Source organism: Phocoena sinus, chromosome 3 (assembly GCF_008692025.1).
Source record: "Phocoena sinus isolate mPhoSin1 chromosome 3, mPhoSin1.pri, whole genome shotgun sequence".
In the NCBI taxonomy this organism is placed as follows: Eukaryota; Metazoa; Chordata; class Mammalia; order Artiodactyla; family Phocoenidae; genus Phocoena; species Phocoena sinus.
Window position 1 is genome coordinate 159,337,232 of NC_045765.1, and position 72,089 is coordinate 159,409,320.

General features: G+C 41.3%; 1 protein-coding gene and 1 pseudogene across 2 annotated transcripts; one reads left to right on the forward strand and one right to left on the reverse strand.

The window, feature by feature from the left end:
* Positions 1–812: 812 nt before the first annotated feature.
* Positions 813–55,329, reverse strand: BASP1 (brain abundant membrane attached signal protein 1). Of its 2 annotated transcripts, none has more exons than XM_032628044.1 (2): positions 55,110–55,329; positions 813–2,403 (listed from the first exon to the last, which is right to left on the reverse strand). In XM_032628044.1, exon 2 carries the CDS (start codon positions 2,392–2,394, stop codon positions 1,708–1,710), a length of 687 nt encoding a protein of 228 aa, XP_032483935.1. In that variant the 5' UTR covers positions 2,395–2,403; positions 55,110–55,329; the 3' UTR covers positions 813–1,707. The 2 variants fall into 2 exon arrangements, with proteins under 2 accessions (XP_032483935.1, XP_032483936.1); XM_032628045.1 differs by lacking the exon at positions 55,110–55,329 and adding an exon at positions 13,712–13,785.
* Positions 53,996–56,485, forward strand: LOC116751138 (annotated as a pseudogene).
* The last annotated feature ends 15,604 nt before the right edge of the window (positions 56,486–72,089 follow it).

Here is a 72,089-nt window from a genome sequence, read left to right on the forward strand (position 1 = left end):
CCTGCAGGTTGGATGTGACTTAAAAGCCATGAGTCATTAGTCAAGGCAAAATCTGAACAGGAATCCGGTCACTGTAAAGGCCAGTTCCATGCTTGCTTTCACTCCACTGCTATCTCATGGCCTGCTCACAACACTCAGGTCCCCTTTCTGGGCTCTATCATGACTACGGTCCATTAACAGATAAAACAATCTTCAGTGGCTTCACAACTTACATACATGTGATGTTTTTATACGACCTTATTAATTCTCTTCTACCCAGCCTTCAAGTTCAAATCCATTTATTGTCTTTAATGTATTTTATTCAAAATACTTGTGACTTTTAAGTAAATTTTAAATTAAACTAAAACACCCACATTTTTTAACAGGGTGTATCTCCATAGACATAGTAAGTCTTCAGTTTACTTTCTTCCAAGATTTACTGACACAGATCCAGCTAATTTTTGTTTGTTTGTTCTTTGCGGTACTCGGGCCTCTCACTGTTTTGGCCTCTCCCGTCGCGGAGCACAGGCTCCGGACGCGCAGGCCCAGCAGCCATGGCTCACGGGTCCAGCCGCTCCGCGGCATGTGGGATCCTCCCAGACCGGGGCACGAACCCGTGTCCCCTGCATCGGCAGGCGGACTCTCAACCACTGCGCCACCAGGGAAGCCCATCCTGCTAATTTTTAAAAAAGATAACACTGAGGATCCTGCTTTATACTTCTATCCAAATATACCCATGAAAATGCCCAATACATTGTTCTGTTCTCTACTGAGGCAATTACAGAGGAGGGGACAGCGTGCTGGTGGGAAAAGAAACCAGTAATCCTCGTGACTTCAGTTTAATTGTTTAACTTTATTACTGTTGCACCATTTATACAATTACATATAATTTCAATGCATCCATTGTACATTTTTTTTGTTTTTTTTATTTTTATTTTTTTCCATTTTCCAATGAGTGGTGTGTTGGTGTCTGTGACACAGAATGGAAGAGAAAACTGGAACTGCAATGAACGCAGACTTTTTTTTTTTTTTCATTTCCACTGACCAATAAACAGAACTACAGGTGCACCCAACCACGGACATGCATTAACTCGTCATGAGAAATCTAGGGAGGCTAAGTAGGATGAGAGAATGTTTGTTACTCCCAAAAAGACCTGGGAAGGAAGAATGGAGAATTGGCATTGAGATACATGTGGACAGGCTACGTGGGCTGTCTGAAAGTTGGCATTCATCCACAACATTAAAAAAATATCAAAATAAGAAAGGCTGTAAATGAAAAAGAACACACAGAAAATACTGCTTTCATAAAGATCTGATTGCCTCGGCACAGGCCCTGCGGGCAGAATCGAACGCATCACTCCCAACTCCCCTTGCAGAAGACAAGATGCTCAGATCTTAGTGGCGGAGTGCATGTAACAGCAGTTCAGGTACAAAACATGTACTGTACTTTCAGACATTGATCTTTCAAATCCAGGACTGATTGGTGGAGTTGACCGAAGGTATATTAGATATTTCCCCACAAAAATACTATTTGGATTCTCCCCCCCCCCCCCTCCCTTGATGGGAACACATCCTTATTCTTGGGCAATACGTATCATTACTTCCAATCTGAAACAAGTTAGTATAGTAGAGAGAGAGACAGAGAGAGAGAGAGAGAGAGAGACAGAGAGAGACAGAGAGACAGGTCGTCGTTAAGCGGTATTCTTTTTTTTCCATAGGCTGTCCTTGTTACTCTTTCACTGCTACGGTTTGATCAGAATTAGCTGCCGGGGTCTCGGCGGGTTTGACCTCGTCTGCGGGGGCTGCGGGGGCCTGGGCCTTGGGCGTGGAACTGGGTGCTTCCGTGGCTGCCGGGGTCTCCTTGGAGGATGGGGCAGCCTCAGTGCTGCTGGGTTTTGAGTCTGAAGCTGGGGCCCCGTCACTTTTCGTCTCCTGCGCGGCAGGCGCTGCGGAAGCCTCAGTCTTTGTGGGTTCCCCACCCTCCTTGCTCTTGTCATCCTTGCTGGGGGCCGCGGGCTCCGCCGCCTCGGGCTCCGAAGCTCTGGGGGCGTCGCCGCCCACAGCGGGGCCCGCGGTGGCCGCCGGCTCCTGCGCAACATCCTTCGGGGGCTCGGGCTTCCCCTCGGCTCCCTCCATCTGCTCAGGCTCTGCCTTCGGGGCGTCTTCCTTGGCCGCCTCTGTGTCTTTCTCGCCTTCCTTGTCTTCGGGCTTGTTGGCAGCGTCCTGGGCATCCTTCTCTGGCTTCTCCTCCTTGCCGTCCTTCACCTCTGCGGTCTCCGCAGCCGCCTGGGTCTCATTCTCCTTCGGGGTTCCCTCCTCTTCCGTCCCGGCTCCTTCTGCCTTCTTGTCTTTGTCCTTGGCCTTCTCATCATTCACATTGTACCCCTTCTTCTTCTTGCTCAGCTTGCCTCCCATCTTGGAGTTCTGTAACGAAACATGACACAAAACGAGAAACAGTTACTCGTGGCTCTAGACCAAATGCCTGTGTCCTCCCAAATTCATAGGCTGAAATCCTAACCCCCAGTGTGACCGTATTAGCAGGAGGGGCCTTTGGGAGTTGTGGGTGGAGACCTCATGGATGGGATCAGAGACCACCACAGAGCTCTCTGGCCCCTTTCCCCACGTGCCCACGCAACCAGAAACCAGCCGTCTACAATCACAAAGCAGGCCCTACCAGACACCAAATCTGCCTGCACCTTGGTCTGGGACTTCCCAGCCTGCAGAAGTGTGAGAAATAAATTTCTGTTGTTTACAAGCCACTCGGTCTATGGTAATTTGTTATAGCAGCCCCAATGGAGGAAGATGCTTGCTCTGTTTACAAAGTAAACAGTTCAGAACACTACTGAACTGTACACTTTAGAATGGAAAACATGGTAAATCTTATGCTACATGTATTTTGCCACAATTAAAAAAAGGAGTCATAAAAAAAAAGTAAAGTGTCTAATCGTAGTAAGCCAAGGACATACCAACCTGAGATCAAAGAATCAGTGATTAAAAGACTAAGCTTGTCAATTGTAAAGAGAAGTGGTGCAGTATTTGTTTCACCTGCTTTCCCATGTCCAGCTCAAACACCAAGTCTTGAACAGAATGTCAGTGACAGCCATTTTAGGTCTATAGTAAAGCTAGTAAAAGGTGTCATAACTTGAAAACACTTTGCAAAGAAACGGCACAGCTGGAAAATCACAAATTTCAAGAAAATAATCTCAAACTACAAACTCCTTTCAAACTCCATCATTCATATATACGTACATATATGCACACACATCTTCAAAGACCAAATGCAAGGAGGATTTAGTCTATCTCATTATTAAGAAGGACCCATTAAAGGAAAACTATCACTCAGAAAATGAAAAGGATGGTGTTGCCAGTTACATTTAGTCTGTTAGTTGTGTCATACTTGTATTCATTGCTTTTCAAGGTATTTTTGGCTTAAAAGAAAACAGTTCCATAGTAATATAAAAGTGTCCTTCATTATCAATTTCTTGATGAGAAGTCAAACTAGATATGCAACTTCAATGGTCATTAACAGCCTATTTCACTCAAAGTTAAGTCTCCAACTTCCTGGAGGTTGACACTTTTATTCTATGAATATATTTGGATCCTGAATTTTTCTCCTCTGGTACTAAAGCATTAAACCAAATCAGTAATCAATTATAAATTTAAAAATAATAAATTCAATCCAGAACCGTTGTCGGAGCTAAACAGGCACTCCATTTCTTTTTGTTCAAGTGTATTTTTATGGCATCATATATCAGTGGGAATCCACCGAAATGGTGCTCTTTAGAGGAAAATCTGTTGCTTTTCCTTGATGAAGCATGGCAGAAATTATATGGCAATATCCTCTTTAGTCCACACAAATAAGTCCAGGAGAGAAAGAGAGAGGACACACGCCTTGCCCTGTGCCCCATGTACCGGTGTACAGGAGACCTCTGGTTCTGTTCTAGTTCAGGGCTGTCTCCTGGCAGAATTATACTGTACTCTTTGACCAATCTTTTTGTTTTTTTTTTTTTAAAGTATTTTCCATTTAGAACAGAAAATTTGCTGCTTATACATTCCATTCCTTGGAATCATGACTCAGGACAGTGATAACCTACATTTATCTTATTTAGAAGCCGGGTGTTAGGTAGAAGAGTGCTATTCTTCAGTCAAAATTTGTCTCACCACTCTATACGTGAATCTCCTGTCCAAAACTGGGGAAGAAAAAAAAAGGAACAAACCGAAGGATGATGAAAATACTGCTCCAATTCTCAAGGAAGGCCTTTATTATGTTATCAAAGTAAGAATTCCTCTTACACATTTCTTTCTAAAAAGAGAGTGGCTTTTGGTCACTAAAAAGAGAGTGGCTTTTCAGACATCCAACAGGCTCTATTTGACTTAATTTTTGGTTATTTCTCCCCCAGAAGTGGGAGCAAACATATATGGTAAAAATACTTTAAATGCACCTTTATCCTGTAAGCAATCACAAAACAATAGATGAAAATCTGAAGAAATAAACTGAAGCAGTATTTTAAATTATAGTTTATAACTCTTTCATTGAATTCTTAATTACCCAGTATGCATGAATGGTGCACATCAAAATGTCAGCTCTGATATTTCAAGATATTTTGGTACATTAGTTTAGAGCTAAGAAAGAGAAAACCCGACAGGCCTGCCTTTATGATCTTCTCCCAATTCTATAATAGAAACCCATACACCAACTTAGAAATTATAGAATAGAAAACAAAGGATAAATGCAGTGTGTGTATGAACAACACGAGTGCCCCTTTCTCACCCACAGGCATGAAATTCTATACAGCTATTCCCAGAGGCTTAAAGTCATGTTGGTTTACAAACCTAAAATCTACTTTACTAAAATTGGGTGTTCTGAAACACAGTTAGGGCCACTTTCTATTCTTTATTTCTGGGTAGGAAATGAATGTACATAATCAAACTCTAAGTAAGAAAGTGTGTCTCCATTCCTGTTTGCCTTTCAACGTTAATAAACACTCCTACTTTTGCAAATTTTCTCATGTTAGTTATAGTGAGGTATCAGAGGGAGGTTTATAGAATCCACTAGAACCCTGGAAAAGCAGGGCAGTCTGGTTATTTCCCTAGACAATGTGGGTGAAAACCTTGCCAACAGCCAGGGATAAATTAAAATTATAACTTAAAATCTATTAACTGTTTCCAGGGGTCCAGCACAATCCTAATTCCAAACACATCACTCAACTATTTTATTTAATCTTCTCAACAGGACCATGAGGTCGTAAGTATACCATTAGTGCCCTCCTTTTACCCATATGGAAATTCTAACTAGCTGAGTTCATGCTGCAGTGTCGTAAGCAAAAGGCCAAGCCAACAACACTAGGTAAGGCAGGAGGGCACTGTCTAGGAGGTTACAGGGAACCCCACCAAGAAGTTGGCAAACGGGCAGAGCTCTTGTCTCAGGAATGGTACCCACCTTGGGTCACAAGGCTGGTGCAGATCTACGATGATTCAAAACTCAAGATGTTGACAAGATAAGAATGAAATTCAGAATTTCAGGTACCCTTTGCCCCTAAACTTTTTATCACCCCATTTGCCAATGGAGATTTGTATCAAATCCTTAAAAAAATAAGGAGAGTGGTGGGCATATTATTTTAATTATTTCTCATTTCTATTACTTCTAATTTTGAAAGAAATGAGTTGGTATAGAAATTCAGAAGCTGGAACTTCTAAGTTTCAAAAAAGGGCAGTTAAACAAACAAAACAAAAACAACACGGCAACTAGTAATCCATGCTGGAAGGCGCTTAAGCCCAAATCTAAGCTACAGTGAAAGGGCTGGGACTACCTTTGCATTTCTCCACATTTGGGACATTCACTAGCCATCGAGTGACACAGCAAGAAAACTCATACCCAAGCTGATGCACTGGAACTAAGCTCTCCATGTTGATACAATAACCAAACAGTAAAGTTGATTTATTAGTTACAGCATCTCAAAGGAAAGCAAACTCCAGAGCTGCCCTTTGAAATTACGGAAGAATTCTAATTTACAAGGGCCAAAACTGTTTGAAGACTGATGGCTTCAAATCGGCACAGAAAACAACTAACAACCAACAGCAAGAGAGAGGAACTTCACTGTGTTTAATCTGTAAAATGTTGGACAGGAATTATTTCATGGAGACTTTGCACATTGCATCATGGTAGATGTTGTTATGAATCCCATCTCCACAGCACACTGGCCCTGAATCCTTGGGCAAGTTACTTAACCTCATTGTCCTTTCATTTCCTGTACGATAGTAAAGGTCAATCTTAGGAAAATTTTACATGAGGCATCAGTACAACATTTGACATTTCATGGGCTTGCAATAAATGTTAGTTCCTTTCCCCATCATTGAGTTTTGCAATTCTTAGATAATTCTGTGCTTCTAAACCCCAAGAGAAAAGTAGAACACAGGTTCCACACCCACAAACACACACAAGTTCTGGAATCAGGAATTAGAAGCACTGCGATTAAAACATTTAAAAAATATTTTTAAATGGCATCAAGAAGATTTTTGGTAATTGTGTTCCAAGCATTCTCCTGCTGGCTGGATATATGTGGAAAAGAAGTTTGTACAGTTATCTGCTGTCACCATACTACCACCATACTGCTAATATTAAAATCAGTCTACTACTTTGATTTGAATCTTTTATGTACTTAAGATTCTCGAGGTTACACAAGTCTTTTAAAAATATAAACAGTCTCTTATACCAAGAAATCATTTTCCAGACAGAAGTAAAAATTATAGATCAGTCAGCAAATCTAACTCCTCCCAATTTGATCTGATACTGGAGTGATCATAGAAGAAATATCATTTCATCTTCCCACTACCTCTCCATCACCTGGTCCAAGGAAACAAGAAAAAAAGTCCCTTTCAGTCATCAGGATGAAAAGAGAGCCCAAATTCTTCAATTAAGACTCATTTACTGACACATTATATACATACGTGAAAGACAAAAAAAAAAAATTGATCTACACTTTATCTTGGCTAATAAGCTAAACGTAGAATGTCTATGAGGGAAAGTAACAGTCAAATGTCACCACCTTTTTTTTTTTTTTTTAATTTTCCACAGATGACATTTTTCTTGTATAAAGTCCCAAATCATTTAATATTTTTTAGGCACTAACAAACAGTGTTCTAAACCTCCCACAGCTGTCTTGTGACTTATTCCCCCCATCTTATGAAAGTGAGCCTCTATCTAGTTAATTAATCCCACTTGGCTATAAACAAATAGTCCAGAAGAATTAAAATTCTGCTTTTTGGTGAAGAGAGAAAGTGACATTCTAGCACTGTTATGTGATCAAAGCAACCTGGGATGGTAGGTGGGAAAACAGGAGAAAGTGAAAGTGAAAGTGTGAAAGTTAGAGAGAAGATCAGTGGCAGTTATGGGGCCCCCAAGCCCAGTTCTCCTTTGCCTACACCTCTCCTCAGGGTCCCAGAAAGAGATGGCATCCATGTGATAAATTCCTAGTTAGACAGGCTAGGTAAGGTGAGGGATTTTTTGTCCTCGGAAATAAGTAAATGAAGTAAATAATAAGTGGCCTAAATATTAGATTTTACTTTTTTCTCCAAAGCAAATACTTGGAGGATTTTGTTGAGTCTTAGAGCTAACAAGTATTTCTTTTCTTGTAAAAGGAAATCCTGTTTACAAGCTAATGTTCAACTACCAAGTTGAATACAAATACAGATCTATAAGAAAAAAATATATGATCCTACATATTGCCACCCTAGCAAAACTAAAATTAAAAAAAATTTTCTTTGGGGGGTTCTGGGCAAGAAATAATTTGAAATGCTATGCTGTAATAAAGATACTTTAATAGACAAGATAATCACCTCTACGGAGCTCTTCAAATTCTTTGTTCCTTTCACTCCAGGAAGCCTGTCAGGGAACACGGAAGATGGTCCTTAGCCATTCAAATCAGCTAAGTTGTGTTTATTTTGTACACACAATCCCAGGACACACTGGGCAAAATCACCTCTGTAGAAGCTGAATTATCATGGGGTTTCACTAAACAACCACCATTCTTGCAAATTCTAATATGATCAACTCAGCCAGTACTTTCCTAATATGCACCTGATTGTTTTTCTCACCTTGAAATAAACCTATCTATCAGCATAGGCTACTGAATTAAAACTTAGTCTTTCATTTTGAGAAAATAAAGGTAGACAGGCAGAGGACAAAATGTCATTTAGAAAAAATTAAATTATAAATATTTTCTGTACGACTCATGTCAAAAACAAGCCACCTAGCACTCACTCAGTATGAAACTTGCTAAACATAGCATGCACATTGAGTGCTGGTCCCAGCTGTCAATAATTTGCTATAAAACTCTGAGCAAGTCACTTCCCCCTCTGGGTCTCAAATTTCCCATTCAGTAAAATGAAGATATTTAGTTTATTCTTTTTCTGAAAAAAAAAAAAAAAAAGTGTATATTATGGATGCTTATAGCACTAAACAATAAGGGATGTGTGAGAAAATGTGCTGTGATCAATGCTATGGTCTGAATGTTTGTGTCTCCCCAGAATTCATATCCTGAAACCTAACCTCCACGGTTATGGTATTAGGAACTGGGACCTTTGGAAGGTGATTAGGTCATGAGGTGGACTCCTCATGAATGGGATTAGTGCCCTTATAAAAGGGACCCCCATAGAGCTTTCTGGCCCCTTACAGTATATGAGGATACAGCAAGAAGATGGCAGTCTACAACACAGAAAAGGGCCTTCACCAGAACCCAACCATACTGGCACCCTGATCTTGAAGTTCTACAGCCTCCAGAATTATGAGAAATAAATTTCTATTGTTTATAAGCCACCAGGGTATAATACTTTTTTAGAGCAGCCCAAATGGATGAAGACAATCAATAAAGTTCTATACTCCTGTTAATTATTACCATAAACACTTACACCATCTTTCACCCTGAAAATCAAATTGACAACCAGTTGGTTTATTGGTATGATTGGATTTCTTTATACATAATTTTAACGTGTGAAGCTTGTTAAAAATCAGAAATAAAAATCTGTAAAACAACATCCAAATGTTTACCAAATACCAGACTTTTTAATGTTTTCAATTACGTTTAGGAAATGTTTTCAGGATACTGTGTCAGTTCTGTAAGTAATGAATGGGAACGGAACTGAACACTGAAGACGTCTTAGATGAAGATACCAGTGCTAGAAAAATTCTGTTTCATTAGCTTTGCTTGTGCAGAACTACTTCATAGCATTGTGTTTATAGAAGATGCTCAGTTGTTTCCACTTTGCTTCCTTTTGATGGGTAACCTACCAACCACTGGTGGTTCTGCTTGGCAAGATTTGCTCTATGCCCAAATTTTCTGTTTCCTATATATAAAAACCAGTTATGAAACATAAACTGGTGCAATGTAGATATTATTTTCTTGCCCTCACCATCTCCACTACCTCACCCAGAATTAGTTGATATTGGGAACAGTGTTTGCAAATCTTTCGGGAACACACGTACAATGTAAATGCAAGGCTTGACTTTTTTCTAAAGCAAGATTTGCCGTTTCATAGGACACTAACACTGAGCACTTAGTCATGTGTGACCTCCCAACAGGGTGTATTTTGTCTGCCAGAAACCAGCTTTCACCTCCTTGCTACTGTTGAGAAAAATTATCTAAGTAGAGGCTGGATTCACTTGCTTCTCAGTAAATGCTAAAATTCTCAAGTTCCTAACTAGAGACTCCTTTGTCCTTCAAAGTTCGCAAAGGATCTTTAAAGTACGAAGGGTAATTTTATTTATACCTAGGTTAATCTTCTCATGGAAAAAAATGGAAAAAAAATATGAAAGTATCTTGAATTTTACAAAGAAAGTGGATTAAATTCCTGAGCAAGAATAAGTGTTAAGATTGTCCGATACCACAAAAATGGTCTCAATTTTGCCAAAGTTGAAGGTTTTAGCTGTGGAGCCATTCCCTTTTCCTTCCTTCGACAAGTCTGAAGAGGTGAACACATAAGCAAACACTATTATCACCAATCATTTATACCATTTACTTTGGAAGGAACCATTTTTGTTTTGTTTTGAATTGAGCCCAGAAAATGGAATATTTCTTCTGAGAAAAAAAAATATTCACTTGTTCATAAAGGCTTGTATCTTTTCATGGATTCTCTTGTATGTTCAGAACCGGATTAAATAGTTTTATCTAAGAAATCACTCATGAATTGCTTATTTCCAAAGTCAAGGGGTAATTCATTTCTACATCGATTGTATTGGAAAGCTACACCAAACAAAACTAGGACACAGAACCATTTTTACAGAGCTGCTAGAAAGCAACATAGAAGATTTTGTTTGGAGTTTATCATACGTTGGGAAAGAGCTCCAGGCCAGCTATAGGTTTTTAATACCAACAGCTTTGCTCTGGGAATATCAGCATGAGGTCACGGTGACTTTTAACACAGTAAGGGCAAAGATGCATTACCCACACATACAAGAGAGAGGGAGAGAGTCTGGAGAAAGAGAAAGTTTCTCGTTTTGAATAGTCTCTCTTCACCCTCCCTATTCTGCTTCTGAATATCTACTCCTCCACTGGAACCAATCTTTTTCTGCATTTTAACTTATAGAAACTGAAGCCAAATATTCGATCCCATAAGCTTCTCTAGCAGGACACCTTCAGAGGCAAGACAAAAAAGTATCCAGCAGTAAAGGATTTAAACCTTGACTCCATTCTGCACTAAAGGTAAAGCAATGGTATTAGGAATAGAAGCCCATTGGAACAGCTTTCCTGTTCCCCAGTGTTAAGAAAGGAGCCAATTAGCAGACTGTGGTGAGTGGACCCATGGAGCTGATCTGGTCCTCACTAGTCTCTATAGAAGACAGTTCTGCCCCTTTCAGTGACTGAGGCTCTCCGGCTACCAAGTGAAAACACACAGCTCAGTCCCTCTCCCCATATATTCCTTTGGTTTCGGTTAAGACAGCTGCCAGTGTTTTAAGACACAGGCACAACCCTACCTACCAGGATAGAATCTAATCAAAATTTTAGCCGTTCTGGAAGTTGTTCTTATGGCTTTCCAATAAAATGTGAGGTTTCTGGGAGCTATCATTTACTGTTTCCTTTCTTTAGTCTTTGAAATAAAATACGTGCGCTAAGTAGTCTGGTTGAGTGCAAGTGAGGGAGAAGGGGGAAGTGTTGGATCAAAAGGAGTTTAGAGTAGGAGAAACAACAAGAGAACTGTCATCACCAACTTTAAAATTTCAGTCCTTTGAGGGAGGTCTAAGTAATAGCACACCATCAGGCATCCTAGAAGAGTCCCTCTAGAGAGCTGCATTATCGAAAGAGCTTTCAAGAACCAATCTGCATTCTGCTAGCAAGCAAAATTATTGGTAATTAAATGTTAGTGTTTACCTCAGCCCATGTACTGAATTTTAGATGTTTTGATGTGCAGATGACCACCGTTTGTGACTGCTGAATTTTCATTTAGGTAGCACTTTGTTGGTTATATCCATTCGTTAAAGCTTCCCACATCTTCAGATAAAAAAATGCAAGCCCCAATTATAGCACTGACTCTCTTCAGAAAATGCAACCTTGCATAATGACACAGTTTCCAGGCATTAACTACCCCCAAACCACGGGGATTACATGCACTGCATTCTTCCTACAATTAGTAGGTATTCCATGACATCTCCCAATTCCATTTCTCATTTGCATACTTCTACATTTTTTCTACTCTGTCAATGAACAATAATGCAATTCTGTGACAATGAAAATCATTGGCATACGTTAACTGGTGTATAAAACAAAACAAGAAAATGACTGATAATAGTATTTCTCCATATGGTCTGAAAGTTACTATATTATGACTTCCAATGCTATTCCTATTTCTATCTTCTCTCTCTACACTAATATCTAGGCATTCTCCATATAGGACAGTTTGAGTCATACAAAGGTCCCATCCATTGCCAAGTTCCTATTTCAAAAATACAAATTTGGATTAATTAACCACATCATCTAGAACCAGGAGACTAAAGTTCTTAAGGATAATGTCAAACAGATTACAAGTCTATAGACTCCAAGTCTATAGCAAAACCCAACATGAATATGCAACAGTATGTGTCAGAGACTGAAGTGTTATTTCTGGTTTGACTGCTGCTTCACGGTGTGATCAAGACAAGAAACAGTCTCCTTTTGATTCTGTTTCCATCTGTGAGGCAGATATATCTTCTTCTGATTATAAGATGGATACAGAATCGAAAAGAGACTGTTTCTTGTCTTGATAACATATGAAAACGAATCAATGTTTCCTGACAAAGTTAAACATGCGACCATAGCACATTAACTGTGTCACTCTGCAAATTCAAGGCTGCAAAGGTTCAACAGGTATAAATACAAGATAATCCATTACTGATTTGTTTAAAGTAACATACAAAGTTAGAACTGACTCATAAGTTGCACCTGCAGACAAACATCACCAGACATGTTGGCTTTACAGTGACTCAGGCTGAAAGAATCCAACTTGTCGGTCAAACCTAGCTGAAGCAAATGTTGGGAAAAGAGAAAGGAAAAAAAAATTTTTTTTTTTTACCTTAAGGAAAGAATTTACAAAGTATGGAGAAACACAACAAATTCAAAATACATTTTCAGTAAGAATACAGCGAAAAAAATCTAAAACATATGGTTGGTTATGTCCAACAATTTCTATTTTCAACAAACAACTGTCCCTTTTCTTTCAAATACCAAAACTTTTATTCTAAAAGAGGAAAATGAAATAAAGATAATGTAGCCTATGTGTATTTTTGGTATTCCCATCAGGATGTACTTTGTCATAATGATTTGCTCTCAGGTTTTCTATTGTTGGAATTACTGTTGTCAGTATCTGATTCAGTGAAAGCTTCCATTCAGCAATTGTAACATCACCAACATTTAGGGTATCAGAATGTCCTCTGGGGAGAGGGACTATAGTAAGAGCTGTCAACCCATGTCGAAATTTCTAACGTCAACCTATTAAATACAAGAGTAAAACTTTAAAGAAAACATTTTCAAGATAATTTATTTCCTTGTCACAATAAATATGTTCAACTTTGTAAAAATGTACTGTAAAATGTGCAGGAACTATTTGAAAAACACACAGATACACATACACTGCTACAACTCAATTTTCGCAAAGAGGTGGTTAGGATCAGTTAGAGCTACACAGTCAGAAAGTCCTCCTATAGAAAAGGAAATTAATCACAAGTGACACTTCCATTATTCTCCTTCATGAAGTTCAGGTCAGCCCTACAGAGCATCCTCAAAGTATCTTTGGGGATCTCTCATCAAAAATTCAAAACACAGAATAGTCTCAAGACCTTCAAATCTTCAGAAATTATTTTAGGAAAAAATCGACTTGATCTTTAGTAGGAAAAGAAAATTTTTTTGAAGTTAAGTAAGATATGAGAGCAAAAAGCCTACTCTAATCTAAGTTAAGACAGAGACAATTAAAATTAGAGTAAGTTAAGCCTCATAAGAGAGCAAAAAATAACAGTTTTCCCAGAAGAGATGACCTTTAGTTGGACTCAGGAGATGAGAAAAGTTTTACAGACAAGGTGGAGTTTGAGAGAGTAGAAATATCAAAAGTACTTATACACGTAGAACTTACTCTGTCTAGAACTGTCTTACTATTTAATCTTTACATATATTAACCCATTAACTGCCTCATCAATCCTACAAGGAAGAAATTATTACTACTTCCACTTTACCATGAGGAAACTAAGGCATGTTGGAGCCAAATAACTTACCCAAGATCATATGCTAGTAGTCTGGAGATGTGGTGTGAACCCACGCACTCTGGTTCTGGAGTGAGGTCTCTTAACCATCATGATAAACTGTCTTGAAAGATGACTAAGCTACCTTTAGATCAAGATAGGGAAGTAGGAAGTATTTATGTTAGAGCAAACCAACAGAAGAATCCAGTCGAGTATGAGAATAATCTTATTTATATTTAGGAGCTCGGTGAGAAAGAACTCATCTACCTGGAGGGAGGTATGATGGAATATAATCTATCAAGGTTGCCTAATCGAATGTTTGAATTTAGGTGGCAGAAAGCAGAAAACCAGCTTTCTTCCAGAAAGGGAAAAAAATAAATATGTTTCAGAACTCAACAGAGAATTTTAGGAAGCAGCTTGGAGGAGTTATATTCTGCTACAAAAAGATGAAAAAAGAAACAAGAACAGGAACTGTGCGACTTGATCTTGTGATGAGTTGTTAACTACTGACCCTGGAGTGACTCAGGTTGAGGAGTGAAGACACATGCCTCCTTGGAAAGGCTCAAAGAACGCATGAGGAGCCAGAAAAGATAGCCACAAAGGCCCACACTGAAGAGCGTGAGTGAAGTAAAAGCAATGTCAAGGCAAGAATTTGCAACTTTGTCAAGACTGAGTTTTGTCTATTTGTTTATAAGCAGTTGGAAGACTGAAAATATATACGGGAAGGTGAGATGAGCCTAAGAATAAAGAGAGAAACGAAAGTGGAAAGACAAAGGAGAAATAATTGATAAGGCAAGGTTCCGGAAGACTCAGAAAGGTCAGTCAAGATTAAGCTTGGTAAGGAAGGACCCTTAACTATACAGGGGGCAAGAGAAGAGAGGAGTGAAATGAATTCCAAATCCAGTGGTTTTCCCAGCCTGGCCACTGGCATCTCTGTCTTTCAAGTGCACGCAGTCAAATCTGAATGATTCCAGACCAAAGACTCAATAAGGTCTCTCTAGAGTAAATGTCTGATCGTGTGTCTTTGAAAGAGTCATTTACCTTTTGGTACTTTATCTTCTCAGTTCTTTCATATAACAGTGAGGATTTCTCAAGTACTGGGAGGAAAAGGACAGACATTTCATCAACCAAAATGCTTTAAAATGCTAAAGAATTAACATAGGGCTTCCCTGGTGGCGCAGTGGTTGAGGGTCCGCCTGCCGATGCAGGGGACACTGGTTCGTGTCCCGGTCCGGGAGGATCCCACATGCCGCGGAGCTGCTGGGCCCGTGCGCCATGGCCACTGAGCCTGCGCGTCCGGAGCCTGTGCTCAGCGGTGGGAGAGGCCACAACAGTGAGGGGCCCGCGTACCGCAAAAAAAAAAAAAAAAAAAAGAATTAACATAGTGACCACTAAACCAGGAGAGGTCTTATTGTGAAAGAACTTAATGTGCGCAGTAAAGCAAACAGGCTTAGTGCGTTATGAAGGGGTTTAAGAGTTTCTTAGATAAGAAATGCATAGCTGATATCTAGACCCGTATTCATACAGTATTCATGTATGAATGTTTCAAATTCTTTTCCCATTTAGGTTATTACAGAGTATTAAGCAGAATTCCCTGTGCTACACAGTAAGACCTTGTTGGTTATCTATTTTAAATATAACAGTGTATACAAGGGACATTAATTCTTAAGAACTTCATTACTACCCTTATCCTTTCCTTATTATGCAATCTAGTCTTGGTTTTAGATAAGCCTCCATCTTTGGTTATTTACCTGTATCATCATTGCTTAACCCTTTTATACTGTGATTGTGCTGGAAGTTTTAGCAGTAAAATAGATCTGACCCCACTTCAACATCGACCTGAAGTCTAACTTCAGATTTATTCAACGTAAATATAATGACCTCAGAAGAAAGATTTTGTTTTTAATATTGGTAAAGCACAATGGGTACTTGGTAAGTACTACGGACTCACTATCCACTGAAACATGCAATTTTCAAGTTTTATAACTTGAAAGAGTTATAAAACTCAGAAGATGAAAGTCTGTACAACCATATAAATTGAGTTATGTAAACTCTGCTTTCACTTAGCAGTAGAAATAAGTATGCTAAATTAGAACTGAAATGTCCATTCCATTCAATGAGACATGGCCAAATTCCAGGGATCATCCATGATGGCAAACTCTAAAGCACTAGAACCCATCACATAATTAAAACAAGAATACACAGAAATCACTACAATATTGACAAGACATTCTTCTTTTTAGGTTACTATGTGCACATCGTAGGGACCAATTCTTCAAAGTGTATCTCCTAACTGAGTCTACAAGTTTTGAGCATAAAACTCTGAATTGACGCTGCTGTTATAAATATGACAGATGACAGTTAAGCCTGTCTTGAATATAAAGGTTAACTAAATGCAGACCTCACACAGAGGGTTTTTTTCCCCCGCTTTTAAAATATCCTGCCACATGCAGCAAACACTATCAGAAAACATGTATTATTCATCCTCATCAATAGTCTAATATGCTTTTAGAGTCTGCTGTACATTCACATCGTTATTTATTTGCACTTAACGGGTAAGGTGGCCCTTTCCAAAGCCCTGGTTACAGCATCCTAACATATGACTTTATATGAATCACCTGGTCTTTTATTCAATAAAGCTACTAAGTGAACCACAACCAGTCCAGGAAATTCAAGCCTCTGATATCACTTCTGAACCTTTTCTCTCTTCCACAGAGTCAGGAAACTATCATGTCTTATCACCACAACTAATTTTGAATTCTCGAAACAGAGTTAAAATAAACCACAGGGGAAAAAAACTTACAGGAGCTGAGATATTTTTGCTACTTATTAATAGACTAGACAGACCATCATGGGCTCTGGAGCCATAACAGGCTTGCTCAGTGTAGCTCACTCGACAAAGACAGGCTGGTGGCCAAGGAGACAGGGAGGCGGCCCACCTACACCAAGAGGAGTTGCAATTTTACTTCTAGTAATTTCTATATCCAATCATCAAGGGAGGTTCACACTTTCTATGATTGTCTGAAATCGTGATATATTGACATTTTCATGTGTCTTTCCTGCCCCCCACCCCTCCCCGGCACCAACAGCAAATGCAACATTTCCAGTCCTAAAACTATTGCATATTTTAATCATTTTTGATGACAACCTTTCCAAAATTCTTCATACGTGCCCTTGATTTTTAAACAAAGAATTTGCTTTTTTCTTGGTGCTGTGCTTAGCACAAATAAGGATTCAGTAAATGTATGCTGAATTAAGAAACAATGCATTAAATCCACAGGCAGAAAGTACGTGCTATGTCTGTCTTCAAGAGGCTCCTACAATGTTGAGTTTAAGCAACACAGTGTAACATTTAATGTCCTTTGTCATCCAGCCTCTCCTTACAAATCAAGTTTATCTCTCAGAACTTCTCAACCAAATACTCTGTCCCAAGCTGTCCATGTTCACACTCCCTGCCACACTTCTGCTTTCTTCAAATTTGAGCATCTTAGCTACCTAATGAAGCATTGAGCAATGAAGAGACATTGAAGGTTTGAGTCCCGGAGAGCTGTGGGATTAAAAACATAACTGAGGGGTATTTATTCCCAACCATGGAACTCCTGAAGAAAAAAGACTGCCTTTCATCCCCAGACCTGGCATGTGGCAAAAACGCAATACACAGCTTTTCAAGTGATGACTGAATGGTAATGAATTCTAACTGAAGCTACCGGAATTCAATACCAATGTGTTCCTTATTCATTATGTCATTTGGAGCAAAGTCTCTCAAATTTTCTCTTTTGTTGATATTTCAATGTAATGTGTCAAATAGAAGTAGTGAGATGTGTGTATATAGGAATCACCCAAGGAGCCTGTTAAAAATCTAGATCTGCGGTCTCGTTACAGAAGTTAATTAGCGGGTCCAGAGTGCATCCTAAGAATCGATTTTTCAGCAAGCTGACCAGGTATAGCCAGAGCTGGTGGCTCAGAGCCACTGGTTGAGAAATACAGATACATGGAGTTTGAAGTGACATTGAGTCAGTTAATGATTTTTCATCATCTGTAAAAACTGAAACATGAAAATCTCCCAAACCAGTGTGATTACTGGTGGTTACAAAGCTAAAAACAAGCATGGCAGAACACCTAGCTGGGTCTAACCTGCAGATAGGGGTGGACAGCAAGAGGTGGTGTCAGCCCCAGTGAAATCTCATCAACTACTGAGCCATTTTGTCTCTGGGTGCTCTTTGCTACCAGAATCACAAATAAGTTAGAATTACCAAGGCTTATTCTCCTTCCCCCAAGCTCCCCAGCATCCAATTGTCCCACCGCCTGTCTACCCTCCTCTCCAGCACTCTCCCACCTAAGCCCCTCCTTAATGCCATTGTTCAGCCGCAGAAGGGGCACCGCACAAGCAGCCCACCTAGAAGAGCAAGGTTCCTGACCGAAGAGCAGTTTTATCAGCCGCAGAAGAGCCCCTGTGCCTACACCAGGCTGTGTGCAGTCCTTTGTTACCCCAGCAACTTCTGTCACTGGGTGGGGGAAATACAGCAAGGTGGATGTTCAGCTCTGTAAACTCCTTTCTTACATAATGTGAGGCTTCAGTTGTTGTTCAACGTTTACAGTCCGCCCTGTTGAGTCAATACTGTTTTCAGAAGCATCCATTTTATGTAATTAGAGTTCACGTTTCAGAAAACAGGTTTTCCTCTTTTCATTCCAAATGGAACTTTGATGGCTTGCCATGAGTTTTGAGCCCTGATCCAGTATAGGAGAAAGCCTATGGGCAATGGGGTCAGCAGGCCAAGTTCAGCTATGTGAACTTAGGCAGGAACGTTAACCTCAGCACACTCAACCTCACCCTTAAAAAAAAAGAAAAAAGAGGGAGAGGAGGTTATCAATAGCATTTAAATGGAGTATTTGCAGGAAAGAACATAGTTCAGCTAAAGACACACAGTAGGTATTCAGTAAATTTTTGTTTACTCCTTTACCTAAGACCATGTCTCAGTTCTGTTAATATGTAATAGGGAGTAATCTTGAATTTCAAGATTAAGTAAAACAGAGGTGGAAAAAATTACTGTGTTCAAAACACGCAAACAAATGGAAATTGATACAATTATAATCAAAATAATAATCACGGGCTTCCCTGGTGGCGCAGTGGTTGAGAGTCCGCCTGCCAATGCAGGGGACGCAGGTTCGTGCCCCAGTCCGGGAAGATCCCACATGCCGCGGAGCGGCTGGGCCCGTGAGCCATGGCCGCTGAGCCTGCGCGTCCGGAGCCTGTGCTCCGCAACGGGAGAGGCCACAGCAATGAGAGGCCCGCGTACCGCAAAAAATAATAATAATTACTTTCATTAACATTTAAATTCTAGATTAAAGCCTGCAATATCCATTATATAATCTGTAGATTTTAAAAGCAGTGTTACCTAAGGGGCAAAATCTTACAACGATGAGAACAGAGGTTGGTTTGGGACACTAGTCCGTCTTCTCCCCAGGTTGCCAGCCTCCTAAATAAAGCAATCAACACTCTCCACTGTTGGCTTTGAAGCAGTGGGCAGCTGAACCTGAGTTTGGTAACACTGGGAAAAAATGAATGCCAACCAGGAACGCCAAAAGGACTGAGTGAGCCCAGCATACACAAGAAAATGCCCCAGGGAAAATCAAAAAGGGACAATGGGGCTTAAAATGTGCTTTAAAGCAACCTTCTGAAAGGGAGGGTTTTTTTCCAAATCTATTTCCATCCTATTTGCTTTTGATTGAGAAGAGCCATGGGGAAGAGCCATGCTCAATATTCTGTTTTACCAATTTCACCTGTTTGGAGTTCATAATAGTTTTACGATGGAAATATCAATAAACCTTCTCCCTAGGAATATTTTATTCTTCACCTACAGCTATAAAATATTACACTTAAACATTTTAAAGTAAGAAAAGAATGACCAGATATCCTTCCTCAATTTTAGCAAAAAAAAAGAATTCAGGCAAGAAGCCAGCCACTTCTCTATTTTTTCCTATAGGCTTAGAAAAGCAAGTTAAGAAAAGCCAATTGCCCGAATCCACGAGCATTTTTCTTGGAATTCAGGGGGCACTAGGGAATGTGGCATTGCATTCTGAGCCACACCAGCACACGCTGGTACTCAGCCTGCTGACCAAGTGCTAAACACCATCCCAACATGTGGAACTGAAAACAGGGCACCCATTTCATGCCTCAGTGGAGTCCCTCTTGAGCTGCTCAAGCCACACAGTAACTCATCTAAGGCACTCTCCTTTGAAAAGGAGCTAACGCCATTCCTTGTACATGTTTTGTGAACCTGAATCTTTACAAATATCTGTTAAACTTGAACTTGCGTCTCACCATAGCCACTACTGGCTGCTTATGTTAAACAAGCCACTTTTAATTCCCCTGGGCTTGGTTATTTCAGTTGTCATATAAATGACTAGAACTATATACCTTAAGTCTATATTTTTTTATCTTTACATAAATGTGCCGTAATAATGCACATATTTAATTAGATTATGCTGAGCACTCAAATCCACTAATGCATTTATTTCAGAAATGTCACTAACGTCCAAGCTCTGTGCTGGATGCCCAAGGGGAAAACAAGGTCAACTCAGACAGCCCATAGATCTTTCAAGTCTAGGTTATAGGAAAATTATGCCTCTTAAAAAGATCTAAGGTAACAGCAAATGCTAGCTCGTGGGCTGGATTCTGACGGTATGGCTTAAACTATTTTAACAAGTACACTACGATAGAAAGTCAATTTATTTTGCAAAAGTTAGAGCAGAAAATACATAGGCAGGGGCCCATATCTCATTAGGCTTTCTCTGGGATGTCCTTCAAGTTTTGTTCTGCACCGAGATGCGGACTAAGGTTGGAGTTGCTGAAAGAGGAGTGCTGAAAGGGGTGTAAAGGCATGCTGCTACCAGACAAACGAGAGGAAAGGAACACCTCAAGAGTGACTCAGTCAGTCATAAATTTCTTCTGACCAGTAGACCAAGGGTCCTACCTGTGCACTCAACCCATGTCTCCTGTGTGTGAATGTCTGCAGCTCACTGTCTGTAAATGTACTCTGATCTGAGGACATTGCTAAATGGAATGTGCCAGTGACAGCGTGAGTCTTAAGCAATCCTGGAGTTGTGACAGATACATTTGATGAGGGGTGTACTGTCTTAATAAAAAAGTCAGAGGCAAACATAGTGTCCATTGAAAACAGAAGGTGGAGGTGATAGAGAAGATGTATTTAACGTGACAAAGTTTATCTGACTTATACAGGCAGGAAAAATTAAGCCTCAGTAAAGATCCCGAGGGTTCTAGTACTCATTCCCACCACCAACCTTGCGCTCCCACAACTTCCTACCCTGTAATACCTTCAGGGTAGTGGGTAAAAAATTACAGCATTTCCTGATTGACGCTAGGCATCAGTGTGGGGCAAGAGATTTCAAAACACACACCAGCCTTAGACTGGCACAGGTACCACAGATGCCATACCACTCTTCAGGTGTACAGAGAGTATAGAATCAAAGCTTGGAAGGTAACACTAGGCTATGACTCATGAGTCTTTTAATGGGAAAATCCTAGTGAACCTATTATAGTATTAAGTGGGTAAATTATTCTACTATATCATTACCAGGAGACTTAAAATAGATTAACTTGAACCAAAGGGAAGGAAAATCTTTGTTAGAACGGCATCCTCTAGCCCTTGAGACTGTCCACCCATCCCCACCATTTCTGGGCCTACAAGGTTTTCCTTGAAATAAAGGGCTTGGGGCTTCCCTGGTGGCGCAGTGGTTGAGAGCCCGCCTGCCGATGCAGGGGACACGGGTTCGTGCCCCGGTCCGGGAAGATCCCACATGCCGCGGAGCGGCTGGGCCCGTGAGCCATGGCCACTGAGCCTGCGCATCCGGAGCCTGTGCTCCGCAACAGGAGAGGCCACAACAGTGACAGGCCCGCGTACCGCAAAAAAAAAAAATTAATTAATTAAAAAAATAAAGGGCTTGAGCGATTTCATCTCTAAAATGTCATGTGTATAAAACACTATTACAATAGATACCAATATAGAAAAATTTGCATGTCCCAAACTGTTTACTTGTTTGCAAAAATGGGTGCAAATAAGTACATAAATAAACGTTGCTGGTTAGAATAAATTATCATGTAACATGAAGAAAAATCAAAGCTATACCTTTAGTCAGTTGGAAGGCTAAAAAGAAGCAGAAGGTGAATTAAAATTACCTAAGACCACCCATAAAAGAGGGAGCATCTAATAAGGTAAAGGTCAGTGTCAGAAGGTTATTTCTTTTGGTGTCAACTGAAATAGGCCATCCAAGGTGCCATCTACTGAACTAAGGACATTCAACATAGACAGTGCTTTAAGATTTATTTCCTCCATTTTAGTATCGGACCTCTTACTAATTTAAGCCTGAAATATCTTAGGGATCATTACCAAGCATGCTGTACAGTAAAAATCCCTTGCTCTAAATCACGATTCACACTTTGTGATGACTCAAACATAGGCTTTGCGATTCTTACCGAATGCTTATCTGAGAAATGAATATAGTTATTCAAAATTTATTGAATTCTTCATTAAATACAGACGATCTATTGCAAATTAAACATTTCTATCAACCTACCTCACTTTATTTATTCACACAGATTTATTCTGTTTATAACGCAGCTTTGAAAGCAGATGACGCTAAAATCCAAACCATCCTCTTAGGTCTCTCTTTACTTGGACTTAGTGAAACTTGACTGTCACAGGTGATTATAACAGACTCATGGGATTCCCCAAACACAGTCACAATGTCTCAGTTCCCCCAGGCACTCGAATTTCGAAGACTTTCTGCACCAGGAGGGGAAATATTTTATTTCCTGTAAGTCACGAAGAGAGGCAAAGGCCAAACACAGAAGCAGAACTCAGCAGCAGTGAGGGGGACATTCACCAAAGGTGCATCCTGTATTACTACTACAGTGCATGCAGCCGGCCTTGCCTGGGAGGGGAAGGGCACTTTGAAATGAACAGAAAGGATGACTGACAATTATTTTAGCAAAAATTTGCCTTTTCAATTACAAATAAATGAGAAGTGCAAAGAGAATCAAGAATCTGCTTATGATTCTTTTACAAATTAATTATGCTCATTTGTCATAATCAGCCCTTATTTGCATCCAAGATGTTAAAGTCCTCCTAGTTGTTCTTTCATGCGAAAAGAAATTATTTCCCTTAAAAATTCCATCTACTTCATGTTTCCAAAACATTCAACTACAAAACAAATGCAGCTTTGCAATTTGAACCTATCAGAAAATATCAACATGCGAATTCCACTTAGAATGCTTTTCTAAGATAGCTATGTACATCTGCATAATACAAATAAAAAACAGGAGATAAAGTAACTGATGTTGAAGGACTTTTCTATTCTATAAAGCCCCCAGAATGTGCTAGTGGTCTTTACTCATTGGTGAGTAAAATGCATGAAACTTTGCTAATAATGCACGTATAGGAACTTTCTCACATTCACAGATTCCAGTCAGCGAATCCACAGATGCTGGGGTCCACACACACATGGATGATGATCAAAGCAGCTCAACGTCTCAGCTTGGTAATCAAGGATCTCCACGATTTAGGGGTTGACTTGAAAAATATGGATTATTTTGAGAGATGTGGAGGCACCCTGACAACTCAGAATTCCATCAAGACTACCCAGGAGAAAACAAAATAGAGAACAAAATAAGGAAATCCAGTTTCATACTTTGCAGCTGCTCTCCCAGAACTGTCCTTACGCTTATAAAGGATCATTACGGAGATAAGTTAATTTTAAAAAACAAAATTAGTCAAATATTTTGAGTTTTGGAAATGAAAAAGAACACTTGCCTTTTTTCACAATTTTGTCGGATGACTTTACATTCAGGATTAAACGTGGAAATTCTAGAACTTAGCTTTCTTCTAGGGCAGGGGTCAGTAAACTGGGTCACCTGCTCATTTTCGAAAATAAAGCTTAATTTGAATACAGCCATGCCCATTCATTTACATATTGCAGCCGCTTTCATGCCGAAAAAGCAGAGTTGAGTAGTTGCAATAGAAATTGTGGGGCTGGCAAAGCCTCAAATATTTACTATCTGGTCCTTTAAGAAAAAGTTTGCTGACCCCTGCCTAGTCTTGGATGAACATACTTCACCAGTGACTCAGTTCCTACTATCAGATGAAAGTGTGATTCAAGCCTAAAAGATGCTGCAACGATTAATCAGGCTCTTTTGGGTTTGCAACAATATTATCAGTAAAGAAGAATGTCACATGGGAATGTTTTAAGATTGGGAAACAAGACAGTGTTTTTTGTTCTTTTTAACCTCTTATCACTTACTGTCTGTATTCTGACTGCCTGAGAGCAGTTATCAACAACAGCACTTCCAGGTCAAAAACTGGACAAGCCACTGAACCTCTCAGGAGGCACGGTGCCCCAGCACAAAATCCAGACGAGAACCAAAACACTTGCTTCGTTTCCAAGCTAGGGCTCCATTCCTTCCTGCGGCATGGCATAGACTGAGTTTCCTATCCTCTGTGAGCCTATTTTTCCAAAAGCATAAAATGGGGATAATACCTTTACACGTGAGAGGATTTATAACAAATCAGACAACAAAGACTTCAATGCTCCTTGTGAGCAGAGGGCGTGGTCTCGTGACACACTCCAGATTCTACCACGCCTGGCCTTCTCTGAAGTGAAAACGCTCAGCATTGTGATGTTTCCATAATATCAAACAATGGTGAAAGTGAAGCTGAAGGAAGCACAGCTGTTGCTCTCCTTTCATTCTCCCTGGACCTGTCTTGCTTTTCCTGGGAGATCCAACCACTTGCACACTTTCAAGAGCCTTCTGGGATGCTAAGACTCCCTCTGCCGAGTGTCTACAGCTCGCTGACTGTTATTTCCTGAGCTTCAGACTCACACCCAGTATATACCACTGACCCAACATGGACGTCCCTTGGGTATTTCAAACTCAACATCTCCCCAGGTGAGCTCACGGCTACCTTGCCCACCTTCCTGAACCTACTCCTTTTCCTGTGTTCCCATCCCAGAAACTACAACCACCATCCATCCCACTGCCTGGGCAGAAATACAGGGGTCTTTGTGGACCAACTTGAATCACCACGACCAGCACTTTTGTATCCAATTGCTTAAAACAGTCCATCATTCCACAGCTAACTGCTGGAAAACAAAATATGATCTAAAGTGTTGTACGTACTTCTGAAGAAAGATAGCTTGGACCTCCAGCAGCCATTCTGAGCCATGAGGACAGAAAGACAGCCTGGCATCTTGATGGCACTGCTGAACTGCCACATCAGCCCTGGGGCCCATCTCTGGAATTTTACGTAAGAGAGAATTCAATTTCTCTTTCACTCAAGCCATTATAATTTTGGATTTTCCGTTCTGTCTGTGCAGCAAAATCTAATCCTAACAGAGAGCAGATTTCTCAAAATCACTCCTCAAGCACCAAAAGTTCAGGTTAAAGTATCTCAACACATTTGGCAATAAATCATTCCGATGACTCCCTCCTCCCCATGACCATCTCTCAAATAATGCATACGTACATTTCTACATAGTCAGTGTTCAGAGTAAGGTATCACCTGAAAATACCAAGTCTGCTCAATGAGTTCGCCATGGAAAATATTACTGATGCTGTAAAAAAATAAAACAGTAACAGAAAATTAGGTTGATTTGTCATACTTACTACAAAGTCAGTGCAGCTAATCTCACAAAAGAATAGACAAGCTAATCAAAGAACACACTTTCTGTAAAGTGCAAAGATTTTATAAAAAAGAACAAAGTGACTTTTTATAGTCAAGCAGAACATATATCAAATTGAAACAGAAGGGGTAACTTTAGTAAAGATGGACCGAACAGCACGAGCAACAGTGAGTCTTAGCAATAAGTCAAAGCAAAAAGGAGCTCTAAAAACACACTCGCATGAAAAGGCTTAAGGATGGTCAAGAAAAAACGTTGTGGGTTGAAAACCATTAAGTAGGAAGGAGCAAAGCAAGGAAAGATAGAGACGTGTTAGTATGAAAAAAGTGATTTATAGAAAACAGGATAGGATCTAAATTGAAGTTTTGAAAAGGTAAAGAGGCTATGTTTAGCAAGTGGTTTTAAGTAGGGTTTAAAAAAATATATGATGGGAAACTCCCTTGGCATTGATTGAATACGACCAAGAAGGTATCATGGAACTAGTCACTGAATTTGGCTTTGCAAATTTTGCATCAGTTAATCACATCCATTTAGACTTCTGCCAGCCCCTCAGCTCAGGAGGGAGCTACCATAAAGAAGGGCCTGAATGCTGCAACTCAGAATGACAGCTCTGACTTGTTGCTACAGGCTTGCATAAGACAGGTGCAGACGGCTTCTCACCTATGACCAAATTTTCTTCAGGGTGAGAAACAAAAGGCTTCAGGGACACTGGCAAAAATTGGACCCCATACAGGTCTGACCCCACCCATCAAGAGGTGAAGCAGTGCAGGCCAGCAGCAGGAACGGTTCGTGCATCAGGCCCTGCAGGTGCAGGGCAAGGCTGGCTGGGCTCACAGGGCTCTGGAAAGTCTAGAAGTTTGAGATCTCGAAGAAATAAAATAGCGCCTCCAAAGTGCAAAAAGAAGACCTCCAGATTTTCACTAATAAGTGTTTAAGTGTTGCTATAGACTGAATGCTTGTTTCCTCCTCCCTCCCACCAAAATCCACATGTTGAAACCTAATCCCCGATGTGATGGTGTCTGGAGGTCGGGTCTTTTCGAGGTGCGAAGTCGTGTAGGCAGAGCCCTATGAATGGCATTAGTGCTCTTATAAAACAGGTCCCAGAGAGTCCCTTGACCCTTCCAGACACTGCATCTGCTAGGGTCTTGATCCTGGACTTCCCAGCCTCCAAAGCTAAGTGCAATTAACATTTATTGTTTAAGCCATTCTACATTATTTGTTCGAGCAGCCCAAATAGACTCAGACAAATGCATCTACAGTAACACGTATGCCAGTGAGCTCCTACAACTCAACACAGAGAGATTTACAGTTATGCAAATTATGTTTAATTTGGGATGAGAGTGTTCTCATGTTTAATATGATGTGGAGTAAGCCCTCCATAATTAAGAGATGCTAGAACTTGTGGAATGATGGTATGGGAATAGAAAAAGGTAATCAAGGAGCCTAAAAAAAGTGCAACAATAGGTAAAAGTGCTTAAAAGCTACGAAAAAGCACAATTGTAATGTCTGAAGTGTATTTATAGCAAGATATCATGGTGTCAGAGTCATCCAGTGCCGTCCTGTTTGATGGGGGCCCCCAGACATGCTCGTTTTAGGACATCATGCTCTACCACAGGCCGCAAGCTACTCACATCCTACAGGGCAACACATTGCTCCCTTCTTCTGAGTTCAAAAGAACACTTCTGCGACTGAACTTGGTTTTATTAATCCTCTAGTTTATGCAATGAGAATGTTCCATCATAGAATAGACACTGGACAGAGTAATGTCCGACTCAAGTTGAGGCAGACCTTTTCAACAGTCCGCTGAAGTGACCTCCCATTTAAATTCACATAGTCAACTACAGCATCAATATGCACTGCCGTTCAGAAATAAATTTTAGTTACAAAATCCTCACCCAGCACACACAGCAACAGCGTATGACGAAAACACCTCTTATTTTAAAGTACGATGTAACTGTTTTCACACCAAGTCAGTAGATTAAGGTCACAACAGAGGCTGCTCTGAAATGCACACTTGTTGGTCACTTTCTCCAGGTAATAGATGCTGGATGTGAACTTGGTCCTTTCACTGCAATAGTTTATAAACAATGGCTACATTTAAGTGTGTGCCAGAGAAACTGTTGCATTTATAGCTGAAGTGAGAATTTCTGATAGGCAACCATCTAAAATGTATTTACTAGAATGCTGACCAGCATGAAACCATCTGTTCACTATCCCAGATCTGGAATATTTAAATGTTTGAACTGAAATAATCATAAGCAACTGAGACCAAGACAGAGAAAACCTCATGACTGTGGGGCTACTGGCCAGCCTATGCCTAAGACAGCTTCGTGGTGGCCCAGATGCAAAGAAATTCACGAATTCTCTGATCACTACTGTTGCTTTTCCAGGAAACAGTGGGGCACTGCTGAAGAGACCACAAAAATGCTAATTATTTTCCAAATCCTCTGCAATACATTTATCCCCTGATTCTCATAACACAAACCCTACTGATTCTTTTAAGCTAAATCTGGGACATGTGAAGGGCTAGAAGATTTATTCAGACACACTCGTGTACTGCATTCCTGCCACTGTCTTATATGCTGAAAGAGATACAATTTCAGTCATATTGCTTAAATGTGACTCAGGCGTGATTCCATCAAAGGCAGGCTTAAGTGCCAGTCCATGAACTTTACAAACCACATCAAAGCTGGTTCCCAACCATGGGTACCTTTTGAAGAAGCAGCATCCATGATACAGTTATAGCTTTGGATCAGTCTCAAAAGCCGGACAATAAATGGGAACACACACCCACTGGGCAGTCTGGTATTCAAATGATTTCTTCCATAGTTGAATGAAGACATGGTAACATTTATGTTTTCCCATCCTCTGAACCACATGGAAACATCGCAATAACATAGTTGTAGGTATGAAGTCAGGATCCACATCTTTTAGAGCCCGTGGAGCCCTTTTCCATGCCGAGGGCCCCTGGATCAAGGGCCTCTCAGATCCAGTGACCAGTACTTTCTATGCTCAGGACTCTAATCCAAGTAAGAATCCAACATTCAGAAATCCAGATGACGTTTACAAGGTGATATAAAATGACGGATAGAAGGCAGGGCAATTCACCTCTGTGGTGACAGCCAGAGTTCAAATCCCCAGAGGCCCAGAGGTAGAAACATGCAATTTTGAAAAAGACCCCTCCTTTAGATTTTGCCAAGTTACAAATATCTGTACAAGCTTATACCTAGACACAGAGATGTGAGTCGACCCAAAGCACAGCACCGTTTCTCTCATAATGAGTTGTATTTAACAAAGTTTGAACTAAACAGCAATAACTGAAATAATAACCAGGGCTCGATTCTAAACCTAAAAATCCTCTCTCAAGTTTACTGGTTTGCCTGTAGGTTAGCGTTTCTTTCTCACCCTCCCATGTGACAACGTTGTGCACTGGAGAGCTGTGGATGTGGAACCTTGCTGCTGTTCCATTAGTGACCAGTCTAACTCCCCACTGCCATCTTGTGAGCCCAAGTTCCAACCTACTTTTCAGGGTTGTCTTCTGGTCCCTCTGATCTAGAATCTCTCCCCTCCAAAGGTCTTTTACAGGGAGTCTTTTGTTCTTGTCAATACAGCTGAGACTGTCCTCTGAAGAGGCTAAGCCCGTCCTCAAAGCTGAGACAAGTGTTGCTGAAAAACCTTCTTCAAATACCTTGGAATGTGATGTGGCTCTACCATGAAAGCGTCTCCAATAATTCTAGAAAATTCCAGAAAAATTCTAGAAAAACATCTATTTCCTTTCCTTTTCTAGTGTCCTCTTCACATTTTTTTCTCTATCCATACAGTCCATTGATATTATTCAACATTATCAGTTACTCACTACTGCCCCCCGGTTTTGTTTAGACTCCATGAAAGCAAACACACAAGCTTAAGCACCACACACACACACACACACACACACACACACACACACACACTTCTGAATCTTGGTGCCTCCATTTAACACCTGAGTTATCCTAAGCAATGTATTTATTCACTCTGATCTCAGTCTCTCCTTTTCTTGTCTTCCCTCCCTTTTCCCTTTTTCTATTTTCACCTTTTCCCACCCAGCAAGCTTTCTCGGTATTTTTTTTAAGTGAGACAAACAGAAAAGACCGAAGAGATTCTCTGATTAGAGGGGGAAAAAAAAATTATGTAACTTTCTATGAGAAACCTAGTAAATTTTAAAGGCCTATAAAATCATAAATTTATTTATCCTTAATCTCAGAATCTCATATATTAAATTGCTGAGGTGAGACTGTTTATAAAAGAAATGAAATTAATAAAGGAGGCAAAGTGGTATTTATAGATTTATATGATTTATATACAAATATATCTGGCATTTAGATTTAGTGTTTATAAATGTCTAGTTAACAACTGAAATACCGAAACAAAACAGTGTTAATCAAATACCTGAGACAAAATAGTATTAATAATGATAAAATAAACTCCATCTTCAAAATGAGAGTAAAAAATAATTTTTAAAAATTAAATTTTAAAAAATTTAATATTAAAATTTAAGATAATTTTATATAGTTTATTTGACATCCACTATTAGAAAAACATGTCTTAACTACCTTTTTAGAAACTGTAATTAGAGTATTTTGCACATAAACGTAAATACATATTCAATGCCTATACACCTATCAAGCCCCCTTTACATTAAAACATAACTTTAGGATCTGACAGTGTATACAATAGCAGCGTGCTTGTGGGTAACTCATAGACCCTTTCGTCATCGGTTCCCTCACCCCTAAAAGGGAGAGTTGGAAGAGATAGCTTCTAGGATTCAATGTCAGACCCCAACTCAGCAGGAGTTACCGGCTAGAATGTAGGTCCCCAGATATCCATGGATAACAAATTTCTAAGCCATTATGTATTTTCCTGATAACAGGCAACACATGTTTTGTTCATGTTTGTGATTCAACATAATTTTTGCCTGTACACAGAGCAAATCAAACAAAAGCTGACACTATATAATACTCAGTCTGAAGTTAAAGCAGATCACTTATAAACATAAATCCAATTATACTGGCATGAGTTAAATTACTTGTTTGGGAAAAAAGCATGATGTTGGACCGATCTTTCACCTAATCTTGCAAATGTATAATGTGTATATTCTTATCAAGAGGGCATATATTGGAAATATTTAATATAGAGATTCTCACCGAATAGAAAGTTATCTACCAATATTTGAGAATCTAAAATATCAAAACAGAAATCTTCAACTCTGTGTTACAGTTATGTGTAAGGATATATTTGCAAGGAACTAACTTTACCTGATTTCACGTAGTACCCAGCATGTATTGCACTGGAGAAACTGTACCTGATAAACACTTTGGCAAGAGCTCCAGTGCTTTGTTTTCTGCTGGCAGTGGATAATTATGCATTGAGAACATGCAAGGTGAAGAGCGCTGGAGATAGACCTGGGCTGATAGCAGAGAGCTTACATTACCGGCTAGCAGGGAGATAGCATTGTGCACATACAAGACAAGACCACCAACAATAAGATCATATGATCAGACACAGTCCGCAAACAAGACAAATTCCCAAACAAAATAATTACTATGCGTTATAAGTGCTATAAGGAAACAAAGATCTGGATTACAGCAGGGAGGTGAATAACAGCAACTACCACTCCTTCTTGAGGGATTACTCCAGTGCCTGGCAAATCCTTATAATAACATGAGGTAGATACCATTCATGTCAAATTAGACACAAAGTATCTGAAGCTAAGAAGGATGGAGGAGTTGGATATAAATAAGGCATAGAGCAAAGATTTTAAGTCCGGATGGGTCTATCATGATTCCCTTTCACCATCTATCGCATGAACCTGGTGGAGACAGTAGGGTACAGGTGTTCCAGAATGTTCCTTTCCCCTTTACACACATGATCCACTCTTATACTCAGATTTTAAGGAAAAGTGCAAATTTCTGGGGATGGAAGGGCTTATAAAAATGTCATTTTAGGGCTTCCTTGGTGGCACAGTGGTTAAGAATCCGCCTGCCGGGCTTCCCTGGTGGCACAGTGGTTGAGAGTCCGCCTGCCGATACAGGGGACACGGGTTCGTGTCCCGGTCCGGGAAGATCCCACATGCCGCAGAGCAGCTGGGAGGCCACAACAGTGAGAGGCCCACGTACCGCAAAAAAAAAAAAAAAAAAAAAAAAAAAAAGAATCTGCCTGCCAATGCAGAGGACATGGTCCAGGAAGATCCCGCATGCCACAGAGCAACTAAGCCCGTGCACCACAACTACTGAGCCTGCACTCTAGAGCCCACGAGCCACAACTACTGAGCCCGCGTGCCACAACTACTGAAGCCCGCGTGCCTAGAGCCCGTGCTCTGCAACAAGAAGCCACCGCAATGAGAAACCCGCACACTGCAAGGAAGAGTAGCCCCTGGTCACCGCAACTAGAGAAAGCCTGCACACAGCAACGAAGACCCAACGCAGCCAAAAATAAATTAAATAAAATAAATAAATCAATTTTTTTTAAAAAGTAATTTTACTAGCACATGTTCACTTAAAGATATGCCCTCCTCCCCCCAAAAAAATTCCTTTCAGGAGGGAAAAGATGCTTACCATTTTTTTTTAAACCAAGTTGATTTTTTTCCCTAAACTTCCACTCCATTGGAATATTAATAAGTTGAGCAAATATGTAATATTATAAATAACATCAATTTTTTTGTTGTTTAAAGATTTCAAAACATATTAATAGTCATAATGACATAATAAATGCACTGACAATCACTTAATCCCCCTTAAATTAAATGAGGAGGCCTGACTTGAACATTTATTAAGAGACAAAGTTATGACACATTAGTGGTAGATACATGTCATAAATTAGTCCAAACCCACAGAACGTATGACACCAAACTACAGACTTTGGGTGATTATGATGGGTCAATGTAGGTTCATGGATTGTAACAAACATGCCACTCTCGTGGCGAGGTGTCGATAATGAGGGAGGCTATGCATGTCTGGAGACAGGGGGCACAGGGGAAATCTCTGTGCCTTCTGCTGCATTTTGCTGTGCACCTAAAACTGCTCTAAAAAGTATTAAAAGAGAGACAGAGAAAGACAGAGCCACAGGATCATCCTCAACCCCATTCACTGCTGATATGGATGTATCCTAAACTTCTCCCTCTCCTTGCTTTTTTATTAACTGTCATCGATAAAATTAAAAAAAAAAAAAGGAACTACAAAGTCAGTGATTCAGTGTGGTTGATAGTGATTGCCAGAAGTATGAAGGGTGCATCAAGAATGCCTTCCACTCTACAGAGCAGCATGAGAAAATAGTGCCTTACTGTAATTGTACTCCCTTCTCTGCCACTCAAGAAAGCGCACAGAATACGAGGGAATGAGGTGTCTTCTCGGAGAGAACCACTTTCCCTTAAAACTCAGCACATCTCATATTTTGCGGGGAGACCACAGTATGGTTCAATACTTCAGTTAAGAGTCCTCTGATTTAATGTTGTAAGCTTAAGTTTGAGTCTCAGAAAATCCCAAGTTTGCATCCTGACTCCATGTACTAGTTTTGCAGCCCGGTCCCCAAATCCCCAGCTTCTGTTCAGTAGTGGCGGGGGTTGAAACCTCTGTTTTGTTTTGGTAAATTGACCCACAGGACCGATTCCCACCCACTGCAGCCAAAGAGACTGGAGGAGGGGCGTCTGTGACACTGGTGGCCCTCAGGGATTCACAGGCAGGCACAGTGACCGCCGTGCACAGTGGTTCCGTTCCAGTCCCAGAACAGACATAGGAAAGCTTCAGAATCTTGTTCATTTCCAACAAATACAGCTAATGCATGGCACTTATTTAAAGAGGTCAAAGAGAAGTGACCCAAATTGGAAGCAACAAATTAAGTTTTTCTATTGACCGCAATGCTTTTGGCAAGTTAAGAGCATGGAAAGTGGCCCAAGAACGGCTGGTCACACAGGCTGTGTGACCTGTTACTTATTTCTCTGTGTCTCAGTCTCCTCATTTGTACAGTGGGATGACAACAGTCCCGTCAGGTTGCTGTATCTTGTCAGTCTCTGTAAATGTCAGTCTCTGTAAAGCTTGGTGCACTGCCTGCCTGGCCCATGATAATCTTGTATTCAGTAGACTAAAAGGTTTTATTTTATAATAATATAACTTTAAAAGATTACAAAATGCTGTGAAATGCCATTTAAAAACTAGATATTTGTATAGCTTTGCCTTCCCTGTAATGATGGTTTCATGTTATCAACTTAGAATCAAAATCATAACAATCCGGGCTTTTTATTTAGTAGAATCTTTGAAACTGCATCTCTATGAACAGTGCCAAGTACAGGACTACAGGTTGGAAAAGGAAACGCAAATACCACCATACTACTTTTCCAAAGACTCCACCACCACCGTGGTGGTTACCAGTAAAGAGGACTTGGAATAAGTACTGTACAGATTGGGGGTGGTGGAGGAGGGGAAATCTAAACTGGGGAGGTTTTGCTTCACTAAGAGAAGCTTCTGTTTTCAACCCTTAGAGGACATTAGCAGATGTAAATATGCCACACACATCTAAATCCCTAACTGAGTTCAGACTAGGATCAGCCTTATATTGCAAGGTCCTGGAAGGAAGGTAACCAAAGCTGTAATTAAGGTGGTGGTCTAGGCTGTCTAAACACATCTTTCAGGTGAGGCCTAGGTCCCAGAGTGAGTACGGGGCCAACAGTTATCGCCAAATATACGGCCCTCTGTATATGGACCGACATTGACCTTATTTGGACCCTGGGTTTGGCAACTTCAAAAATGGTTTACCTGTAAATCAACTATACTTCAATAAGGAAGGAAGGAAGGGAGGGAGGGAGGGAAGGAGGGAGGGAGGGAGGAGGGAAGGAAAAGAGAGAAAGAAGGAAAGAAAGGAAGGAAGCAGAGAGGGAGGGAGGAAGGAAGAAAGAAAGAAAGAAAATGATTTACCAAGAAAAAACAGAGTGAGGGGACTTTTCATCTACACCAACCATACCTCCTTCAGAAGGAGCTAGAGTAGTGTGTAATATTCAGCCAAGTGCCGACTGACTATTCAGGTAAGAATAAGGAGTTGTGTGGCTTTATTCCCCCCACTTCTTTACACATTCCTTCGGCTCAAGCCAGCTAAATTGGCTTCTTACCCGACGGAAATGAGGAAGCACTAAACCAATCCTCGTTTTCCAGGCATTTATCAGAGAGCTGGGCAGTCTTCGTCTGAGTGGAAAGGTCCTTAAAATTTACCAAAGCTAACCAAAGTTCAACAGGAAAGTAGGCGATTAATGGTTTACAGTCAAAAAGATGTCTCCACGTATTCTTTGGAAAATCATCGCCATATCAATATTTAAATACAATTCATAATGAGTCACATTTAAAGAGTCATATCCTTTATGCCACACTTCAGATATTTATCAGAAATTAGGAGGAGCTCGTGCTGCTGGGTAATGGTACGGCAAACTGGAGATGGCCCAAGGCAGCAAGAAGAGACAGCAGGAGATGAAAAAAAGGTGGATCGAGTTCAGATGTGAAATGGCTGTGGCTACACTTCAGCACATTTGGCTGAGGTTATTGGGGAGTCAGGCAAGCATCTACACTCCTAGCTTTCATGGAGTAAATAGAAACCCACGGCCAAAGATATCCAACGCTCGACAGAAAATATCCAAGGTTTCTGCACACCGTTCTGAAGCTTGACATTAGTCTCCTTTAACACTTAACTACATGTTTCATCAAATAAACGTCGAATTACTCCAAAGATGAACCTCAGTAGGTGTTAGTTGAAAGGGAGAGAGGGGGACGCTCAAGCTCCTTCAGTTTCTTTGAAGTTTTATTTTGCTTTCAATAAAAATTCAGATAGGGCTCCCCTGGTGGCGCAGTGGTTGAGAATCCGCCTGCCGATGCAGGGGACGCGGGTTCGTGCCCCGGTCCGGGAAGATCCCACCTGTCGCGGAGTGGCTGGGCCCGTGAGCCATGGCCGCTGAGCCTGCGCGTCCGGAGCCTGTGCTCCGCAACGGGAGAGGCCACAACAGTGAGAGGCCCGCATACCGCAAAAAAAAAAAAAAGGGTAGGATGTTGAGGAGAGCCAAAGGAATCTGGACTGGGTTTAAGGAGAAGGGAAGTGCAATGCCGTTCTGAAAAGAGAAAGCGCTTGATATAGAGAAAAAAACAGAAAGGCACCTAGACGATAGAATAGGTACAATTCACAAACATATTCCAAGTTGCAAACCAAATAAAGCGTTAGTCTAAGTGTCAAAGTGCTCAGATCCATCCAAGAGAATATGACTGAGAACTGGCAAAGACAACACTTCCCCAAACAAGCATTTATATAATAAAATGGCCTCTTCACACACGTTCCACTTTGTACTGGCTTGGTGACACCACAAGTACTCTGACTTCAGAAAGTCACATCAGGGAAAACCCAGGAAAGGCCAGGTTACAGAAGCCTCATTTACACCTCATTATCCAAGGTCTACACGGTAATGCCTGAAAGTTCAACCCCAGTTTTAGGCAGTTTTCCTTCTTCAAAATGAAAATTATCCAAGTCACTAACGTTAAAAACAGACCTATAGTCTGTGTTTTAATTCAGAAGAGAATTCCAGATGAGCTCAAGGAGGGTTCTTTGCTTCCCTACCAGAGAGCCTTATCGGTCTTCCTTACAACACCTCCAGGAAGAATTCTTGGTTGTTTACTGCAGGGTGGGCTGGAACATTCCATTAACAAGCTTTCAAAGGTATACACAAAAATTCCAGCTCTTGAAAATTTCAGAGGAATTACACAGTAGCTTGTTCGATATGAAGACATGATTTATTTACACCAAGACCGCCTCTTAAGAGTTTTTCCTTAAGATGGATCTAATTAGAAGTGTGCGTTACTTGCCACATTTGACCTACTCAACCTTTTGATATTAGGAGCTACAAAGATGATATAAATCTTTCATTCGTATTATTAAAATATTTGGTTTTTTTTAAACAATGACATGAAAACTAAACTCTTAGGATATGGTCTCAGGATATATTCAGTAGCCATTTAACTATTTAGGAAAGAACGTCAACAGAGCATGAATACTTTAATTCCCATTTATCAGCCAGGAAACTAGCTCTCTGAGTGATTTACCCAAGAGACCCACAAATGTATCACTGGTTTAAACTCATGTAGTAATAAATTTTTAAGATGTAAAAAGTAATCGCTTTTCTCCCTCAAGGTAGAATAATCTCCAAAATTAATACATTGATTTATGCCGAGCAATTATTCTGGGCCAACTATTGCCTTTAATTCTAGGAGAACAACAGTCAAGCAGACAGGGCTCCTATGTCCAAGGAGTTTCCCCAGGAGGCTGAGAAATAATCGTTTGTCAGTCAGCTGATATAGATGGCAGGTAGTACAAATCAGACTAGAAGGTGAAGGCTAGAGGAACAATAAGAAATTGGTTACCAACCTTGCCATAAATTCATTGAGAGATTTTTATTTTTTTAAAGTCATGTTCAAGAGTCTCTGTAAGCTGAATTGCAAATTTCAGGAGTCAAGAGAAACCAGCACTTTAGAGCAAAAAGGACTAGACACATAAGGAAATATAATTCCTGTGACAAAACATTAATGGAAAAATGATCTGCTATCAACCTTAGCACTGCAAACTTACCCAATCCAAGAAGAAACTCGAATCTACATTTTTCAAAGCACAGTTTATCAAAATAAAATGTTTTCTTTGTATAGAGACACTCCTTAGTCGCATGTCAGTCATTTCCACGCACCTCCCATTGTGTTCCTAGAGATTCCATCTCTCTGTGGAACAAAGGACCAGCAGCATTCATTCCTGGATTCAGGGAGTACCTTCCAGAGAATAAAGACTTGAAGGATCCTGCAAACCATTGTGTGCTTTTCTGAGACTCTTGAAAAAAGAACAACAGAAATTCTTCACTGTTTCTCCAGCTGAGCAGCCTGTCTTAAGGCAGTCAGGCCAGGAGGGAACAGCAGCTGGGGACGTTACCCCAAAAGGTCCTCAGGTATTGTAAGGATGCTGCTCGCTTGAGATCTAAAGCATATCCTTACTGTGTTTTAAGAACTATTCTTGAAGGCTTTTCCTTCAATTCATAATCCTAAAGTACTTTGTTTCTGATGAAAATGTAAGATATGTAAATGACTTTTCTACCGAGTGGTTACAACCTTTGAATTAAGTGAAATCAATCCTGAATTCCATATTCTCAAAAGAGAGAGTTACATAAAACTCTTTTTAAGTAATAGCCAGTTGAACTTGGAATATCCCACATGGCTTAGTCAAGTGGAAGAGATGGATCTACTGACAGCAGAATAGAGAAAGGACAGAGGTAATCATTGATCCATGCTGTTAATTCAATGATTATCTGCTAATATCTCTACCCTGTTTATACAGACCAACGCTTGTCTCACTGTAATTACTGGTGTGCTTGTTTGTCTTCACCAACTGTGAGCTTCTTAAAAACAAGGTAACAGGTCTTTGCATCTCTCAGCTCATTCAGTAAACAAACATTAATTCTACAAGATTTTAATGTGGTTTGTATTTTCCTACATTGCATTTAGCAGAGTAGAAAACTCCTACATCCATTGCTCATTTGAACTGCTTTTAAAAAGCTTAGTCTTAAAAACATGCTTACCAAAACAACCGATCTTTTTTTAAATTTTTTTAGAAAACCACTGATCTCTAAATAAAGGATGAATTCATCACCAAAGCAATACTTGCACCTTTTAACTATATAAAATAAAAATTTAAACTTACATCTTGTGCATCCAGCCCAATAATGCATTTGTAGAGCAGAAATAGAATTGTCTTCACACAACTGAAGGGGAGCTATGTAGGTACCCACAATAGCAGAAGATGGAGGCCCACAGAGAATGTTTCCTGGAGTTGGGGTATGGTGGAATTTAAACATCTAAGCCAATCATGCCCTGGGCTTCCTTACTGCAGCCACAGCAACTTTCCTGTTTATATTCCTCAATCGCAAAACCAAAACGACACCTTTACCCTAGCAAGTCACATGAGAAGACTCCTTAAAAAAATAAAGTAAGGAAAATATTATCTAGTGAACTGCTTGGAAATACACATCCAAAGGTATACCAGTCGCCCAGTTACTCATTTGTCATAAATTGCTGCTCAACCATCAATACTATGTCATGCCAGCTGATTACATATTCCAAGTACATAATCTACAACCTCAGGGCTTCAAAACAAAACATGACGTTTGGTAATCAGCCAGCCATATGGTGAGTTAGGGATACTCGAGGGTGCATAAGATGAAAAGTTAGCTGCAAAGAGCTATCACTAATGGATAAAGAAGATGTGGCACATACGTACAATAGAATATCACTCAGCCATAAAGAGAAATGAAACTGAGTTATTTGTAGTGAGGTGGATGGACGTAGAGACTGTCATACAGAGTGAAGTCAGAAAGAGAAAAATGAATTCCACATGCTAACGCATATATATGGAATCTAAAAAAAAAATGGTTCTGAAGAACCTAGGGGCAGGACAGGAATAAAGATGCAGATGTAGAGAATGGACTTGAGGACACGGGGAGGGGGAAGGGTAAGCTGGGATGAAGTGAGAGAGTGGCAAGGACATACATACACTACCAAATGTAAAATAGATAGCTAGTGGGAAGCAGCCGCATAGCATAGGGAGATCAGCTTGGTGCTTTGTGTCCAACTAGAGGGGTGGGATAAGGAGAAAGGGAGGGAGACACAAGAAGGAGGAGATATGGGGATATATGTATACATATAGCTGATTCACTTTGTTATAGAGCAGAAACTAACACACCATTGTAAAGCAATTATACTCCAATAAAGATGTTTAAAAAAAAAAAAAGAGCCATCACTGCCCTTTTTATTCTACTACCCAATTTAAATCCAACTGACTTGACCCTACAGAGTAGATGATCCCTAGCTATGCTCTCCCTTCTGAGGGCCTGCTCCTTTAGATCCATATGGAAGTGCCCATCCTAACATGTTAGTGGGGAAGGGTGCCAGGGGAAGGGGGGGGGGGATAAAGGAGCCACAGCTGCAGAGAATGCCATTGGCTAATTCATAAACTGAATTCATATAAAATGAGACCATCTGAGTAATCAGCCACATACAACCGGAATGTGTCCCATCTTGTCTAAAATGAGACCATTTTAAGACAAAGTACTGATTTAATAGTAAAAGTAGCACATGTTTATAGTATAGATCTTGGAGAGGGTATGAGAATGTCCTAGAGCCCAAAGCAGCTCACAGATATAGACAATAAATACCCGGCCATCACCTCAACTATAACTACGCTTTGAATATGTAAAAAGGAAGCTTATTAAAATAAAAATTTTGCAAATAAAGTATCAATATCTAGAAATGTTTTAGAATGAGTAAGTTGTATCGCCAGATTAGATTTGCCTACTGGAACCCTGCATTATTATTTCTTAACTACAGGTTATTTCAGAAATCAATTCTCTATCACTGTAAGAACCTACAAACTTATTTAATAAGAATTCGATCATTAAGAATCAGCTTTAGGGCACTAGGCACTGTCCTGTGAGAGACCCCAGGGTTGACATGAAAACGCTTATCTCTTAGAATCTTAGTTCCCACTAAGGCCAGAGACACTCAGGAATGAGACAATAAAAGTTGAATACTGACCGCCAAGGATGACATGTAAATGAGGGGGTGAGGATTAAATCACAAATGTTGTCTTAACTGTATTCAACCCCCTACCCCCAAAGAAAACACTGTGATATTTGCTAAAGATTCATTACAAGCTGGTTCTCAGATGTGAAAGTACAGCCAAGGCCAACAACCTGAAATATGCCTTATCTGTATAGCATGATGTCACATGGCCACAAAAGACGCCCTTCTGTGCCTTTAGCCCTTACTGGACCATAGGTTTTGTGCCAGAAACTGACATCCAAAGTTGAAGGAAGCAAAGTCCTGGCATGGATGAACTCACCATTTAGAGTAAGTGGTCACAGCACAGAACCAGGGGCCATATTCATATCTACGTCATTAGGTTTATAATCCATTAATGTGTTAAGATTTAAAATCATACGCTCATCTGGAGGCCTAATACTCCTGACCTCACAAAGACTGTTACAAACATTCATTGGTTAAGGTGCTCAATACTATTGATCCATGACATTCAGTGACTTGCAAGTATGTATGAGAAACATAACCACAGCAAGCCCCAGCTTCCACTCACTGCGGTTTATGCCTGAGAAGACCTCACAGTCTAATACTATTTATTTCCCAAATAACAATACGATTCCATTCCTCCTTTGACACTCTACCTTAGGAGGAAGCTCGGGTGCAGGAGCCATTAGTACTAATCACTCCATAACGTCCCAGGGCTTTAGTACAATTACCACTAAGGTTACCGCTTGGAAACAGAATCCTTACACTAATTGGAGTTCATCAGATATTCATCTTCATAGTAAGCACAACCGATGAGCTGAAATTTCCCATCCATAAATGGAAGTTACCTCAGCTGCCCAAGGACCTCAGCCTTTCAGAGGACGTGTGCGCTCCATGAATATAATGTCCTGTAGGCAACCTTTGACACTGAACAAATACGGAGTGCTTGCTAAGTCCCAGAACTGTAACGGATCAACCAAACTGACACACCCCTGCCTCCCAGGTTTTTCCACCTAGAGGAATGGAGACGTTAAATAATCACAGCAGTTTTGATGACTGTGGGGATAAAACTGCCAAGTGTTCTGACAGGTGTGGGGATAATCAAGAAAGCTGTCTCTGAGAAAGTGGCATTTTTAAGCCGAGGAGTACTCGGACAATGGGAAAAAAGGACACTCCCGGCAGAAGAACAGTGGGAAAGAGCTTGGAGCCTTGGGAGAACTGAGAGGCAGGCCGTGAACAGAGGGGGGGTGACGGCGAGGACCAGAGGAGGCTGAAGAGGAAAACAGAAGGTGAACACGCGGGAACTGACAGACCAGCAAAGGATTTTTACATTTTATTCTAAGTGTAACAGAAAGTCATGATAGAAAAGTCTTCAGCACAGGAATGCCATGATTAGACTTAGCAGAGGAAGACAGCAGTAATCGAGGAGAGGGATCAAACTTCGACTAGGTCCCTAGCTTACTGTAGAGAGGAATGGGCGGATGTGAGGGCTAATATAAGGTAGATGCCATAGAGCTTTGTTAACAGGAAGAGCCCAGTTTTCTGGAATGAACGGAAGAAGGTGCTATTAACCAGAAGTCGAGCACTGAAAGAAGACCACAGACATTGGCTCGAAAACAGATGTGGCATAAACTAGTTAAAATAAAAAATTCAGGGCTTCCCTGGTGGCGCAGTGGTTGAGAATCTGCCTGCTAATGCAGGGGACACGGGTTTGAGCCCTGGTCTGGGAAGATCCCACATGCCGCAGAGCAACTAGGCCCGTGAGCCACAACTACTGAGCCTGTGCGTCTGGAGCCTGCGCTCCGCGACAAAAGAGGCCGCGATCGTGAGGCCCGCACACCGTGATGAAGAGTGGCGCCCGCTTGCCACAACTAGAGAAAGCCCTCGCACAGAAACTAAGACCCAACACAGCAAAAATTAATTAATTAATTAATTAACTCCTACCCCCAACATCTTAAAAAAAAAAAAAAAAGAACCTTTAAAAAAAATTCAACAGTAACTCACATTGCGGGTTTTATGCAGAAAATAATTTACCAGTGAAATTTTTTATAAAAGATATTAAACAGTACCAACTTTCAATTAGTTTAGGGCTGCTGGTTCATCTAGAATCATCACAGTGAATTACTGTATTCAATTAGACTGTGGCTTAGTGAGGTAATATTTTTACTGCCGTAGTTAACACAACATGACGTGACCTGCAGCTTGAAACAGAAAGGCAACGGCTGAATCACTTGAAAGGGCACTTTCAAAAGCTGTAAATTGCTTTTTGAAAAAGAGCATCTCCAAACTGTTCAGTGAAGACATACCCACATCCACATTTGTTGAGAATGCCCCTCAAAAAATCCCTTCAGGGGCTTCCCTGGTGGCGCAGTGGTTGAGAGTCCGCCTGCCGATGCAGGGGACGCGGGTTCGTGCCCCGGTCCGGGAGGATCCCACGTGCTGCGGAGCGGCTGGGCCCGTGAGTCATGGCCGCTGGGCCTGCGCGTCCGGAGCCTGTGTTCCGCAACGGGAAAGGCCACAGCAGTGAGAGGCCCGCGTACAGAGAAAAAAAAAAAAAAAATCCCTTCAGTATCACTACTTGTTTTATTACTTGGAAAGGCCCCAACATTCATGAGCCTTGATTTCTGTTGTCATCAAAGACTTCACATGACTCCTGACACTAACTTCCCACTGTTTACTGTCCCTCTGTGCAGAAACCTATCAAAACTCCAACCATTCTTCCCACATCTGCTTTCTGTTAAAGCCTGTATCTTCTAATGTCTTCAAGTCTCCATGCAACAAAACTTGCCCTGTGGTAGTACTCTGTATGGTGAATCCCTACCAACAAGCATGGATGCTAGAAGAGGATTTTAAACTGGCTTACACATCTGGTCAACTCTTCCATCTAGAGTAGGAAGGGCTCTTTACCAATGCCACTATTGGTAAGAGTTTTTTGTTTGTTTCTTTTTGTTTGTTTTTTCCCCCAGAATACCTCTATTTTAATTTACCCAAGACTGGCTAGTTCTTTACACGACATGGACTAGGTAAATCCTTCTCTCTTCCTTTTTCACTCTTGTCATTTTTAGGTATATGGATAACCAATGGGAAATGCTTCAAGCAGAGGAAAAACATGATCATACAGTGCTAGAATGAAAACTAGGCTTCACCACGTATTAATGCCTATTGACTGGTGGCGACTGCCTAGAGCACTGTGTTGAGAAGGATTCTGAGGCCTTATCCATAGAGCCAAGTCCATCCTGAGTAAAACAGAGGGAACGGTACCTGCATACATACTTTGCCAACCCCAGTCCAAGGGAGCCACAAAAACAGGCTTTGAATCACACACAGGATCTACCTTTTCCAGCAACGTGAATCTCAGGGAAATTAACTTCTCTGCATCTCATGTTGTCCAAAGAGAACACTACTTAGGTTTGCCTCACATGGACTTGTGAGGATTAAACCACAGGCTCCAGGGTAGCTCATCTTGAGGGCAGGGAAAATGGCATTTTGCACAGGGGCTTCGAATGTTCCTCACTGTAAACCACCTTTCGTAATATGAAACATGAATTGTTATGAGCTGTGTCCCCTCCTCCCACAGATTCATATGTTGAAGCTCTAACTTCCAGTGCCTCAAAATGTGACTGTATTTGGAGAGAGGGCCTTGAAGTCCAATAGGACTGATGTGTCCTTATAAAAAGAGATTGGGACATACAGAGACACCAGGGGTGCACGCACGCAGATGCAAGACCCCGTAAGGACACAGCAAGAAGGAGGCCATCTGTAAGCCAGGGAGGGAGACCTCAGAGGAAACCGAACGCCCTGACTATCCACACCTTGACTTTGAAATTCTAGCCTCCAGTCTGGGGTATTGTGTTATGGCAGCCCTAGCAGATGAATACAGGAACAAAGCATCCCTGCCTCTGCCATTCCTATCCCTGCAAGAGCATCTCCACCCTCCTGTTCCTTGCCTTCCTCCTCACGTGCTCTAGTCTCCTTTTCTCCCCAGAAAACTCTAGAAGGAGGGGGCGGTGCGGGGCTTGGAAACGAGGTCATTGACCGCTGATCTAGAACGATGTCGCTTTGCTTCCTGTAGCGTACTTACCAGAAATCCTGCCCACGCAAGGGGAATGCAGACACTCTTAAGAACAGAAAGGAATGGCATTCCCCTCTCTCCATCCAGAAATATGGCTGCAAAAGTACCTCGTTGAAACTTCCCTCGAGTGTAGCCATCTGCTCCCTTTCAGAAGGATTTTACAAAGCTCACTATTTCACAAGAAATGCTATTGTATCCAAATGCCTCTCCCTCTCTCGAGATGAGATGGTTTAATTAGCTAGGGTGGTAGTAAATGTGTTATCAGAATCAGATTTCAATGGAAATTCATCCCCAGCCAACTCACATCTCACACTAACCGTGGTGCACGTTAGTGATCTAAAACATTTATTCTGGTAGTTAGATATTTTCTCTACTAGGTAAACTATGCAAACAATTGCTAGCATGTCAGGGCCTGCTGGTTTGCCACGCTGTGAGCTGCTAACATTAATTGTATTATATTATGCTGTCTAAATACCCTAAGGGTTTGGGGGTGGATTGTTAGATATATCTCCCTCAGGTCACACCCTCTTCCAACAGAAATCATGCTCAACTCGAAACTGGCTTGAGGGTTTTTTTCACTCCCCTTAGAAACTTTTGCAGTATTACATCATTCTGGACTTCTTTATCTGGGATTCTTGGCTATCTCACTACAGGTATGACAAAGGATACTCCTTAGGTAGTATGCCTAGCAGAGTGGATCAATAGCAGGAAAGAGATATGCAAGCAGTAGTTCTTGGTCTTACAGAAGGCAAGTTAAAGGGGGTAGCATGGGGACAAATCCTAATTTAACTGGGGACAAATCCTAATTTGCCACCTGCTTCCTTTAACCACCACTTCTCCATTTAACACGGTACTATTTGTTGCAGGGAAATAAGGATACAGTCAAAGAATGCGTTACTATCGACAACATTAAAGTTTAAAGTACAACAATGGGATTTTTTTTAAGCAGGAAGGACTAATTAACATGGTTGATGAGGTAGAGGGATGTGAAGCCTGTTGACATTCAAATTCAGTTTTTCAGGAGTTCATTTTTTGGTTATATTCTCAGCACTCAGAGTTGGGAGTAAATCAAACATCATAGCTTAGAAATATTAATGGAACTCCTTTCCCATTTAAAACTACGACTCTTACCTTTGTGAAATCACGTGTTATAATCCCATCAGGTGGTTGCTTCTCTCTGCATTGTAGCCAGTTGAGTTCTCCTAGGACAACCCTCATACCCAACTACCCACCCATCCACCCACCCAGGAGACTTTATTATGGATGAAATCGAAGCTAAGCTCTCTGGATAGTGGAAACAAAACCAGTAAGAATAGAAAGGGTGGAGGTAAATGGAGTGAGCTACTAGCTCTGTCTCTTACACCAGTGAAACTTTCAGTGAGACTTTTCCTTAGTCAACCACCAGATTAGGTGAGGAAGAAGACTGATAATAATGTGAGTCACATGAAGAAACACATACCTGGGAAACCATCAATCTTGTATTAACAACCTTCTTGAGAACATTGCTACAAACACCTGTTACTATTTGTCTGAAAACCACACACTGAAAGTGCTGGCAAAGTCCAGTTGGGTAAGCCCTAGGAATTCAAAGCTTGAGGTCTCAACAAAAGATCACCAGGGCTACTGAGGAAACCCTAGTGCCACAATAACCTCTGGTCAATAAGGGTAGTATTCACTGAGGCTGGGTGATCACGAGACCCTCCAAGAGCTATTGTCACCAACTGTTAACTGAGACTCTTCCTTCCTTCCTTAGGAAAATGAGTCATTCAGAAAAGATTCCAGAACACCTCATTTAATCATTTAAGTCTTTAGTGAACACCCAAGTGGTCATATAACCTCACCCTACCTTCTTGATGGAATGCAGGATAAAGGAGGAGAGAAAGTCATCTCAAAATCTCTCCACCTGTAAGTCACTGATTTCTCTCAATTTTCTTTTTACCCAATAATCTTAAATATGCCGAAAGCAAATACAGATGATGTTATCTTGTATTGAAACAGCTGAGGACGTTTGTAAAGGTCGGAGACAGCAAATATTCCTATAGCTCCTACAGTTTCCAAGACAAGCTCAGAGAAGCTTAAAACAGTACTCTGTGACTACGCAACGATTCCAAGGAGACACTCTTCTCTATAACCTTAAGAAACTGGGATGTCCTCAGTTATTAGATGGTTCCTATTATTTTCTCTTTTGATATACTATTTTCCCAATTAGATCTTGTTACTATTTAACTTGGCTATCGTATTAGTCTGTGTGGCAATTGCGTTTTGAATGCCTGTCAGTGGGTAAATGATGTGGGTCTTTTCAAAATCACTTGGCCAAGCAATCCAGGAAACTTGTAATTTAGAAAGCTTAACCAGGAGAAGCTGTTCTCTGACATCTTTTTCTTCATAAACTTACAAAAAACTTTTAATTTGGGTTTATTTCAGGAATATATCCATTTCTGAACCTGCAAAACTAAGCATTACAAAAACTGTGATGCCCCTTGCTTATTGCAGGTTTCCCTGGGAAACAATATAAATTTATCCAAAACTTATTCTCCACTTACTGAAGTGACTAGAGATTATTTTAAATATGAAATTAGAACTCTCTTATCCAAAACTAAACTTATCACAGCTTCTCCAAATACAGATGCACATAAACAGTTTACACTGCTAAAATCCGTTTCAAACATCTGAATACGAAGCTTCATGAAGTGTTTTAACACCTTAAGTACTTAAGTTCCATATCTTAATGACTACTTCAGAAACGTACAGCCCTTTTAAATCCTCTAAATCGGCCCAAATACTATAAATGATAATTTTAAAGAAAAAAGATTAAACCTCATGTTTCACGCAGCTCTCAAACCAATAAGCCAGATGACACTAGTAATCGGCGTAAAAGCTCGTGTCCATCACCTCTCCACAGCACTGTGCACGCTGGCTTTTCCAGGAGATTCCGGAGCATTTCGAGAGTACCATGCTCGACTGCTCCGCTCACTCTACAGCCCCAAATTAGTCTAAAACCAACTGGCTTTCTTTTCAAACTCCTACCCTCCACGTGCAGGCTCCAAACCCTGCAACGCTGTTTATTCTAGGAGGAAAACAAAGATATGACATGAAAATTGAGTTTTCTGGGCGAAGTTGTTTTAATGCATGCCATAAATTCTTTGGCATCTAAAGGAAACCACATGCCTATAATGTAAGAAAAAAAAAAAGAGAGAAGTTGAGGGGGAAAGATGGCGCGTAGATAAAGCAGTAGCGGGCAGTAAGCACGAGTGGTGTTATCAAAAGGCAGAATGGCTTCTCTCTGCTGGAGAGGGGAGACAGGGCATCAGGGAGAGAAACAGGGTCAGCACTGGGTTTTCAAAAACTGGTATCAGAGTCAAAAAATGGTTTTTTTTTTAAAGTTATAGACAGTAAGAGCTTGACTCAATCAGACAGAAGGGAGGGCCCATAGGAGTGAGGCTTTATTGAGAAATAACCTGGGTTTCCACTCAGCCACTAACCAGCTCAGGGGACCTTGAATAAGCCACTAACTTTTCTAAGGTCCTTTTGAGTTCCAAAAGAAGTGTTTTAGTCATGAGCTTTCAAACCTTCTGTTACAATGAGGCAAGTACTTACAAAGGACTGCGGTTGAGTTAGGATGGTATTTACAAGCAGCCACCAACCTTCTGTAAATGAATCTTATGTGGGGGCAGAAGGAAAATGGGGTCACAAATTTAGGACTTGGTTTATTTCTAATCAGGCAACCCTAACTACATAGCTGGAAGAGGGCTGACCAGTATCCCTGATTAGTATTTCAAAGGTAGAATCACAGGTAAGGCATTTGAAGGATTCCTTCCACTTGGGAAGTGTCACGAGGAAAGTGAAGGCGGCAACCAAACCCACATTTCTCTCCAGTCCTGAAAAGCATCCCTCATTCTCACCGTCATCATCCCAGAAATAATTTAAGGATGTCAGCCCATGTTCACTACGACGGGAAGCATTTCTAATCTAGAGATCACTTAATGTATTTACAGATTAAATATTTATTAGACACTGTATCTCTTCTAAGACAAATAATTTTTCATTGAAGAACTTAGTGCAACTCTCTCTAAATGAATATTGAAGAAGTTAATGTGTTACAATATGTTATCCATTTTATCAAGTGTCCGTAATTACGTGAAATAAAATGGCCATGGTTTATGGGAAAGACAGCAGCATTGGCCAGTGGAATAGGGCTATGAGACATGGATTCAAATTCTATCAATTTCTATTAGCTCTAGGATCTTATGTACATTATTTAACCCTCTATTTTTTCCTTTATTCACAGGTAAAATGCATCTTACAATTTGTTTGAGGGCATAAATTGCAATTAGAGCACATGATATACAATCAATAGTCAACAAGTGTCCAATTTCGTCCCTTAACTTCTCCAGATTTAAAAGAAAAAAACCTTTGATGGAGGAAATTTCTCAAATGATAAAATCACTATATCCAAAACCTCTTTCCTATACTGAATACCTGATAGATAAAGTAAAATATAATTTCCTTCCTGATTCCTTAAGATTCAAACTCCTGTTTAAAGAAACTATTAAAAAAAAAAAATTTAGCCAAAATGAGAATGATTTTACCTTCACTCAGCAGCCAAGCCCAGTGTCCTGAAGGAGAAACACAAATCACTCAGGCAGGTCCCTGAATTAAATGCCTGAAGGATTCCAGGATGAACCACCTCAAATAGCTGAAATTCCCAAAAACTTCCCTTTTTTTTTTTTTCTTTTTCTTTTCAAAGAGGCCACGGTGACTAAGGCTGCCAGAGAGACAATTATTTCTAAAGATTTTGTCAACAGATGACAACACCTTCAACATTCCTGAGTAAGACAAGCTTTAGTTTTTACTCCTGGTGTGGGTGGTAGGGATGTGGCAAAGTGAAAACTTATCTAAACTGGTTTATATCAATCTTTGCAATAATGACTAAAACACTCCTTTCATATGCTGATGGATGCACCTTGATTCAGGGCACAACAAAGCCAAGTCTCTTGAGGAATATGAATGAATTATGTCTACACCCAAGGTTATCCATCTCAACATAACAAACCAGCGAGCCTTTCTCTGAAGGTCTCTCAATTTCCAAGGACTTTCATATTATTGTTTTATACTGTAATACCAATCAATACAGAGGCTGGGGTTCTATGACTCTACCCATTTTGGACTTTCAAAACTAGTACAAGTGTCCTGGCAACATATTCAAGGTATCATAGCTATACTCGGAGGATTTTTCCAAACCACAGACTTCTATGTTCTACCAACTGTCCAGGGTACCACCACCAGCTTGTCTTGCAATAATAATCTTTGAAATAAGCATATAAACAGCTATAAATGTAGAGGATGAAGTACAGAAAGCTGGTCCTCTCACAACTTTACAGTATATGTGCATTATAAAGATGCACAGAATGTGTGTGAGGCATTGTCCTAGGTCTCTGACTATTTTACTTAATCCTTACAATAACTCTATATTATAACCCCCATTTTAGAGATGAGAATTGAAGCACAGAGAAGCTAAGCAATTTGCCAAAGGTCACACAGCTAGTAAATGGTTGAGACAAGATTCTTAACCCAGTGAATCTGGCTCCACACCCAGCCCGCCAAGTCACGCTTTCTAAATATCATACTTCCTACACAATGTACAGTGGCTGAGCCCTATATTTCAAGGAGAAGTTCAAGGAACAAACCCATGAAGTCCAGTCCTTCCTCCCTCATCCAAAATGAACAAGAAAATAAATCAAGTCAAAAACAGGTTCAGAAAGTGTTTAAGAGATAAGAAGGAAATGTTGTGTAAATACTTTGCCCTCCTCACTGAACACCATTTTCTTATATTATCTTGAAACGTTTCCTTATGACCTGGTTCCCTGTTGTGCTTGCAGATGACTTCCATTTCTAAGTCTCTAAAGCTTTCAGGAATTTATTCCTAGACTTCGAAGCATGCTCGAGCATAACCTTCCCTCACTGACTGCCTTCGCTAGTCAAAAAAAATCTCTGCTTTCCCTGTTTTTGTTCAAAACTTCTACTGCCTTTGGAAAGCCTGATTTTTAAAGTTACTTAAACCCTCAGGGTGCAGAAGAGGGAAAACACACTCTGAGACTCTGCATCCATCTCATCCCATTTCTGAGCTCCAGAGGGGAAAAAGGCTGTGGTCTAACCTCACTGCTTCTTAGGCTTGTGTTTTTTCAAAATTACAATTTCACTATATCCTGGTAAGAATCTGATTCCCTAAATGATTATCTTTTACTTTTGATAAGGTTTACTGGACGTTTTTTCTCACATGGCACTTACCTAGTTCTCTGTCTTAATAGCAGCGGAGGGAATGGCATTTAACAAAAATCTTCCTTTGGCAGGCTGGGAACTTCTGTGGTTTTAAGACTACCCCTGTATTTTCTCAAAAGAACTTAAATGCCATCTCTTGAGTTACATAAGCAGCCATGGGAAATTCAGTGAGGGTGGCCATCCTAGCTTCATTCAATCCACTTTGGGGCAAATTCCCATACAGCATCTCACAGAATTTCAAATTATCTGCATGAGGTTTGAAATATCCTATTTCTGACTGAATACACCGAAACCCTCAGGTCTTAATCAGCGTGGAAACAAAAATACAGCTCAATATACAGAAATTAGTTACCGATGTCAATCACACTGATGACTGCTGAAAATGCAGACTGAGAGGTTAGGCCGGCCCCTAAGAGCCAGCCACTGTACTTATGCACTTTTCAGACATTATGTGTGGTCCTCATTATAGCCTAAAATTAGGAATTATTACTCCAATTATACAATTGAATAAAGTGAAATTCAAAGAGGTTTGAAGTAATTTGGCCAAAGTGGCCGAGCCAGTGCCTAGAGATTTTTCAAACTGACTCTCTTTTCCACTAACTACATCCTAGGAAACCTCTCCATCAAGAGTATTTGCTCTTTAATAAACATTCCGGCTATGCACAAGCTCAGTTATTTCCTGATACTAATCCACCAGAATTAAGCTGTAAAGTTCACACTGCATTGTATTATCCAAAGTCTTAAGAGGCAGAATAAATGCAAAGGATTCAGTGAGTTGAGAAAACTTGATAAAATGACAGATTCCGCACCCATTCCCCCCACCCCCAGAACTTCAACCCATACACATGCTCGGTTTTCCCTTAGCAGTTACCTGGTTTCCAGTTTACCAGCTAAAACAATCATTAAGAAGATGTTAATCTTTTGATAAACAGGGTGTAAAATGAGTAGGTAAAAACTACCTATTAGAAAGATAAAGACCTAAGCAAATCAGAGCATGGCTCTCAACAGAAGCAGACACCAAAGGCAATTGCTTTGGACAAATATCACGCCTTTTCTGAATATTTTTCAAAACAAAATTTTACAAATGATAACAAAAATAAGGCAAAGCAACTTTATTATAAATCTTTTATTTAGGAAGCATTGTTTATTACAGCTTTTAAAGGGCTTTAGGTGAACGTTTAAGCCCATAAATGAACATGTTAATTTCAGATGCTCAATGCAACCCATCTGTTTCAGGGGTACATGGGTAAAAATTGGAAATGAGCGTCTCAGTAGACTAGCTAGGTTCTCCCGTCTATATACATACTGAGAAAAACAGAAAATTGATTACTTTCCGAAGACCATTATGAAGTACTGTAGAATGATATTCTACACCAACTAGTTTAGTTTCATGTCATTAATAAAATTTTATTTCGTAACATGAGTATATATGTATAAATTGTGTATGAGTATATACACGGCACCTTACTCGCTTTAAAAATGGTTTTGGATTTTGCCATTTTTTTACAAAACTACAGTGACTATTACAGACATCCATTGTACAGTGACCGAATCTCCTCCAAACCTAAGTTTTTCATACTCCACTTATCTTGACCACGGAATGAAAATGGTTTAAAATTCTTGTTAATGTGAAATTTTTTTTAAAAAGACAAAAATTAAAGAGACAGAATATGTCACACCTTAGATTATAATATGGTTTGGTCTAGTAAATCCAGGAAGATGTAAAGATGCCTCCAAAGAGAGGGAGCCAAAGCCCATAGGGCTCTTCTGTTCAAATTAGATGTTCAAATTAGGGTGGTCTGTGGGGAGGAAAGGTCCTCCTGTGCCCACATAATCACAGCGTGAGCACCAGTTAAGGAGAGATGCGCCACTGGCGCCACTGATAATACTGTGTAGTCATTGTTGGCGCATTTTGTCAAAAGGCCCAACTCCCTTTCTCTGCCTGTTAAAGCTTGACAGAAAGCTAGCTGGATAAAAGAAAAAGGTAACTGATCATTTATAATTCAACTTAAGAATTATCTTTCTCAAAAACCTAAGATTCACTGAATTGAGGACATATTGGCATATATTTGCTATTGCATGTGGTCTATATTGACTCATCTCAAAAACATAACCTAAAGGAAAAGAAAAAAAACAACAAACAAAAAAAACCCTACATCTAGCCCTCTAAACCATAAAAAAAAAAAAAAAAAAACTCAATACTAAAGAGTAGAGAGGGTAGCAGGCAGCCACCCTACCAAATAAAGATCCTGATACAGTAAACTTGATCAATATCAAGTTTTATTAAAAGGAACAAAAGAGATGATTTCCATTTTCCTGCCACGTGTTGTCTTGCCAGGGTGTACGGAGAATACTTAGGCATAAAATTCTCTCAAGCATAACGTACCATTGTGAAAATATTATTAATATTTAGCTCCTTTTTATACACACAGTAAGTCTCCTTTTAGTTGGTAGAACAAACTAGCCCAAAAAGAGGCCATAATCTGGTTACTGCATCACTGGAAAAAAAAATCAGTCATCAACCATCAAGTGTGTGTGTGTGTGTGAGAGAGAGAGAGAGAGAGAGAGAGAGAGAGAGAGAGAGAGAGAGAGAGAGAGAGAGGATGGCTCATGGCTTCTGTTAGACACAGAAAAATGAAGAATTTAATCAACCATCTTCACACCCCAGCAGCCCCAGCTGCTTCTTCCTCTCCTATCAGTGGATTTCCATCTCCATGGGGTTCCTCTTTGGGATTCCTAATGAAACAATGAGGTACTAGGAATCAAGAGAAAACAGACAGCGTTAGGATCCTGACAAGGTAACCCTTTTTCTCAGCTCTGGGTTTTGTAGGCCATCTTGTTCGTATAAATGCCAAAATGTCTTAATTTTTCCCAAGGAGTGACACTAGGGGCAATACCCACTGTCATTTCTGAGACCAAGGTCCCTTAATCAAATGGCCAGCAGCAAAAATCTGTCAGACAAACGGTTAATTGATGCACATGAAGACAGCCACCATCACTGCAGCGCAATACGTTACAGGAAAGAGAATAATGAACAGCACGAGAAAGGAAAACAGCAGTGTTCGGTTACAGAAATATTTCATCCCCAGTTTGCCCTCATCGTCAAGGCTAATCTTATTTTTCATCAATTGAAATCGCTAAGAAAGCAAGAGATGAGATAGCCTGGAAAAGAAGAAATACACACACAAGGGGGGAAAAAAAACTGTCATCTGTATCCAGCGGTTTCACGCAACGTTTAGGGCAAACGCCTTTGTTCCTGGGCTTGGGAAGGGAGTGGGGGGGGTGGGTGATGGAAAGATCAGATAGGGCTGCCTGGGCCCTCCACTCCCTGTTCTCCGGCGCATGCGCCAGGCCAAGACAAAGGAATAGGTAATTACAGTCCTGATTCATTCATTTTGCCCGCAGTACTGAGGATCTGCTGGCCCCGGCTGTAATCCTAGGGAGGTTGATCCACACCCCTATTGCAGGAAGACCACCTCTAGACTAGTGTTTGATTTTTAACCCGCCACAGATGTGCTAGTGGCCTCGCGGCAGACCGAGGTGTGGTGTCAATCCTGGTCAAGGTACTAAAAATGCACCCGTGTGCGCTGTGCTAATTTAAGCAGAGTGAAAATTACACAGGCAAAGACTGTTCACTGAGTCCGTTTCAAGGCGAACATGTCTCCGAGGAAGCAGATCAGGAGGCCAGCCAAGCGTTCGATGAATATTCATGAAAGAATGCGGTTTGTAGCCACGCTTTGTGTGTGTGCGCGCGGACCCAGGGATTCTGCAATTTTTATTCTTGGGGTGGGGGGCGGGTAGGCGGGGGCGATTGGGCGAGGAGGGCGAACAAGGGCCGAGAGTCGGCTTTCAGTGTTAGCGCTTTAGGCAAAACCTGCTAAACCCCAAACCTTCGCTCACAGCCGGGCTGAGCGGTCAGGGGCCGCGCGCTGTCAGGTTCAAGCTCACACCCTCCCGGCCGGGCCCGCGACAGGAGGCACTCAGCGCATTCTCCGAACCGAATACTCGAAAACATAAAATACTCAGATGTAGCCCACGGGTTCATGGGAAGGCAGTTCAGCCACGACCGAGGCTGGGGCTCTGATCTGCTCAGCTGTGCTTCTGGAGGCACGTTGTCGTGTGAACCTCGCGTTTCCTTGGCCACCCGAAGCCAAGATTCAGGAGTCCCACAGGTCAATAAACCCATCTGCTGAACCAAAAGGCCGCCTCCTCCCTTCGGATCACACCAGATTCCCCGTATTCCTTCTCCCCTCCCTCCCCCCCGCCCCACCGCACCCCACCCTCCATCTTCTGCTGCTGCGCCCCTCGCACCAAGCGCTTTCTTCCCGGCTCTGGACAGGGCCAGTGGCAGATACTCTCCCCTCGGCCTCCCAAAACCGTCTCTTCGGGACGCAATTCATTTAAAGGGTTTCACATTTGGCAATTTCCTCCTTAACTAGCAGCTTCCCTCCCACCGCCCACCCCCAACTCCGTTTATCAGGCTCACCAACCCCCCATCCTCCCCGCCCTGCGGGCGGTCGAAACCACCCACCTCGGGGCCCCCCATCACCCCAGACGCCCGAAGCGCGACGGAGGCCTCACGGAGGGGGACCGCACGACCCGCGCCGTCTAGTGGGGACCGCACCACTCCCTCCCCGCCCCGGGCAGCGGCGCCGAGAGAGAACAAAGGGCCTCGGGGGTGGGGCGGGGGCAGAGTGGGGAACGGAGGCCCCCGGTGGCCTGCAACCCGGGTCCGCGGCGGCAACTGGGCCACCGGGGCGCGCCTCCTTACCGGATCTGGGTGCCTGTGCCGCCCCTGGGTGAGCGCGGTGCCGCGGAGGGGCCCGGGTCGCTGGCGTCGTCCGGCCGGGTGCCTGGCCGCTGGCGGTGGCTCTCTCCCCGGCTCGACGGCGGAGCCCGGAGCGAGGAGCGAGTTGGAGCGCTGCCGCCGCCGCCGTCGCCGCTGCCGCTACTGCTGCCGCCGCCGCCGCTGCAGCCTCTGCATTTCTCGCGCTCGCGCTCCCCCTCCCCTTCCTGCCCAGCGCCCTCCCCCGGTGCGTGCCCGCCCAGCCTCCCTCCTCCCGCTCACCCCGCCCACCTCGCTCCCCTCCCTTCGCCTCCATCCCGGTGCCCCTCCCGTCTCCCCTGAGTTCCCTGCCGCGCTGGGGCCCCGCCCGTCTCCCTTCAAATCCCCTCCATCCCGGTTACCCCCACCTCCCTTCTCCTCTAAACGGCTGGTCCCTTCCTTTCCTCCCCTTCCCTCCATCCCTGTGCCCCTCCTGCCTCTCTACATCATATCTGAACGCCGGTTTCCCACTCCCTCCCCACCTCCCCTCCCCTCTTCTCCCGTCCCCTGCTCCCCACCTCTGTCGCCTCCCCTTCCCCGCGGCGCCGGAGATGTCCGTGGGCACTACTCTCTGTTTTTCTCAATCTCTCTCTCTCTCTCTCTCACTTTCTTTCTCTCCCTCTATTTGGAACGGTTGGATAAGAAGTGCTCGGGCTCTCGCTCAGACTCCAGGGGCTGCCTCGAGGTGGTGAATGACGCCCCCTGCCACCTGCTACCCTTCTCAGCATCCCAACCCGGCCGCTCGCGACGTCCGGCTGAGATTCTGATCCCCGGGCAGGCAGTGAGGTCGGGGGTGACCTGGTGGCTGCCCTCAGCCCATCAGGACAGATGCCCGCACGGTTGACAGTGACCTCCAACTGCGGGCGCGTCTGGGCGGCGCCCCGGCCGACTGAGTGCGCTCGGCGGGCGGCGGGCGTACACGCTGGGCTGAGCCGGGAAGGCTGCGGCTTTGGGCAAGCGCGGCGCTAAGGTTCAGCTGGCCGGCCGGGCGGCGTAGCCCCTGCGAGGATGCTCTCAGGACTTGGGAGAGGAAGGAGGGAAGAAAAGAGCCCTAGGCAAGGAGCCGTCGGGTTTTTTTTTGATGCCTGTGCTTTAATGGAGGCACCGGTTCTCAGGAAGACTGAGTTAGCCGAGGCAACCTGCACAGTGCAGCTCAGAAACGCACAGGTCAAAACCGTAGCCAACTGCCGTGTGTCGGCGTGGCCCGGGGGGCTGCCACTTTGTTTAACACAGGAATACAGAGTAACCACCAGGGTGGGGAGGTATGCTCACCTTCCTTATCTGTTGGCAAGAAGCAAATACGACATCGTTTAGAATGGTAGCTCTTTCACTAGACAAAAGCCAATTTTTCCTTCCTGCAAAACCCATCTGAACGTTGGAACTTTCATTTGCGGCATTTGGGCGCCCTCTGGCCGTGTCTGAATTGCTTTCATGCTCGCCTACGTCGCATCTAAGAAAAGAAAAAAATGATTGAGCTGCTGTTTCCTCTCTAGGATGGTTCTGCCCTCTAGACCTGGGCCTGGATTCGAGGATAGAAATGTTTTCCAAAATCGGGGTGACAAAATGTAACCGTATTTAGGGAGGCAGACGCCAAAGGCAAGTGCATCCGCTTTCAACTGGGGTAAGTCCATTTTCGATGAACAGGGAGAAAACTTACCAGAATCTAATTACTATATTTAAATTCAGCAGGGTGGCAGTGTCAATCTCATACTAGGCTAGAAGTTTTGCAGTGGAACAAGGCTCCCCGGCTGTGCAGGTATTTACAGTTTATACAGGCCACACCAAATTAGACAAAGACATGCAAGCTGGAAGTTCACACATGAAAGCCAAAGTGGCAGGGGAATTTTGCTGTCTTTTTCATTTTTTCTTTTTTCTGTTTGCCATTTAAATGAAATAACAAAGAAGTAAATATGGTACAAAAACAGGGAAGCAAATTACAACTAGGGTTTCCTCCAAAGCATTTTATTTATTTGAACGTAAATGTTCAATAATTTAACATGTTACATATACGTCCCTCTTTCCAGCACATTATCTATGAAGCTAGATGTAGGGTTTCTCAACCTCCTGTTTTGGGCAGATAATTTTCCAATGGGGATGGGGGTGAACCTGTCCAGTGTACTGTAGGCTGTTCGGCATCACTGTTGGCCTCTATCCATCCACTAGTTACCAGTAACACACACACATATCACCACCAACAACAACACCAGTTGTGATGACAAAAATGTCTCCAGACATTGTCAAATGTCCCCTGGGAGGTAAAAATCACTCCAGGTTGAAAACTACTGGGCTATAATTTTTTTTAACTGTCGTGAGTAAGTCTCTAAGTTTTTACCCTATTAAATTAAATGAGCACTTACAATTTTATGCTCAAAACCTGTACTGAGTGTACTTGTTAGTGTATCTGTGTAGTTATTTCGTTTAGCATTCAGTTTTTAACCCTGTGATCTTCCAGGCATGTAAACTCATCTCAAAATTAGTAAATATATGTTCCTATTGTGTTTGCATGATAAGCCTCTGGATGTTATCTTCTTTCTATCTTCTCTCTTTTCAGTTTTTCAAAAAGAGACATAAAATTTAATGTCTTCGGTGCTACTGGCTAAATTTTCATGATGGAGAAAACAAGCCTTTTAAAGGTGTGATTAGAATATAGATCATAGGTTATCGTAGAAACAGGAGGCAAAAGCTTACACCAGTGAGACTGTGGGTCTCATCAATTTTGTCTTCCATCAGATTTATTTGTTTACTTAAAAGATTTTTAAAGGAATTCTTCTTTAATAAAATAATGTAACTGGCTGATAGTGCTATTAACCTTAAGAATGGAAGCTTTTCCAGAATTTACAGACATACATCAAATGGTACCCAAAATGTTATATCCAAATACATTACTACATAAAATCCAATTTGATTATGTTTTTGGTCTCCTTTTTAGTTGTTCATCTAGCGTCTTACATTTTTAAGGTGCATTCTCTTGAAAGTTTGTTGTTTTTTTTTTTAAACACACACTTAGGAAATTAATGAGTAAGCATTTAAAGCTCTGGAGTTGAGAAAATTTTTAACATTAACTACTGTGGACGTCACTGGCTGTTTAGATTATAGACGAATGAACTTGGGAGTAGATGTTAAAGGTGCAATTTATGACAAATGTAATTACCTTTCAACGTTATACTTCTGAAAATAAAGATTGCTTTATTCTCCTAAAGGAATGAATAATTTTTTAATAAATAAAGCTAGACCTCCTGGGTTGTAAAATGAATTCCACTGTCATTTTCAATTGCCTACATATTTTGCTTCAGTGAGGCATAACCTGCATTATGGAAATATTAATCAAGAAGGTAAATGAAAAAAAAGATAAATGATTCAGTGACTACTGATTTTTGCTAAATGATTTGCTGTAGAATTGCTTGCAATGTAATGGACTCATTGCCACCTAAATTAGTAGGTTTACAAAAACATCAATATGTGTTCAGCTTTTCAAATTGTATCTATTGTCAGTTGAGACATATACAATAGATTATTATATAGACCTCATCTGACCTCCAAACCTCACCCACATCTCCGCTTTCAGTACCTCTCATATCACCCACCAAGGCTAAGCATCTTCCCAGTTCCCCATCCTTTCCTCCTAAACAGTAAAAAGAGAATTATGATTCCAAATAAAACATGTAGACCAACATGGGTGAAGCAAAGGCATGGTGACAGTAGTGTCACCCCAGTATTGCCCTAGCTACCTTTGCTTGACATCTTTTTGACTAGCACCTGTTCAAGGCCACTGCATTAATGCAGACCCGCAGAGACCCATGTAGAGAATTTGATCAATTCAGCTCGACAGCTAAGTATTGGGTGAAGGACTGAACTGCTATCATTCATTCACAAGATCTCTTCTACAGATTGCAAGCTAAAGGCCAGACAGCCAATATTACGTATGAAAGCAGATAGGTTTTCTTTCTTAAATATGTTAATAATTTTTAATCAAAGGAAAATATTTAAATCTGTATATTTACCTCATCTTTCTCCTTTTCTACCCTCCCCCTGGTGTTACAACCTCACCCTTCCCATAGCCAAGTGAAAGGACTTTGTTTCCATCAGTGGTTCTCGAGCAGGGGCTCTTCTGCGTCCCAGAGGACATGTGACAATATCTCCAGGCTTTGGGGGAAAAGACTGTAAGGGGAGACATGCTACTGGCATCTAATGAATAAAGATCAGTGTTGCTGCTAAACATCCTACAGTGCACACAGAGCAGCCCCATAACAGGCAATTATCCATCCCAAATAACGCAGTCAATAACGGTGAGTTGAGAAACCTTGGTTTAAAACTTGATTTTTCTGAAGAGCACATGCTGCCTGGGGAACCGCCTCTTGCTGTGGTTTCAGGGTATCAGTAGCAGGCAGCAGGTCTGGAGATGCAAAGATGTAACAGATTTTCCTTTTAGCAGGGGCTGCATTGTGCCCCGAGCTCTTCATTGCCACCTTTGGCTAGAACGTAGATCTAGGCGGTGGCTTCCAGAGCAATGACAAAGGTTACCATCTGGGATTATGAATTCCACTCTGTTACTATACGCTGAGTAACTGGAAGAAAACAGCTTACCTGGTCCCCTATTTCACACTCCTCTTTATGTCCTGTAAGAGGATAGTAAACCGGAGCCAACATGTGCTTACCACGAAGCATTGGACTTGAAATGCAAGGAGCAGCCTGGCCTTGGTACCACATTGGGAACATTTTTGCCCAAGATAAAAGGTGGATAAAAAATAATCTTATCCTCCACCTGAATAGTTCTCATTCCCAACTCCTCCCTTTCATAGACCAGAACTTCCCCACCTATCCTTTCAATCCCAAAGCACTGTTTCTACTCACCAGCATTTTCTATTAAGGAAATACATACAACTAGACATGGAAAACAAAATTATGGTTACCAAAGGGGAAAAGGGGGAAGGGATAAATTAGGAGGTTGGGGTTAACAGATACACACTACTATATATAAAACAGATAAACAACAAGGACCTACTGTAGAGCACAGGGAACTATACTCAATATTTTGTAATAATCTATACAGGAAAAGACTGAAAAAGAATATATATATATGTATATATACATATGTGTGTGCATGTGTGCGTGTGTGTGACTGAATCACTGTGCTGTATACTTGAAACTAACACAGTATTGTATATCAACTATACTTCAGTATAAAGAAAGAAAGAAAGAAAAGAAAATACATACAACCAGTGATCAAAGGGTGTTTGCCTCACTAACCAGGGAGAGCTTTTTTTTCAGGCAGTGCTTACCTGTTTCTACAGACACAGGGCAGGGGGTTAGAACAGGGAGACCTTCATCTTGGGAGAATAGTCCTTAATTCTTTGGCTTCCCTTCCCCCATAATCACCAGTTAAACCCTTCAAGTAACAGGTGACTTTCCAATAGCATATAGAATGTTGTAGAACACTTTCTCACATGGCTTCCTTTTTGAGTAAATGAGACTGCAGAGGTTCCAGCGTTAAATAGTGTGAACCTTAAGTCTAGCCCCATTTCTTATTACCACCTGCTTCTCTCTCAGATCAGCCCCTACTGGTAATGAAAATATTTTTACTTTAACTCCAAAGCAAGAAATGGTGCCCAAACTCAATTGGTAATTGCAAAAGCACGTTGCCAAACAGAATGCAGAGCATGCACTTTTTGCTGTAAATTAATAAAGCGATGCTGCTTTGCCTACTTCTCCAAGTGCAAATATTGTCAAATTCCAACATCTCCCTAACCCTGCTCTTTGGATAGACTCCCTAAGACTCCTGAACAGATGCCCTAACCCTCTTGCTTCTCAAGCCCAGGAATCTCCTACTCAGCTAAGTTCAACTCAATGTCAGAAAGAATGATTTCTCCCCAAACAAACAAAAAAAAAAAGTGAAATAGTGAGAAATGAGAGAGCCAGACTTAAAATGTAGTAAGGAAAGAGCTGGCATAAATAGTTGAGGATATCCAGAAACAAACCAACCAACCACGAAAAGAGTTATTGTGTCAGTAGTTTTAAGGGCACCCAAAAGCCATCTGTGAAAATGAATGATGGGCCAGGGTATTGGACACAACAAGAAAATCATGGTTCCCGTCTTAAAGCATCAGCGTTTCTGGAGGACATGGGACAAAAAAGAAAAGCAATCTCATTGTAGTAATTAAAATATTCATCTGATCAAAATCAAACACAAGGAAAGATGTCAAAAACAACTTCTTAGGTGCCTAAAGGAAGTTTCTGCACAATATAGAGAGTATTATTGTCCCTGTATTATGCTATAAATAGATATTGGTACATGGGAAGCATCTGCAGGATTTTAGCCCAAACTGTTAATCGTAACTCTCGCTGGGAATCGGTGCCATTTCAGAGGTGGGACAGAGGGTTGCTCAGCTTTCTAGTACTGTGTTCTACGTTGAATGAATGTTTCTGCAATGAACGCTCATTACTTTGGGAATCAGAATATATAATTTTGTACGTTGCTCAGGAGACCTAGGCTGAGAAATCACTACTTGGAAACTGCCTTCTCATCAGCTTTCCTGACACTGTCTTTTAACACCGTACTTCTGCTTCTTGCATCTCTCTGCTTCTTCACCTCTGAACGAGTGGCTCAGTTTGGATGAAGAATGTGGCCGCAGCGCTGCCGCTCCCCTTTTGGCTGTGGGCCTGGGTCTCTGGGGTACCCTAATCCAGTCCACTTCTAATGCAGAAGACTGCCTCCCATCCCCAGCTTCTCAGGTGATTGCAGGAACAAGAAGGTTTTAGTCTACAGTCAGCCCCTGCTACTCCATCCTTGTATTGACTTAATTTTTGCCTTGATGGACTCATAACACAAAGTTCTGTTTTCTATGTAGCATTGCTTTTCATGTTTTCCTCAGTATATCAGCGAACTTCTAGTACACAGCATTGTTGCTGAATCAAACATCACTTAAGCATTTTATCTTCTATTGAAGATCAATTATCTCCTTTCTTTCTTTTTACTCCTAATAATGCTGCTGTGACAGCTTTGAACACATAGTCCTCATCTTACAAAATAGTTCCTCAGTTTCAGCTTCTGGAAATGGGACCCATAAATCAACGCTATGCTGATTTTTCTGACTTTTGCTCTCCAATAAGATTAAACAAATTTGGTGCAACCAAAAGAACCTAAGAGAACCTGTCTCCCCAGAGATTCAATGCCAAAACTTTTTACAGCTTTTCATAGGTGCAAAATGGTTTTAAGCTGCACATATCAATATTTAATTACTGACAAGATTAGACTCTGTTTTTCCAACGTTGATTCACTGCTTGCATTTCATTCGGTGTAACAGTCTCCTATGAAAATGTTACTATCAATTCTATGGATAAAAGTCTTCTAACTGTTCATCCTTTTAATCATTGTTCAATGGGAAAATTGATTCCATTTTTATAGAGCCATTCTCTTTGACATCTGTTGAAATCCACTGGAGTATGACTAGGGGAGATTGTCCATCTCAGTGGTTGACAGGCTTGGCTTTTAGATGATAATGGTGTCAAATCCTAACTTTGCCTTCACTTTCTAGCTTTATGAGTTTGAACACAATCCTTCCTGTCTTTTAGCCTTAGTCTTTTCATCTGAAAAATGGGAAAATTACCAGCTTCATTGGGTTGTTCTGAAAATCATATAAAAAAATGGATTTAAAGCCCTTAGCCAACTCATAAAACACACTCACAAAATGTGTCCTAAAGAAGCTAATTTTACAGCACCACCAACAGGACCATCAAGGAAGGGATAAAATAACAAGAGTTAAGTACTGAATCAGGGAAGATGGGAGGGCTCAGATAGCTATAACGGAAAACCTGAAGTATGTCGCTATGTTTCCATAAAGAATTTAGCTCTAAGCTTCCTGGAAGCCAAGAGAAAAAAATCAAAATGTTATAAGCTATTAATTTTTCTAAAAAGGGAAAACATTTCAAGTGTGTCAGAAGGGACAACTCTTCCTAGCAATCAACTTTAAGAAGAATGTATCACTCTATCCCTTTCTGTAAAAGATGCTGAATTTGGGCTTCCCTGGTGGTGCAGTGGTTGAGAGTCCGCCTGCCGATGCAGGGCACACGGGTTCGTGCCCCGGTCCGGGAAGATCCCACATGCCGCGGAGCGGCTGGGCCCGTGAGCCATGGCCGCTGAGCCTGCGCGTCCGGAGCCTGTGCTCCGCAATGGGAGAGGCCACAACAGTGAGAGGCCCGCGTACCAAAAAAAAAAAAAAGATGCTGAATTTCACAAAGGACAACTTTTCGGTAATGACTTTTACTGGAGATGCGGCAATTTTCTCATAAGGCCATTTATTATATCCACCTGCAAACTGCAGAAACTATCTCAGTATAATTCTGCTAAAGCATTTTCATGAAAAGAGTAAAAATTATGTGGTCCAGACCAGCAACTCTGTGTTGGAGCACATAGACAGATTCTCCATGTGGATGGAGGGTACAGGGAGGAAACAGGGAGCCTCTCCTTGGACTGGGCAGAATGTCCGTTGCAGGAGCAAGGTCTACTCAAGATATGTGTCCACCCTTACCCCCAGGCTCTGATGCCACCTCTCCCCTTGAGTCTCAGGCAGAAGTTTTCAACCTGGGACTCCAGACTCCCCAGGGACTTAGGGGTGGCCATCAGGAAACTCTTCACCCCTCTCCCTTAGCTTTTTCTTACTAAATGCTTACTAGATATTTTCATGTGAAGTTTAATCAAACACTGCAGTGCAAAAATTGACTTCTCAAGTATTGTTTTGGCAGAAAAATAATAAGAAAATATCTGTATTTTAAGGTTTTCTTTTTCTTCTTTTCAACTTAAGCCCTTAGCTTGTATTTTGGCACAGGGTAGAGAGTTCCCCGATGTCTGCCAGAAGGGGTGCCGTGGGAGTCTGGCAATGGACACCCCACATCTTGCTGCCAGCTGCTTAAAATCTGCACAAGGGCCTGAAAATTGCTCCAGAGGCTGAAAGCCTGAGGATGGAAGAGGCGGCCTGGGCCGGGAAGACTTTTGAGGGCAATTGTTTCCTGCCAACCAGCTGGATGGCCTCAAAGATGCCATAAGTGGCTCCTGGGGAATGTTGGGAGCAGATCCAGGCTGGAGGGTGACGGCCCTGATATCCTGCTGTGCAGAACGCCCTTCCGGGTGGGGCTTGCTACAAACCCCAGCTGAGGGCAGAGAAGCAGAGGGCACAAGCCTTTCTCTGATGGCTGAAGAAAATCAGGATTGGCCTAAAGGACAAGCGTAATTGCTGATACAAAATGCCACCCACTGCATAAATTTGTATTTTATACTCTGTTTCTTAAAGTTGGTATTAACTGATAATCTCAAAGGGATTGATACTTTTTTAAAGAGAAATTACAAACTGAAGTTAAACCTAGAATCCCTGCCTTCAAAAATATACGATCTAATGGAGGAGCTTATAATCTAGAAAGGGCCAGGTAGTAAATACTTTAGGTTTTGCAAGCCATGAGATTTCTGTCTGCCCCTGGGACTCTGCCATTTCACAGCAAAGCAGCCACATAGACCATAACGACAAAAGGACATGGCTGTGTCTCAATAAAACTTTATTTACAAAAACACATTGACAATGCAGGGGACACGGGTTCGAGCCCCGGGCCAGGAAGACCCCACATGCCACGGAGCAACTAAGCCCCTGCGGCACAGCTACTGAGCCTGCGCTTTAGAGCCCGTGAGCCACAACTACTGAGCCTGCGCGCCTAGAGCCCATGCTCCGCGACAAGAGAAACCACCACAATGAGAAGGCTGCACACCGCAAGGAAGAGTAGCCCCCACTCGCCGCAACTAAAGAAAGCCCGCGCACAGCAACAAAGACCCAGTGCAGCCAAAAATTAAATAAGTAAATTTATTAAATTAAAAAAAAGACGTGTAAGCCATTTATTGAAAAAAATAAAATAAAATAAAAAAAACATTGGCAGCTCAGCTTTGACACAAGGGCTGCAGTTTGCCCACCCCTGCTCTAGATCATTAGTAATTTCCTCCTGCTAAAATCACCAGTCACTGTATTTTCTTTTCACTGAGATAAACTCTACAGATTCTTTTAAGTCTCCATGTCCATTCAGGTGTTTTTTTCATCCACTCAAAACATTTATGACTGCCTGAATGACCTATAAAGTGATGAAAATTTGCATTTAATCCTGATTTTCATTAAAAGGGGGGTTACACTCCCTTCTAAGGTTTATTTTATCTTAATCTCATTAATTTCACATTTATTGTTCCCATAATTGAAATATAGCTTGAAATATTTGTCAGTCTAATCTGGAATTATCTCCTTGTAAAGAAGCAAAATGGAAGAAAAGAAAGCAAATGAAGCCAGCCAAATAGAAGAAAAGATAACACATTCAGGGAAATAAAATAACAGGCATAATAAATACCAGACAGTGTCGGACATTTTTCTGAAAGGAACATTTTTAATATAAAATAAAGTGCTTTTCTTTCGAGATATAGGATATCAGATGAACACTGGTTAAATAAATAGATGCAGATCCCTTTCCATTCATCTTAGATTTATCCCTGGAGATTGTAGTTTATCATTTTGCATCTGAATTGAATTCTTACCCTATCATTAAAAGTTGAGAACTGCTCAAAGGTTTAAGTCTAGTTCAGATCTAAAATGCAGTTAAAACAACAACGTTTTGACAATCTGTCTTTTAAAATCACGTGGTTTCCTTTAGAGCTGAAGGAAACCATGTGACCCAGGAATGCACAGCCAACACCGCCTTCCGCGTCCAGGTGGGCATCACTAATCAATCAATATCAGTGAATCACAGCCTTCTTTTCCTGGCCAAAAAATCCGTTGCAATACTATACCCAAGATTCCACTGCCAATTAGATCATACCCAAGGCTGATATGTAATTGTCATCTGCAAAGTATTACAGTCCCTCATTTTACAAATTGGGAAGCCATAAGGTTAAAGCATCTTCCCAAGTGCTAAGTAAGATCCTCATCAATTCAATGCCTTTTCTACTTCTATTTTCCGTATACCAGATTGCCCAGAGACCAGGGTCGGGTGGGAGTCGCCATTCTTGAAATATGAATTCGTATGCAAACTGAACGCTTATCAAGCAGCTACTAAATGCCAGGAACTCTGCCAGAGTGCTGAGAATTCAGCAATAAACAAGGCGGGTGAGGTTCTTGCAGGCACAAGAGATGGAAACAAAATTTTGAGAGGTTTTATTGTGATAGGAAGCAGAGAAATGCAGCATTAGCTAGAGAGAATTTGCAGTTCGGGAAAGGTTTTTGTTTAATGGCAGTTTTTGGGGCATGTGTATGTTGAGGGAAATGTAGAAAGGAGGAAAACTGAGAAAGTAGGAGAACAAGGGGTTGATTACAGATGTAAAGTCCTTGAGTCCTTGGGAGGGCAAGAAGTATTTGGATCCAGAGAATAAAAAGGGGACGAGCTGACCTTTACAGCAATAGGCATATTTTGCTCACATACAGCAGGAAGAATCGTAGAGAAGACGGGCACACGTGCCGGTAGGATATCAGGTTAGCAGGTTATGAAAGAGGGTCACATTTCCAAATTTTAACTTATATACGCAAGTCTTTGTGCTTCAAAACATAAGCTCCAGGAGGGTGGAGATTCTTGTCCATTTCATTCACTGTCACAAGCTGAGTATCTAGGACATCACTTGGTACACATTAGGAGGTTAAAATATACTTATTGAAGGAAAAGTACTGCAGAGCACTTGTTTTGCCAACGCTGGTTTTCCAAATGACCACAAGGTGGCAGGCTCGTACCAAGAAAATAGTGTCACCTGGTTAGCTAATTGCTATGGTGTGATAAATGCTAAACCCAGAGAAATGGTGACTTTTTAATGAATATTCAAATAAACTAGAAAAAAATTTCTAGTAGTGGGATGTGTATGAACTTATTGGTCTTGAAAAGCACTCACTTGACAGATAAGACTTTATGTAACCATGAGAAAGGAAATAAAAGGCAAAGATTGGCTAGATACCCAAGAGTTTAAGATATGCTTCTGACAATGTGAAATTATTTCCTTTGAAAATCATTTTCCCTTTAAAACAAAAATAAATAAATAAAATTATTTCCCTTTAAAACAATAACACTTAACTGCCTCAGCTATTTCTCAAATTTGGCAAGTTTCAGAGTCACATGATGAATGTAAAACACTACGGAATCTCCAGGGTGAAACAGGATCCTCTTTGAGACCACCTAAGCTGTCTGAAATGGAGATTTTAGAACCTGAATTTAATTTGTAGAAATAACATAAGATTGGCCCTTTTGTAAAGAACGCTCTTGGTGTTATTCCTCATAGATAATATCTTAATATTTTCTTTTTCTTTCCCAACTACCTCCTAGAATAATAACATACAGGGGAAATTTAATTCTTTCTTTTTTTAAAAAAGTAGCATACAGGGTTTGATTCTAAAATTTCTGCATTATTAAGCCCTCGATATTGTGTTTTTGTTTTGTTTTGCTGGTTTTGTTTTGTCTATGGTAGGGTGTATTCCTCAAAATAAGTGCTGCTCTTCCTGATAGGGGATTGGACTTCCCTCCCCACTGATACCAGGCATGGCCACGTGATTTGAGATGTGTCTCCATGAAATAGAATAAAACCTCCCTGACACATAGAGGTCAGGCGTGACCATGTGACTCGCTTTGGCCATTGAAGGGAGGGGAGAAGTGACATGTATCGCTTCTGAATAGAAGTTTTAAGAACCAGCTCATGGTTTACCATCTCTCCTCTCTCATCACCTGAGACTACCAACACCCACCCAGATGCTGCTCTAATCTCTGGGTCCCTAGTGATGCAGCCCCACAATGGACATGTCATGTGAATAAAAAATAAGCGAGTGTTGTCATAATCCTCTGAGATCTGAGGACTCTTTTCTACTGCAGCATAACTTAATCTAAATTGACTGACACAATATCTTATATGGTGGTTGTAAGAATAAGTGAACAAATACCCATAAAACGCTTAGCCTCAAGTGTGGTGTATATTAAGCAATGAATAAATGTTAAGATATTAGTATCATTGATCGCTTCCATTCATCCACTTTACCTACCATATTCATGATAAAAACATACTTTGGCTTTATCTAATTTTCATTAGAAAGAGTTAGCATCATAGAGAGGTTTAAAATGAGATTTAGAGTCTAATAAAGAGACTAAGGCACCTTTTACGTGGAGAGCGATGCAAAGTACGGTTAAGTGCCATCCACGGGATGCACATGCTCGAGAGTCATTTCTCGAGCAGCTAGTGTTAATCTCCTTGATGCTGCTACTCTGCCTTTACAGCCTGTTGGTCAGAAGGTGCACATTTCTTTGACTGCTAAGTGCCTTCAATGAAACCAAATTACTTAACCTGAGATACTCTGATTTTAAAATGCCATTCCAGTAAATAATTTTGTGCTCTTCACTTATGTTCTCGGCAACAAGGAAGGGAAAGTACATACTCCCCTACTGGTCCTAGGGCACCGTAACAAAGCAATGTCTGTTTGGTGCCAAATTAAAATTATTTTTACATCCCCTTGATGTTTCTGCAAGAATGCATTCTAATGTCCCAAAGAATACAAATTTACTTTCCACTTGGTGACAACTTAGCGTTCTTAGTACAGCTTTTAATGCGTGCCTGTTAACAGCCAGCTTGCTGAGTCACGTAGATTCTGACCTGCAGCTCCTGTTGATTCTTTCAGCCCAGATCAAGCATCACCAATTCCACCCCGTCACACAATTCATAACAATAATTCTTCAGCTGGTCCCTTTAATGAAAAAGAAAGTGGTTTAAACTGTAATTCTTTTCCAGAAGTATTGGAAAGCCAGCTTACCTTATAGAACCTTCAAAGACCCACAACTTCGAGGTGGGAGATACCCAAAGGCAGACGGGAAGTGCAGGGGGGTGGTTGACAGTCTCTGCGTAGAACAAATGCAGCCCCAGCTTCCCTCCCAACCATTCAACAGAGGCAACCACCTCCAAGCTCCCTGCCCCGAGCCTGGACTGGAAACTTGCTCTAGAGAAACTGACTCCAAGAAGCACCAGCCTAGTGGTTACTGATGAGCACAGAAGGAGGATGAGGCAACAGGCCTGAAAGTGGGGGAATTAACTGAGAGTCGGCCCAATGATAGTAGAATACCCAGCCCATTTCCCACAACCTGAAGCCAGAAACGTTTTCCAGAACGTGTTACCTGTCTTTTCCTGCAGCCATAAAATACCCTTCACTAGGAGATAGGAGTCTTCTCTGGAGAAATGGCTCCCTAATGAAAAGGCCAGTTGGCCCTCTAGCCAAAATTTTAGTTTGACACCATTGTGAAGCCCGCTTGCCCACAGCTCTGCCCACACAGAGAGCTGTAAATTGCTTTCAAGTCTCTTAGTCTAAATTACAAAAGGACAACCAAGAATTACCAGGTATTTAAGAAAATTTGTAACACGACTTAGAGGAGAGTGATAGGAAGGACTCCAAGGGAAATAGAGATGATGCAGGAAACAGATGTGTGTGTGCGCGTGTGCGTGTGCGTGTGTGTGTGTGTATACCATCAGAGCTGTTTTTGTTTGTTTGTTTGTTTGTTTGTTCTTGGCCACGCTGCACGACTTGCAGGATCTTAGTTCCCAGACCAGGGATTGAACCCAGGCACCCCGCAGTGAAAGGGGCCTAATCACTGGACTGCCAGGGAATTCCCCCATCAGAGCTATTAGAGAACAGAATTTGTTCATAAAATAAGAACAGGAAGATATGAAACAAGCATCAAAGAGCAAGAGAGATTTCCTGAGAATTAAAAAAAATTATAGCCAAGATATCATTTTTTTTTTTCTTTTGTGGTACGCGGGCCTCTCACTGTTGTGGCCTCTCCCGTTGCGGAGCACAGGCTCCGGGCGCGCAGGCTCAGCAGCCATGGCTCACGGGCGCAGCCACTCCGCGGCATGTGGGATCTTCCCGGACCGGGGCACGAACCCGCGTCCCCTGCATCGGCAGGCGGACGCTCAACCACTGCGCCACCAGGGAAGCCCCCAAGATATAAATTTTAATAGAAGATTAAAATATAATATGGAGCAAATTCTAGAAAGTAAAACAAAATTATTAAGCAATAGAAACTAGGAAAGAAAAGGAAGATAGGTATGGAACAAGAGGTCTGACATTTCTGAAATTCCAGAAAAAGAACAGAAAGGAAGAAATTGTCGAAGAGTTTATAGAAAAATTTTCCCCCGAACTGAGGATCACAAGTCTCCAAATAAAAAAGGCACACTGAGTGCCAAGCACAATGTATGAAAATATCACAACAAAGCCGATTATCTTGAAATTCCCCAATGATAAAGAGAAGATGCCAGAGCCTTTCAGAGAGGAAAGAAACAAATGGAATCAGGAATAAGAATGGAAACACCAGAAGTGAGAGATAAAACTTTTTAAATTCTAAAGGAAAATTGTTCTCAGTCTAGGATTTTATACCCAGCCAATCTATGCACCAAAAGTAAGAGTGGAATCGACATTTGCAGACTTTTAAGGACCCCGTCAGAATGAGGACCAACAACAAGGAGAAGTGAGACATGGAATCAAGAAAGGAGGATGTTCAACATAGGAGAGCATCAAAGGGAAGTCCCAGTAGAACAACAGTGCCGCCAATTCAGTCCACAGCTGGTCTAGATTAGATCAATTGAATTACAATCTAGAGGAGGAAGTTCTCCCAGCAAAACCTGAACCGAAAGATTATATGATGCATTTGAGAATTTGGAAAGTAATAATGACAGATACTTTTTAGTTCTATGAGAGCATTTGGAAATAAAATGTAATGACAGTTTCAGAGACAACAAAAGTTTGGAAAAAGAAGTGAGCTCATGTACTCTACTTGACTCAGTTATACAGTCATAACTATGTAAATACTGACTAATCATTTCACAACAAATTGTGATTTATTAGGAAAATGCAAGGTTGAAAAGGGGGAGGAAAAGATGGGGAGAAGAATACCCTATGTTTATATTCCTTAGAAGAAATTCAATAGATAGCCTATAAGTGACAATTCAAGACCTAGAGAAAGGGCAATGATACAGAGAGGAATTTGCCAGAAGAACCAAATAAGACTTGAAAGGGAATTCCTGTAAGGAACATGAAAAGAAAGATGAGTGAGTAGAAAAATGGTATTTTTCATTATAAACTTTTTCCTACTTGTGACATCGTAAATTATGTGCACATATTACCTTGATTATTTTTAAGTTAACTAAAAAAAAGAAAAAAAAGATAAAACACAGGCTCATCATCAAGGAATTACCAATCCAGTTGGGGAGATAAGACAGAAGCACGTAGAGCTAGAATAATAATAATAAAATCTCAATAACAGTTAAAGACAATAATAGAAGATAACTCAGCAGGCAGTTTGACTAATTCCCAAAAGGTTATTTCCAGAGTCAGAGAGAGGAGTCCTCGCTGCAGCCTTGAGGTTGTAAGGAAAGACTTCGTGGAGAGGTGAGATCCGGCCCAAGTTTTCTTGGAAAGGTAGAATTGTCTACTTGAACATGGGGAGGGTGATTCAAGGACTTTAGAGGCAAAAATGAGGGATACTTGAAGGGGACAGAGAGCAATCCACTTAGACAAGTCTAACTGTGTACACACAGTATGGCCCCAGCTGTCTGACCATCTGAGCAGGAAAAACCAGTGGAGACCAGGTTTTGGAGGGTCTTGGAAGTGGGGCTAAACAGTTTGGACTTTATCTGTAGACAGTGGTCCCCAAAGAGATGCACGTTCACCCTGTAAGTACACAAAGTGGGAGGCAACAAGAGCATATGGGGTCTTCTCTTTTGTCAGCATTAAATATAGCAATGGACACCCATGTCCTCAATCAGCCTGTGTGTCAGACAGCCAATGAGTGCACAAGTTTATCCCAAAGTGGAGTGGGTGACCAAGGGGCCTCCTCTTTGTTTCTTCATTTCCTATTTATTGTCACATTTTATAGTGCAGACAGTTCATGGTTTAGCTT

Excerpts from the sequence above, each read along its gene's own strand:
- BASP1 (XM_032628044.1), bottom strand. The coding sequence starts at position 2,394 with ATGGGAGGCAAGCTGAGCAAGAAGAAGAAGGGGTACAATGTGAATGAT.